Below are 60,662 nucleotides of genomic sequence, written 5' to 3'. Positions count from 1 at the left end.
TCCTGTATGTTGGGCATTTGATGAATCTTTTCAGTATGCTAACTTGTACCTTTCAGTTCCAGGGAAAGTTACTGTTCACTGATGCCTCCCTTCTGCTTCTCTCCTTTGGGAGCACTTACCTGGTTGTTGGATCTCTGGGACTCGATCTCTGTCCCTCCCTGCCCCAGCCCTCTCTCTGTCTTTTAGCTCTTTAATTCAATCTTCCAACCTTTCTTTGCCCTCATATTTCTGAACTTGAAGGTCCCTTTTTGATTTCTGAATGTTCCTTTTCTTATATAGTACTTTGTTCTTATTCTCTATTCTTGCCTGTGGATTTGCTCTGTGACCACAGAGTATATTCATGATAGTGTTTGTGTGTTGTTGTTTTGTTTTTGTTTTTTAGAAATTATTTTTCTGCAGAATCTGTTTTCTTCAAATTTCTCTTTTCTGTGTGTATTTTTTTCTTCCTGTTTCAGGCGTTACCAGGACACCTGGCAATTCTTGACTGTCTACTTCTGGTTGAAGAGTGGACTAAAAAGCTGAGTAGGAGCCTTGGACTTGCAAGAAGGGATTGTTTTCAGGGTTATTTGGGTGGACTTTTGTGGACTGTCCCACCCTCCGCGTGAATGTCTTGGTTTGGTCAGATTCTTCAGAGTAGAGGCTTCCAGTCACCTTCCTGGATGGTAAAGATCTGTCTGCCAGTGTTGTGGGAACCTTAGCGGAAGATTCTGGCACTGTACGCGTATATGACCATCTTGTCCATCTTGTCCATCTTCCCCCCCCCCCACAACACATTTTTGGCTTGCTACCCACATAGTGCCTGAAGTGCAGAAAACCCTTTTCACTCTCTAGAGGATAAACTTCTGGACTTTTGCTGTTGTAGGGAGGGCCAGACAAGCAATGTGAGGAATAGGGGAAGGGATATTAGAGATATAACTGCCAAATAGTTTTCATTAGGTTATTTTAACCACTGCCCTTAACTCCCCATTGCTGAGGCACTGGAACTGCTGACTGGATGGTTCTGAGGGGTGAATTAGGTTGATTCTCACCTTTCTCCGCGGGTCGCTTGCTTTGCCTTTCTTGAGCCTGACAGTCAATACAGATGTTTTGTCAACTATGAAAATGGTGTTCTGATTGTTTCTTGTCCTGTTCTCTCCTGTGGTTTTATGTCTCTTTCATATGAGAAGTGTTACGTGCTGCTTGCATCTTGTTCTGTTTTCTCCTTCCCTGTGGCTTTGTCTTTTTCCCTGTGGTATATTTTAGTGGTCATTTGAATCATTCATTTGACCTATATAGATTTCATCTCCAAAAATTTTTAGATATTAATCTTTGGGGTTCTCAACATTCAGCGCATCCTTGATCTTTTTCGCTACTAGTTGTCCCATGGCCATCTGACTACTTTCAGAAAGCAGTGGATGTAACCACTTCTGTGGATAACTTGCTGAGATAGCTTCTCATATAAAGTTTTAGCAAAGGTCTGTATTTTATATTTTCTTCTAACTTGTCAAAAGATAACCATTAAGACTTGTTCAGTTATTACCTCGATAAACACACTTCAACCTTGATAGAAGAGGAGATGAATGACACATTCCAAGATCCAAAGCGTAAATATGATCCGCTCATATGTGCTCATAACAGCACAGGGAGTCATGTTTTCCACTCTGTAAAATTATCTTTAAAATTTTTGTGAATTTTCCTCCAGCAACAAATCCTAAGCTATTAAATGTGTACAGGATAAAAATTTTATTGTAAGATATATAGTATAACATTTGCCATTTTAACTATTTTTAAATGTGTGATTTCTGTGGCATTAATTACATTCACAGTGTCCTGCAGCCATCACCACTATCTCTTTCGCCTCACCCCAGACAGAAACTCTGTGACCATCAAGTAAAACTCTGTTCCCATCCCCTTCCTCCAAGCTCCTGGTAAATCCCACTCTTTATTATTTTGTTCTAGATACTTCTTTTAAGTGGAATCACAATATTTGTACTTTGTTTTTGGTTTATTTTGCCTAATATGTTTTCAAGATTCACCCATTTTCTAACATACCAGAATTTCATTTCTTTTTTGGCTATATGATATTTTATCATGTAATAGACTTTTTTTTTTTTTTTTTTTTTTTTTAGTCCATTCATCTGTTGATGAACACTTGGGTTATTTTCACCTTTTGGTTTTGGTGAATAATGCTGTAGAATGCTGACAGACGTGTATCTCTTTGAGCTGCTACTTTCATGTTCTCTTTATATACCAGGTGTATATCCTGGAATATAATTTCTGGTTCATATGTAAATGTTCTTTCCAGTTTCTTCTTTAATCCATTGGTGCTGTTTAATTCCCACGTATTTGTGATTTTTCCACTTTTCCTTTTGTTACTGATTCCTAGTGTCTTTCTATTATGGTTAGAGAAGATACTTTGTATGATTTCTTTTAAAACTTAGAGTCTTGTAACCTAACATAGTCTGTCCTGCAGAGTCTTCCATGTGCACTTGAGAAAAATGTGTGTTGTGTTGTTGGATGGAGTGTTTTATGTATGCCTTTTAGGCCTGGTTGATATATAACGTTAAGTCTTCTTTTTCCATATTAGTCTTCTCAGTGTCTTACCAATTTTTAACAGTGGAATATTGATATTTCCAACAATTACTGTAGAACTGTCTAGTTTTCCCTTTAATTCTGTCAATGTCTGTTGGATTTGGGGGGCCCTGTTTGGGGCACAAATTATTAAATTTTTGGTGAATTGACTTTTATCAATGTGTAATATCTTTTGTTTCTTTTAATAATTTTTTGCTTTCAGTCTATTTTGTCTGGTATTACTAAAGCCCCCTGTGCTCTTGTTCACTTGCTGTTTACAGCTGTGCTCTTTTTCAGGGGCCTTCTGGCTTAGTAGAGCAGTAGAGCATGTGACTCTTGACATCAGACAAAAGAGGCTGCTGGTGTCCTACCAGTTTCCAGGCTTTGTTCACTTTTCTTCTGTTTTTTAATTCTAGTCCTCAGACTTGGTCATTGTAATTGCTCTGTCTTCAAGTTTGCTGGTTCTACTTTCTGTCTGCTCCAGTTAGCTATTGAACTCCACTAGTGAACTTTTATTTATTTTTTAAAAGATTTTATTTATTTATTCATGAGAGACAGAGAGAGAGAAGCAGAGACACAGGCAGAGGGAGAAGCAAGCTCTATGCAGGGAGCCCGATGAGGGACTCGATCCCGGGACTCCAGTATCATGCACTGGGCCAAAGGCAGGCACATAACCTCTGAGCCACTCAGGGATCCTCACTAGTGAACTTTTTATTTCAATTTTGTATTTATGGCTTCAGAATTTGGTTTCTTTTTATAAATTTCTCTATTTATGGATATCCTCATTTTGTTCATACATATCTTTTCTGATTTCTTCAATTGCTTGTCTGTGGTTCCATTTAGGTCTTTGAGCATATTTAAGAGAGTTGTTTTAAAATTTTTGTCTAATTCTGATGCCTGTGGTTCTCTGGGGGATGTTTTCTGTTGTTTCTTTGAATGGCCATACTTTCCAGTGTCTTTTGAATGTCTTGTGACTTTTTTTGTTGTTGTTGAAAACTGGACGTTTAAATATTATAACATGATTCTGGATATCAGATTTCCCTTCTCCAGAGTTTCCTTTATTATGATTATTGGACTGTAGTCCATTTGTTTACTGATATTTCCAAACTTTTTGGCAAAGAATCGATCCTTTATTGTGTTGATCACTGAAGTCTGTTTGTTAACTTGTATTTGGATAGTATTTCCTTGAAAGCCAGGAACTAGAACAAATGCCTCTCCTAGTCTTTGCCAGTTGTCTCTTTTTCTGAGTTACTCCCTCAACACGTATCCAGGCTTGCACTAAGTCCAGCAGCCTGACTTGAAAAGCTTAAGATCTTCTCAGGTCTTTTCTGAGCATGCTTCTTGCCCTCAACATCTGTGTGGCTTTCTGTATTTCCCTGTATATTTTGAATATTCTAATTTCCCAAAGTAACTCTCTTTTCCCCAGCTTTTTCTCCCAGACCTGAGGTGGTAAAACTGTAATTGTTATCTTTGCACCTAGGCCTTTGTGGATTGTTGGTTTGCCTTACGCCCATTTTGAGCAATGCCTGCTGCTTTTCTGGACTGAGTTTCAAGTTAGGGAAGACAGATGACTGCTTTGGTTCAGTCCTCAGATACCAAAAGAGAGGCTAAAATAGAGATAAACCATAGTTTGTGAGTGAGGTCTGTTCTCTTCCCTCCAGAAATAGGGACCAAGGTCTAGCACTGAGTATAGGTGCCGTTTTCAAGACTACTGCCACATCAAAAGGGCAAGTAAAGATGCCACAAAGTTTTCCTATCATTGTGTTTTTTTTCCAATTTTGTTGAAGTGTAGTTGACATCCAGCACTATGTAAGTTTAAGGTATACAGCATAGTAGGACTTTCATATATTGTGAAATAATTACCACAATAAATTTAATCCTTTCATACATATACCAAAAAAATAGGGAAAAATGGGTTTTTCCTTGTGATAAGTTTTAGCAGCATTTTCTCTCTTACCTGCAAATATGCCCTACTTCAGTGTTTATAGCCGTCGTGTTGTACGTTATTACATCCCCAGTACTCATTAATCTTGTAACTGGAAGCTTGTACATTTGACCACGTTCCTCAAATTTGCCCATCCCTCCCTACCCCCTGCCTTTGGTAACTATGAATCTGATCTCCTTATGAGTATTTGTTTTACTTCCACTTTTAAGTGAATATAGTATTTGTCTTTCTCTGATTTTTTTCACTTAGCATAATACTCTCAAAGTCCATCTATATTGTCACAAAAGGCAGGAATTCCTTTTCTGTGGTGAGTAATATTCTGTGTATGAGGTGTGTGTGTGCGTGCGTGTGTACATACATAACACAATTTCTTTATCCATTCATCTGCCATTGGACACTTAGGTTGTTTTCCATGTCTTGGCAATTGTAAATAATGCTTCTGTGAATGTGGGGGGTGCAAGTAATTCTTTGGCAGTGGTTTTTGTTTCCTTCAGATATATGCCCAGAAGTGTAAATGCTGGATTTTATGGTAGTTCTATTTTTAATTTTTTGAGGAAACTCCATAATGTTTTTCACAGGGGCTATACTAACTTAAAAGCCTACCAACAGTGCACCAGGGTTCCCTTTTCTCCACATCCTCACGGACATTTGTTTTTCCATGTTCTTTTGATGATGCCATCATCACTACCTAAGAGCTAGTGTCTCATTGTTTTGATTTGCATTTCCCTAATGATTAGTGATTTTGACTAATAATGGTTTTCGTGTACCTACTGGCCATTGTTATTTTTGCTTTGTGAAAAAATGTTTAGGGATTTTGCTTTTTTTTTTTTTTTTTTTTTTAGGTTTTATTTATTCATGAGAGACACACACAGAGAGAGAGAGAGAGAGAGAGAGAGAGGCAGAGACACAGGCAGAGGGAGAAGCAGGCTCCATACAGGGAGCCCAACGTGGAACTTGATCCCGGGTCTCCAGGATCACGCCCTGGGCTGAAGGTGGTGCTAAACTGCTGAGCCCCCCGGGCTGCCCTGTGTGTCTGTTTTTATGCCAGGACCATGCTGTTTTGATTGCCCTGGTTTTAAAATATAGCTTGGGAAGTCTGATGCCTCCCATTTTGTTCTCCTTTCTCAAGATTGCATTTTTTTTTTTTTGGTGTCTTTTGTTGTCCATGTAAATTTAGGATTTTTTTTCCTATAAAAAATGCCATTGGAATTTTGATGGCAATTGCATGTCATCTCTTGATGGTTTTGGGGAGTATGGGCATTTTAGCAATATTAATTTCTCCAATCCATGAATGTGAGATCCAGTTCCATTTATTTGTGTCTTCTTTGATTTCTTTCATCAATGTCTTATAGTTGTCAACGTAGAGAGTTTTCATGTTCTGGTTAAATTTATTAAATGTTTTTATTGTTTTCTTATGCTACTGTAAATGGGATTGTTTTCTTCATTTATTTTCAGATAATCATTTTTACTCTGTAGAAACACTACTGATTTTTATATGTTAATTTTGTTTCCTGCAACTTCACTGAATTCATTGGTTAGATTTAACAGGTTTTGGGGGGAGACTTTAGGATTTTATACATATAAAGTCATGTCATTTGCAAATAAAGTCAATTTTGCTGCTTCTTTCCCAATCCTGATGCCTTTATTTCTTTTTCTTACCTGATTGCTCTGGCTAGGACTTCCAGTACCATGTTAAATAGGAGTTGTGAGAACGGGCACACTTGTCTTGTTCCTAATCTTAGAGGGAAAGCTTTCAACCTTTTACCATTGACTTTGTTAGATGTTGACTTGCCATATATGGCTTTTGACTTTTGACAGTTTATAATGTGTCTCAATGTAGCTTTATTCAGATTGAACCTATTTGGTTGGGGTCTTTTGGTCTTCATGGATCTGGATGTCCAGACCTGGTGGGGCGGGATTCAGGAGCTACACTCAGCAGTGGGAAGGGCTATTAACTGCTTCCCTGCGGGGTGGAGTAGGAGATCTAGCTCCAAGCAGCCTCCCAGGTGTTCCTGGTTAGTTCATCTACTAAGATGCAGCCAGAAGCTACTCAGCAGTGATAGGGCCTATGATCTAGCTCCCTGCCCAAAGCAGGAACACCTGCTCTAAGCGTCCTCTCAAGTGTTTCTAGTCAGGCTTCCTGGTCAGGAGGGGCCAGGAGCCACACTCAGTGGTGTTTTAAATTAGCTTCTCTGCCTGGGTGGAGCAGGGGAATTAGTTTTCAGTTTGGACAAGTAGGCTGTGGTCTTGATTCAAGCCAACTTGCACCCCAAGTTCTCTGGTTGAATGGTGCCACTGGCTTTGCTCTGAGAATGATCAGTTCTGTCTGCTGTACTCTCTGCTCAAACACAGCTGGAATATGCAACTTCCATGTGTTCTGACCTGGCTTTTCCCGTAAGCTAAGAGTGGGTAGGACTCCCAGTAGGTAAATACAGTTTGTGAACTGGGAGCACTTAAGCCAAGACATGGAATGAAGCTCAGGTGTGTGCTGTTATTTTTAAAGTTTGTTTCAGTAATGTGGTAATGTGTACAGCCAATGTGGGACTCGAACTCACGATCCCAAGATCAAGAATCACACACTCTTCAACTGAGCAGCCAGGCACCCATCAGTTACATGTTGTTATAAAAAGTTTCTATATATAAAGCAGTGACTTTATTCTTCACAGTCATTGGTTACATTAGAATCTTCTTAAATGATAGTGAATTGGTCAGTGGTGATCTCATATCAACCTTGGGAAACAGTTTAAGTTTGGCTTATGACTTCCAGAGGTGTAAACAAAAAATGGCTCAGGTCATGGCACTTTTGCAAAACAAGCGAAATTAATTTTCGCTTGTAAGATGAAACCAGTTTTGCCGGCTCAGAGAATTTTCAAGGCTGGTTTCCATTTGCTTTTAACAAGAACAACCTCTGATAAGTCAGCTACACAAACACATACTGTCTTCTAAAGTAATGTAACATGATCTAATGTTGACCCCGAATAACCTTGAGCTGGAAGCTCCAGTGGTTTGTGACTGGTGTCGAGTACTGCCCCCTTGAAGATTAAAAATCTCCCGCAGTGTCCTCGGAGTTACACCAGGGCCCAGGGCATCTCAGCTCAATTTGGGAACTGTGGGTCTGTAGTTACTTAATTCTGTCTCAATACCATCTATAGGAAAATACTGAATTGAATAGTCAACCTTAATCCTCTTTGGACATTTAATAAAAAGCCTATAAAATCGGGGATCCCTGGGTGGCGCAGCAGTTTGGCGCCAGCCTTTGGCCCAGGGCGCGATCCTGGAGACCCGGGATCGAATCCCACGTCGGGCTCCCGGTGCATGGAGCCTGCTTCTGCCTCTGCCTGTGTCTCTGCCTCTCTCTCTCTCTCTCTCTATCATAAATAAAAAAAAAGCCTTTAAAATCTTCATTGACATTAATTCACACTGCTCTAGACTAACTCCATGAGACTTGTCTATTTAAGAGAATATTGTCAACATAAATAGTCTTTGATTCTCTTATGGAATCTTTCTGGGGCGTTTCTGGTTAGATCACGCTGAATCCCTAACATGAAATCCTTCAGGACAGTGGTTCTAGGGTACTAATTCTTGATGGGAATTTGTTAGGTTAGGTTTGTTTGGGTAGAAAACGGCTTAAAACCCACTTGTCTAATGGAGTACGATTGTTAAAAACAAAACTTCTGATATCCCTGTTTTCCTCAGTTAACATCCACTAATGACCTTTGAAAGTATCATGAAGAGCAATTAGTAAGGTCTTCAGTGGTACTCATTGATAACTGAGATCATTCACTATTTCAGACACTTACTTGTCTGACCTATATTTTAAAAAATTGGTATCACTGTAACTATCAGTAAAATACATAGATCTTAGGTTTTCCATTCAGTGAGTTAAAAACTGAATGTACTCTGGTACCCATCATGCAATCAAGTTAGAGCATTTCCATCACTACCAGAAAATTCTATTTTCATTCCTCCATCATTTTAATTACGTCTCTTCTTATATTTGTTATACATTGAATCATAAGGTATGTATTCATACCTTCTCAAGATTTTACTTATTTGAGAGAAAGCACAAGCAGGGGGAGGAGCAGAGGGAGAGGGAAAAGCAGACTCCTTGACGCGGGGCTCAATCCCAGGACCCCAGGACCATGACGTGAACCGAAGGCAAACACTTGACTGAACTACCCAAGCACCCCTAAATTTTGAATTTTGATGAAGTTCAGATTGTCCTTTTTTTTTTCTTGTGCTGTGTCCAACCCAAGAAATCTTTGCCTACTCAAAGATCAAAGATATTTTCATACATGGTTTTTTAAAAATATTTATTCATGAGAGACAGAGACAGACAGAGGCAGAGACACAAGCAGAGGGAGAAGCAGGCACCATGCAGGGAGCCTGACGTGGGACTCGAACCCAGGTCTCCAGGATCACACCCTGGGCCAAAGGTGGCACTAAATCGCTGAGCCATCCAGGCTACCCTCATACATGCTTTTTGTGTGTGGGTTTTACATTTATTATTATCTTTTAAAGATTTTATTTACTTATTCATGAGAGACACAGAAAGAGAGGGGCAGAGAGACAGGCAGAGGGAGAAGCAGGCCTCCTACAGGAAGCCTGACGTGGGACTCGATCCCGGGTCTTCAGGATCACACCCGAGGCTGCAGGCAGCGCTAATCCGCCGCGCCACCAGGGTTGCCCTAGGTCTCTCAAGTTTTAAAAACATCGTCTCAGCAATGTGTTGCCCTTTAGTGCCAAGAAGACGTCTTGCGTATCTTTCTATAAATTTATTCCTAAGTATTTGATGTTTTTTGCTGCTACTGGAATGCTATGGTTTCTAAAATTTGTTAATTTGTTTCCAATCCATGCCCTGGGCTTTGATTTTTCTAAGATCTTGCTAATAAATTCATTTATTAGTTCCGGTTGATTTTTTGCAGATTGCATAAGGTTTTCTTTCTTTTTTTTTTTTTTTTTTTAAATTTATTTATGATAGTCACAGAGAGAGAGAGAGAGAGGCAGAGACACAGGCAGAGGGAGAAGCAGGCTCCATGCACCGGGAGCCTGACGTGGGATTCGATCCCGGGTCTCCAGGATCGCGCCCTGGGCCAAAGGCAGGCGCCAAACCGCTGCGCCACCCAGGGATCCCTGCATAAGGTTTTCTATGGAAACGGTCATATCACTTGTGAATGACTGTTCTAAACTCTTGTGTATCAATGTTTATGCTTTCTTCTTGACTGTATAGCTGTGACCTATGGGGCAATGTTGTACAGAAATGGTGAGAGCAGACATCCATGGTTTAGTATTTCACCATGAAGTATGATGTTAGGCACAGATGTTCTTTTGCAGATGCCCTTTATCAGACTGAGGAGTTTTTTACTTCCAGGGTTTGTATTATGAGAGGATGTTGAATTTTGTCCAATGCATTTCCCATAATCATTGAGATGATCATAGGCTTTCCTCTTTTACTCTGTTCATAAGTGAATGAAAGCTGATAAACCTTGCCCTCTTGGAATAAAACCTATTTGGTCAAGATGAATTATCATCCTTTTTATATACTACTAGGTTCAGTTTGCCAATATTTGAAGGACTTTTATTCCTATGTTCATGAGGGATATTGGTCTGTTATTTTCTTAAAATGTCTTTTTCAGGTTTTGTATGGTATTTTGGGGAGCCATCTACATAAATATTTTGTTACAGGCCTAAAAAATGCAGAATTCAATTGTTTTGAGGTGTTTTTTTTTATGGCCCTTTTTGGGTTCCTAACAGCCATAATGAGTAAGTCTTAAAAAAGTCATCTGATTCTGTAAAAACTTCACATTATGTGAACAAAAAGCTGAAAAATCCCAGGAGAGAACTGAGCTGGGAGAAGAACTGCTATCTCAGTTTTGTTCTTGCTAGTGTTGCCTGCCTTCACATCCATCCCATGGTCACAGGAAAAAAGAAAAAATCTGCACTGGGGATTAAATTAAAAGCAGGTTTCACAAATGTTTTTTGAGTATTCTCAGTTAGAGTATATGATGGATAAAAATCTTGAGGTTCAAACTCCAAGAATAATGAAACCAAGTATTAGTGCAATTTAAACTACTGGGAGTTTGGGCAGCCTCAATGGCCCGGCGGTGGCCCTGTGTCTCTGCCTCTCTCTCTGTGTTGGTCATGAATAAGGGTATTATGCTGAGTGAAGTAAGCCAGTCGGAGAAGGACAAACATTATATGTTCTCATTCATTTGGGGAATATAAATAATAGTGAAAGGGAATATAAGGGAAGGGGGAAGAAATGTGTGGGAAATATCAGAAAGGGAGACAGAACGTAAAGACTCCTAACTCTGGGAAACGAACTAGGGGTGGTAGAAGGGGAGGAGGGCGGGGGGTGGGAGTGAATGGGTGACGGGCACTGGGGGTTATTCTGTATGTTAGTAAATTGAACACCAATAAAAAATAAATTAAAAATAAATAAATAAATAAAAAATAAATAAAATCTTAAAAAAAAATAAACTGGGAGTTTAAATTAATTTATAGTTTTTTTTTACAGATTTATTTATTTATGAGAGAGAGAGAGAGAGAGAGAGAGAGAGAAAGGCAGAGACACAGGAGGAGGGAGAAGCAGGCTCTATGCAGGGAGCCCGATGTGGGACTTGATCCCAGGACTCCAGGATCGCGCCCTGGGCCAAAGGCAGGCGCTAACCTGCTGAGCCACCCAGGGATCCCCTAATTTATAGTTTTGAAAGCAGTTCTAATACTTTCCATTCTATCAAAAGATCAATCTCTCTGCCCAAGTTAAAAATGCAAGGGAACCCCCTCAACACATCTTTAATTAAAAATGCAAAAGTTTTAGGGAAATTTCCAAATATAATTTTATTAATAAAAATTAGAAATTTCATATACGCAATAAAGATCTGTCATTTATGTTAACATACACGTGTAAGTAGAGAAAAGATCTGAAAGGATAAAATTAAAATGAAATCAGCAGTTCCTTTGGGACAGTTAATTGTGCAGGAATGCTAATTGTCTTTCAGTAATGGTTTGAATTTTCTAGAAGACATTCTATTCCTATTCCTAATTTGCGTACTAAAAGAAAACTGTTCATACAGTGAATCACAAAAATCTTCATTGCAGTAGAAATAACATAACAATATGTTAAAATATGCACAGCTTCAAAACTAGAGGTGATAATGGCAGAAGCCACACGCTGCAGAAGCCACATACTCAAATCCTATATAATCAAATTTTTCCTGGTTATCTTTGGGGCAATAATTTATAAAATACATATTCAGGGTTGCCCTTGAGTTATTTAACAAATATATTTAAGAAAAGATTTCTAAATGAGAGTTTTAGTAATTTTTTTTTTTTTTAAGATTTTACTTATTTATTCATGAATGACAGAGAGAGAGAGAGAGAAAGAGGCAGTGACACAGGCAGAGGGAGAAGCAGGCTCCATGCAGGGAGCCCAACGTGGGACTTGATCCCGGGTCTCCAGGATCACACCCGGGCTGTAGGCAGTGCTAAACCGCTGCACCACCGGGGCTACCCAGTAATTTTTTCAATTTCTTTTCATTATCAGAAAGTTTGTTTCTTGTCTAAGCCTACCACCAATGACAAAACCCTAACAAAAGAGTTACTACCTACAAGTACTTCCTTAGCACACTTCATACATAAAATTAAAATAAAAATATCAGTGAAAAAATATATCAGTGAAGAAACTATAATATAGGACAGGCAAAAACATCAGTATCTTTAAAATATAAAGTTCTGACAAATCCATAAGATGGATGATTTTTAAAAAAAATTATAAATGGACAAAAAACAAGTATTCACTCTCTAATAGCCAAAATGAAAAATTAAATGTTTTATATCTACTAAATTTGCGAGGAGTTAAAAAAAAGATAATGCCTATGCTGGGGGCGTGGGGTTCACTGCCCTCTGTTACACTTGTGTTGGCACAATACATTGGTACAGATTTCTGAAGGACAATTTGACAATCGATAGTTATCAAAAACCTTAAAATGTCTCAGTTAATACTTAGCAAATAATTCCAGTTAAAATTTCCATTTTAACCTATTTGTAAAAAGAAATAGTTAAAATGAAGAGAACATACATATGTTTTTATGGTTCAGTACAGAACACTCACCAAAGTCCAAATAGCAAGGTTTCCCAACTTCATAAATTAGAAGTCAAAAGAATCCAAGGGAATAGGTTAAACAAACTTAAGTGCTCCTGTGTGCTTAATTCCTGCAAGCACCACAGGGGGGCAGCCTTTCATGATACCAGAAAGTAAAAGGAATGGAGGGATGGGGTCTGGCTCCACCTCATCCCCAAAGGAGGCAAGTTTGATTATATTAAAATCTCATGTTAGTACTTTCCTACAGCTTGTTCAAACTTCTTCAATTATTGATTTCAGATGGTCTAGGTGATATTCTTCTATGAAGGATTCTGCTTGATTCAAAGCTTTTATTTTCACCAGAATAGAAATTATTTCTTTGACTTCATCTCTGAAAAATAAAGGAAAATGTTTAGGAGAGCATAGTGAATCATTAGTCATTAATCTGAAACAAAAATTTTAAGCCAATATCTACAGTAGCATAAAATATTCAAATGTTACCTTTTCCATACAGGGTTTAAATGTAGATTAGTGGATGTATGGTAGCAAATTTTAACACAAATGACTATAAAAAGCAGTTAAATCTATCAGAAAACTGAGTTATGGTGTGGGGCTATCAGCTCGTATGGGCTACTCTGGTGGGAGCCTCAGTGGGAATATTTACCTACAGAAATGCTATGTATCTGGGCTATTTATTTATTTATTATCTGGGCTTTTTAAAAATTTTTTTTAAAATTTCATTTTGGAGAAAGTGGTTTATCAAAACACCACTTTACTAAACATTTAATGCTATTAGTGAAATATCCAAAACAGATCTAGCTATTGCTGGGTAAATAGCCTGCAGATCCGTTCTTAACTGCTGAGATTTTAAAATGGTCAGGAAAATGAACAATACACTTATTAAGAGGTTTTTTATTTATAGTTTCCTAAATTCCCCTGTGTGATAGTTTTCTGGAAATGCTTATTTTGGAAGACATTTACATTTAAAATTTGAACTATTAGGCATGAGGTATAAGTATAAAATAGTGATTCCAAAGGTTGCACATGAAAATATCTATAAATTCTATAGTGGTAGTCTCCACAGACTTTTAAAATTAGAATAAAAGTACAAATCTTTCTAAAAATTGCGGAGTGTAAAACAGAATCCTTGAATTATTCTTATGGAGATATAAATATGCAAAATTACCTGAATTCACTTCTAGATAATTTATGTGCAGACTGTAACAAAAACTGGATGAAGTTTCCTAGCTGAGGAATAGATGTTCTCATGGCAGAGTTTTGGAACCATTTTTCTGGTAATGATGCTGCTATCTGTTAATTAAAACACATGGTCAGTTTTTATTAATGACAGTTATCTAATGTCTTTTGCTAATAACATCAATCATTTCATTTAATCTTTACAGTTTACGGTTGAATACATTTTGAGAATTTTTCTTTGTCAGAGTTTATACTTCTTAGAGAATTGTATTTTAATGCCAACAGCTTAAAATAGACTATTCTTTATGACTACTCTCTAGGGGTATTTGTAATACTTTCTATACTCTCTATTCCCAAGCTATTAAATCTGTACAAACATAATGTAAAACTAAACACCAGAAATGCTTAAACACAAAACATTTATAGTCAACATAAATATAAAATACATGCATTTGTATTATTTCATACTAAGAAATTGGGTGACCTAGCATATGATCTACATAAGGAATCAAGTAGGTGATTGTAAGATACATAGAATAAAAAAGTCATGGATTTTTTTTTGTTAATATATTGCTTTAAATGTTCATGGAAGCATACAGAGTTAGTTGCATTCAATTTTTCTTTTATGGGGAAAACACCAACACTTACCATTATGCTAAAGGAAATACATGATTTTGGGGAAAGTTTTGGTAAAAATAAAAAAATGTTTTAAGTAAAAAAACCTAAGAACACAAAACCTTCTTCATAGCAGAAGGAAGAATAAAAGAGAATGGGAGGAAATAAAAACCTGAGATCATAGTCAATGAAAGTTTTGGACAGATTATGCTATAATTGGTAAGGTCAAGATCATTATCTATAAAAGTAAAAAGCTGGGCAAAATACACCACATATACATTATAAAAATATTAAATGAAAGTTCTGGAAAGTACTATTTTGAAAACACAGTTGAGGAAAAAGACTTATCCTATTTAATCACCTTTTTCAATTATCCAGAAAAAATGTAGACACACTGCCTAGGGGAGAAATACTTATCTCTTCTTTAGGGTTTAAAAACCAGCCCTGACTGGACTGAAATTTAAAGTTATTTGCACATGCTTTTCTCTTGGTTTGCATCACAATCTCAATAAAATTTTCACAGAACTACCTAGTTTCCCCATAAATGATCAGAGGACTTAAAGCCACACTGTCCTGGCACGGTTTTATCTACCTTTTTTTTTTTTTAAATAAGATTCATTTGAGAATGAGTGAGCATGTGTGTGAGTGAGGGTGGGGAGGGAGTGGGATGCAGAGGGAAAGAACCCCAACTTAGGGCTCCATCTCAAGACCCTGAGATCATGACCGGAGTCAAATCAAGAGTGGGCCACTCAACCACCTGTCACTCAACTGCCCCCTTGGCAAGGTTTTCTAGCCATAAGCTGTGGAGAGAATGTCCTGCATCTTCCCTACTTCTGATAGTAGACCCATGGTCAAAGGGGACTAAACTGAACCTGAAATACATAGCATGGACAATGAATTCAGTTTTGGGGAGATAATGTATTTTAAAACTATATGATGAAAAAAATCATAGCCCAAAATATCTGGTGGGTTAGGAATTGCTATCTAATGTTTCATGTTGTTTTTATATTTATAAACTTTTTTTCCATATTCTTAACTATGACTTTTATCTGATGAATAGGCAATGTTTTTGGATATTCAGGTTGTTTCCATTTCTATTATAAATAATGCTATAAGAATATTCTTTGTACTTAAATTCTGATAAAGAAACATGCCCCAAATGGAGTCATTTACTTCTTACAACAGCAAACCTAAGACTTAACTGCAGTTTCAACTCATCCCAGAAATGTTACTTTTTAACAGTCAATCCCCAGATTTCTGGATAGGCACTAGTGAGGTCATCTGCATGATAAAACCCATATCCCTGTCCTCTCCCCAAAAAGACCACGTCCTGGCCTGAAATAATCATGTTCTTTTGCTAATAGCTTTCTTTCCCCACCTGCTTTCTTACGAAAACCTTACATTTTGTACAGCTCCTGAGAGCCTCTCTCTACTTGATATGGAATACTGCCTGATTCACAGATCCTTAATAAAGCCAGTTAGATCTCAATTTTTTTCTTTAACAAATCTACATGTGCATCTCTGATTTATCTTAGCAATCTTACTTCAAAGCGTTTACCCTAAGTCAGAGGGGTATGAACCTTAAAGGTTTTGAAGCCATCATGCCAGAAGTCTCCAGAATTCTATCCCTCATTCCACCAGCACAGACTGTTTCTCAGAACCCCTGTACCACCCATTCTAAGTGGCCCTGAAATGTGCTGTCGTTTTCTCATGCTTAGGACAATACAAGGAATAAGAAAATAACAGCAAAACAACAACAACAAAAACAAACAAAAACCCCAAAAACCCCAATACCTGGTCAGCATAATAGGTAAAATAATATCCTTAATTATTTTGCATTTCTCTGATTATTAGTACTTGTTAATCATTTCCACATGTTTAGAAATTATTTTTACTTTTTTTTGTGAATTTCCTGTCTTTTGTCCATTTTTAATTGGAATATCTGAATTGTTTTCTAATTTTAAAGAGCTTTTTAAAAGTGTGGACATTAGTCTTTGTTATGGCTTATAACTTTTTTCAACTCCCTTCCTTTTAAACGTTTCATTATAGAAAATTTCACACCAACAGAAGGAATACGTATGGTAACCCCAAAGGACCTATCTTCCAGTTTTAACAATGATCAAATAATCTTGATACTTTTTAATATTTATTTAAAAGATTTTATTTATTTATTCATGAGAGAGAGAGAGAGAGAGAGAGAGAGAGAGAAAGGCAGAGACACAGGCAGAGGGAGAAGCAGGCTCCATTCAGGGAGCCTGATGCAGGACTCAATCCCAGGTCTCCAAGATCACACCCTGGGCTGAAGGCAGCACTAAACCACTGAGCCACCTGGGCTCCCCCTCTTGATACCTTTTAAATGTTTTTTTTCATTTACTGAAGTTTTATACTTTCATCAAATCGCTTACAGTTGTTCATTTTTTCTTTTGCTTTTAAGTTCAAAAGGACTCCCTTACAAACAGATTAAGTTTGTCTTCTTAGTACAATATTTTACAGTTTCATTTTTATACTTTATTTCATCTGAAATTTATGCTGGTATTTAGTCAAAGTTGAGGATTTAAAATTCATTTTGTAAAGAATTAACCAGTTGGCCTGGCACCATTTATTAAATAATTTTTCTTTTCCCTGCTGGTGACAATTCAAACCAGTATACTAATTCTTAAATAGTGAGAGGTTGGTTGATTTTGAGTTTCTAGTCTATGAGATTGATTTGTTATTATGTGAGTACCACAATTTTATTTTTTTTATTTTTTATTTATTTATTTTTTTTCACAATTTTAATTATTCTGTTATAAAATAGATTTTAAACTTTTTTTAAGGCGATCTCTACACCCAAAGGTGAGCTCAAACTCATGACCCTGAGATCAAAAGTCACATACTCTTCTAAGCCAGCCAGGCACCCCACAAAAGATTTTAATTGAATTTTTAAAAATGATAAAATTAGAATCTTCACAGTTACCTGGTTGCACTTTTTAACAACATCTGGCCCAGGTATGGCATTAAGTAGAGCTATAATAAGGTAACGGTTTAGTAGCTTCCCTAGACCTAGTTCTTGCAAGGTGGCATCAGGGAGGAGTCCATTCCAAAGAAGAATATTGCGGAAGAGCTAAAATAAAATAAAGTATCAAGTGAGTATGTACTGTTTCTCTAAAGGAAAACTGCAGTAGTCTCCAACAAGCATAAAATGTTTGTCAAACTATTTTAAACTCCAGTAGCACTGGTAAAAATATCAATTTTACAATCAATAGAAAACATTTCTGAATAAATACCTAATTCTTTTCAAACTTCATGTATTTGTTCATCCTATTTTTTTTAGGACTATTACCTAAAACCCATCTCAAATAACTTCACTGGAGCCTTTCCAGATCAATAATCTTCCTCCTCAACTCACACTCCCAGAGTCTGGGGCCATTGGGTACAAGACCACCAGGACACAGGGATTCATGAAGGAATACTGTTAAAAGCCAATGCCACTGTTACTAATGTGTGATCCTGAGAAACCATCAAACCTGACCACCTCACTGCTCTGATATGTAAAATTTAAAACCCTCATAAGAAATTCCAATAAAATTAATATTGGTTGCCTTCCTTCCTCTCAATCCATATCTTTCTGTGAATTTTATGGTGTTTTCCATTTTCTTCCCAGTACTATATTTATTACTCTAACATGAAATGCTTTTCCACACTTTGTGTCATTGTTGAGCTCTCTCTTCCTGGAAAGTCTTTTCCCTGACTCATCCACATAATAAATATGGATTCACACTATTAAATAATATGCCTACGGAGGTCACTCATAACCTATTAATTGTCAAATCCAGTAAACATTTTCAGTCTTTCTCCTAATTCTCTTGGGTGGCATTTAATACCTTGTCTTCACTCTTAAAAATCCTTTGCTTAGTTTCCATGATGCCACCCTCTTATGACTGCTCTAAGTTTCATAATTCTAAAGCTTCTCTGAAGACTTCACTTTCTCTGCCTGCCTCTTAGGTCAATGTTTCCCAAGGTTGTGTCCTTAGCCACCTTCTCATGCTTCACTCCATCTACTGAGAGGTTGTCATTCATGACCATGGCTCCAAATACTGCCTACATGTGGTTGACTCCCAAATCTCCAACTCCAATCTGTCCCCTGCAATTCAGACTCCTAAATCTACGCCTGTATTTTTCCCACAGATAACTTCAATTCACCATCTGAAACAGAACTTTATTTTTCCTTCAAACCTGTTCTTGTATCTCCTCCAATGCCCTCAAAGAATGTCACTGTAAGTTACCAAGTTGCCAAAGTCAGAAACTTGGCTAGCACCCTACATAATCTTCATATGCAATTATAATTAGTCATCAAGTCCTTTCAGCGCTTCATCCTAAGTGTCTTCTGAACCCAATTTCTTACCATCCCTCCTTATTACCACTGACTTAGCAATGACTTGATGCTTCATCTTTTAGACTAGGAGTTGGCCAACTATGGCTTGTGGGTTAAATCTAGTTTGGTGCCTGGTTTTGCAGAGTTGGCAAACTAAGAATGGTTTTTATATTTTGAAACGACTGGGGGAAAAAAGAAAGAGGGTATTTTGTAACATGTGAAAATTAGGACACTGAAATTTCAGTGTCCATAAGTAAATCTTACTGAAATATAGCCATGCTCATTTGCTTACATAATGTTTTATAACTGTTTTTGTACCACAAAGGCAGGGTTGAATAGTTCAACAGAGACATCAAAGCTTAAAATATTTACTCTTTGGTCCTTTACAGAAGTTTGATAATCTCAGCTCTACAGTATACTGGATTTAAAATAAAGTTTATTTTTGTATTTTTCTGCTTACCTTTACACTTGACCAGAACTGCCTTTCTTGGAACTTTGAATGTGGTGATGTTTTGTCTTCTACAGTGCTAATTTGAAACAGAGAAAGGACAAAATGCAAACAATAATCTTTCAGAACCAGAGTCTAAAAAAATCAGTTTTTTAACCAACCAGATTACATCTTAACACATTAACAGAATGTAAATGGAGTGCTCTGATATCAAAATTACAATTACACTTTGATTCAACAACCCTATTTCTGAGAATACCTTCTGTGGGTATACTTGCACATGAACAGAGTGGTGGGTCTATACTTATCCACAGCATTGCTGGTAATGCTTTACCACTCACATGCTTACCAGTTCCAGTACATTATATGCAGGCATATTCTGTAGCTTAAAGAATGAAGAAACAACTCTTGTGATGACATGAAAAGATCTCAAAGATGTACTAAGTCAAAAAAAGTAAGGCACAAGACAATGGTTAAAACTGTATTTCCTTTGCTGGAGAAAGCGGGGGGATGGGGATAAGATTAGAGTATATGTAAGTATTCTAACTGCATGAGGAAATTCTGGAATGGTAAAAAAAAGTTACTAACAGTGATTATCATTGCACGCATATATGTGTATGGAGGAGGAAAGGCAAAAACTGGATGGATGGCACGAGAGGGAGGGAGGTAGGACCCCATTTTAAATATAAATTTAAAAACTACATACTTATACTTTTGAAATAAATGAATAGATCTCTTACTTAAAACATTACAAAACAAACCTTAACAGTGCATGATTTTTACATGCAGATATCTCTAAACAATTCAAATTAGCCAGAAAGCTTAGAAGTTCCTTCTTTTCTCTCCACAAAAGCCTTCTATCCTGTAAATAGTCACTGGATAGCTTCAGTTCATGATCTAGTATTATAAACTAATGACTTCTTAGCAAATGTATCAATATGCATCAAATACTATATGCTTTGTGATACTGTATACAGAAAACCCTCAAGATTCCACTGAAACTACTACACGGATAAGTGAATTCAGTAGTTATAAGATACAAAATTAACTTACAGAAATTTCTACATAATAATGTAGAAGAAAGAGAAATTAAGAAAACAGTCCCACTTATAACTGTACCAAAAAGAATAAAATCTCTAGAAATAACCAAAGAGGTGAAAGACCTATACTCTGCTAACTATAAAACATGAATGAAAGAAACTGAATACAGTACAAACACATGGAAAGTTAATTCCATTTTTGTGGATTGGAAGATCCAATACTGTTAAAATGTCCATACTACCCAAAGCAATCTACAGATTTAATGCTATCCCTATCAAAATACCAACAACATTTTCACAAAACTAGAATAATATTAAAATTTGTATGGAACAAGAGAAAACTCCAAATAGTCAAACCAGTCATGAGAAAGAACAACACTAGAGGTATCACAATTCCAGATTTCAAGACATAGTATAGAGCTGTAGTAGTCAAAACATTATGGTACTGGCACAGAAATAGACACATAGTCAATGGAACAGGATAAAGAATCAGAAATAAATCCACGCTTTATGGGCAACTGATCTACAACAAAAAAGGCAAGAATATACAAAAGGGAAAAGACAGTCTCTTCAATAAAAGTTGCTGGAAAACCGGACCACTTTCTTACACCATACACAAAAATAAAATAGATTAAAGACCTAAATGTGAGACCTGAAACCATAAGAATCCTATAAGAGAGCACAGGCAGTAATTTTTTTTTTTGACATCAATGTATCAACTTTTTTCTAGAATGTCTCAAGCAAGGAAAACAAAAACAAAAACACCCTACTTGTTTCCTAAAGCAAATCCACCATTCACAGCTAGTTTCTGGCTTTCTGTGCCAAGCACTATTCTGAGCACTCTGTTCATCTTCACAAAGTCCTGTGAAGTAGGCAGTAATACCTCATTTTGCATACAAAGACACTGATGCACACAGAGGTCCAAAGTCAGATATCTAGTAATGGTAAATTTGGGCTCCAGAATCTAGATTTAATCTATGATGCCATCTGTCATGTTCTTAACATAAAAAACCTATGTCCAACTGTGCCAGGTATCATACATGGCATAGAAAAAGTGTGCCATATTTTGTTGAAATCTCAATTTGCATCTTAAAAGGCATATGTATGTTTGAGAGAACATGTAATAGTTTCTTTTGCATTACATTCTTAAATCTGTGTTACGTGATTAGCTATTTCATATAATCTAGAAATTAACAGCTCTTACCTCTTTGGATACAGAGGAATAAAAACATCATCTTCTATTGCTTTCTTCATTCTCACAACAATGGATTTAAGTAAATCCTATTATATAAGAAATTTAAAAGCATCAGTGATAGTCGTAGTTAGAAGTCTATTTACCAAAAGAAGTAATGTTAACAGTAAAGTACAAATTTATACACATAGAATCAGGTGTTAAAATAAATATCAATCAGGTACAAAGAACTTTACACCCACGTTGGTGCATACAGCTGTAGCTAGTGCATTTTCATTGATATATAGTATATGCTGTCACATGAATACTAATGATGGGACATTCATATGGTTTCCAGTTTGGGGTCTATATTACATACAACATTGTATAAAAGTTCTTATACATGTCTTTTAATATATACAGGCATACATTTCTAACAGATACACAAACAAGGATGGAATTGCTGGAATTTAGTTTATTCTTATACATTCAACTTCGTACATCATGTCAAATTGTTTTCTGAAGGAGTGATATCCCATTTACATTTCCACCAGCCATGTATGAGAAATCCAGTCTCCCTACACCTTTACTAATATGTGGTATCCTTTTGTTTTTTAATGTCTGCAATTCCTGGGGTATGCAGTCATACTTTATCATGTTTTAATTTTTATTTTCCTGTTGAATAATGTGACGATGAGCATCCACTCATATTCTTTTAAAGATTCTTTTTAGATGGTGAGCATGCATGCAGGCAGGGGGAGGGGCACAGGGTGAGGGAGAGAAGCAGATTCCCTGCTGAGCTTGGAGCCCAAGGCAGGACCTAAGATCATGACCTGAGCCGAAATCAAGGGCTGGATGCTTAACCGACTGAGCCACCCAGGCACTCTGAGCATCCACTCACATGTTTTGCCATTTGGACATGACGTTTTGCTAAGTATCTAATTAAAAGGTGCTTGTTTATGTATTTGTTGTTGTTGTTAAAGATTTATTTATTTGTGAGACACAGAGATAAAGAGGCAGAGACATAGGAAAAGGGAGAAGCAGGCTCCCTATGGCTATCCTGATGTGGAACTTGATCCCAGGACCCCGGGATCACTCCCTGAGCCAAAGGCAGATGCTCAACTGCTGAGCCACCCAGATGTCTCTAAAATTAGATTCTCTTATTAGTAGAAGCGTTTTATATACTCTAGCTATGGGTCCCTTCTTGGTTTATCAATGTCCTTCGATATAATAAATTCACTTTGGCACATTCATTTTATTGTTTGTATATCAAAGAATGGGAGCAACCACAATATTCAATCATAGAGACTTTAGGATAACATGTTATATCCATCCATTGCAAGAAAATATTACTTAGCTGGTTTGTAAAGACTGTAGTAACATGCAAAATTAAATATTTAATGAGATAATGTTAAGGGAAAGAAGTAGGATACAAATGTACACATCCACCAGGATTATAACTCTGAAGTAAAAGGCTGGATGAAAATATCCTAAAATGGTATCAAGTCCTTGTATGAGGATGAAAAGGGGAATTAAAAATCTTTTTCATGTATTACTAAAATTTCTATAATAAAATCCTATTCTTACTCTTAAAAAGGAATCCACATTTGAAAAATAAAAATGCCAAACACACTAGAGTATTTTTCAAGTCGGTGACAATGTATATAGCACAAATTAAGCTGTCAAAAACCTTATACTGACCAAATTACTCATAAATGTAGAATTCAACCAAATATATTTTTTCCCCAAGTATATCTAACTGAAGTCCTATTTCTTTTTCCACTTAAAAATCTCTGACATATTCCTCCAGTGGCCACTTATCACTATTTAATGTTAAAAACAAAATTCACCTTTTAAAATCCCATTTCTAAAATATTTTGAATTATTTTAAAAGAATAAAGATAATTTTCTAGGTATTATCTCCCAAAGTAGTATCTGAACTTATTCAGATTACTAAATTAGTGTTTGTACTAGAAAAGACAGTTATGTTTTGTTTTTTCATTTAATTTACATCATGCTGAATATTAGCCTTGACCGATATTTCAATATTGTTTAAATTTTTGTTTCTTAAAAAGTAGTCTAAAAAAATGCTATAAAAGACCTTATTGAGTCAAATGATGGGAAATGGAATATGGATGGTAGATTAAGTATCAGGAAGTTTACTAAAAATGGTAAGTGTCCCATGGTTATTGTTGGGCTGGCAAGACCGCAGACCTCAAAATGGCCAACTCGAGGCCAGCAACCTCCCGATAACGCCACCTTGCCACCCTACCTAACTTAGCTTACAAAGACCTGCCCTAATCGGAATGCCGCCCTGCCCCCATCTTCCCGCCGAAAACTCTAGATAAACCCTCCTGCGGTTTGCCTTGGTGCGACTTCCCTGACTTCCCTGACTCAGGCCTCCTCTCCCAGTCACTGAACCTCCTGGGAGCGCTCCCCATTAAAGCACTATTGAACCTACCACCTGGCTCTGCTGTCTTTAATTTTGTCCGTCGATCATTAAAAAGAAAACCTAACAGTTATGTAATAGACTACCTTTATTCTTAGCAAATATGCAATTTACTCTCAAAGTGTTCAGGAGAAACATATCATGTATACATACAATGGGACAGCAAATAATAAAGTAAATGGGACAAAATATTAATGATAGGTGAATCTGGGTGAAAGGCCTATGAGTATGCTATTTTTACACATGAAGTTTTTGGTAAGTTTGACATTATTTCTAAAAAAATTATTTAAAACAAATTCATGTATTTTAAAACTCTAAGCTCATTACCTTTTCCAAAAATTCAAATACATTATTTGGTGGTGGGGGGAAAGTTCTCTGAACAGTAAGTTTTAACAACCACACACACATACTCTGTACACTCTTTAAAACTGCTTTGAAAAGACTCTTATAAGCTTTATCTAGTAGTTTTTACACTGCTCTTTATATCCAGAGAGATAATTCTAGGTGGCTTGGGCAGATATTGAGGCCTTCAAGGGAGAGTGACGGCAGGTGCTCATCACAACAAAAGCAGCTTTGTTTTTGTGTGTTTGTGTATAGGGGTGTGTAAGATTTTATGTGAAAAAAGTTCTGTTGATAAAAAATCTGAAAACTAGCAATCTAAATACTTGATATCATTTTCACATTTCCACTAACTGGTCAACCAACCTATGCCTAAAAACACGTAGTGACAGGGAATCATGATCTCCTGAGGCTGCCCATAACTTTGGGCAGCTATTAACTGTTAGATTAGAGCAACAAACTTCTATACCTTCCACTCCTTGGTCCTCCCTAATTTACTTCTTAGTATCATATATAAAACAAATCTAATCTCCCTTCCACATGACAATTCTTCAGATTTGAAGACTGATATCTCACTTTTCTAGATTCTCTTTCCATACCATCTTAGACACTTCCCATTTATTTAATATTAATACCCTTACATCCAGAATTATATGCAATATAACCAGGGAAGTCTTATCTATGAGCAAAGCATTTATCAACATTTTTACTCGAAACAGCACACACTCAGTAGAAAGAAGAACTCCCCTTAGGTTTTCTGCTACTCAAGTGACACAACTAGCTCATATTGGGTTTACTGTTGGTTATGTCCCTCTTTGGTTTACCTGTGCTGCTTCAAGGCTGTTTCTTTCCTATCTTTTATTTATGCAGTTGAATGTTTTAATACAGGGGTAGAACATAATATACATTTCTTTTACATCATGTATTTTGAAAGTCAGTGTCTGAAATCTTTTTGGATACTATTCTACTATCCATAAGTCTATGCAGAGTTCCTAACTTTGTGCCACTGGCAAATTTTATTAGCATGCATTTTACATATCTTCATCCAGTTCAATATTGAACAGGGCCAATATTTAGAAGATATCTAATACTAAAAGACTCCCCCTAAAGATAGCCACATCCCTCTTGGTCCAGTATTCTGTATACTCTTCCAGTTTATTGTACCCAACTGTACCACTGCTAAGCTTATCTTTCCCCATTAGATCCACAGGAACAATCATAACACACTTAAATACACTTTCTACTCTAACTGCATAGTATCTTATTCATCCATGAAAGTAACTGAGATAATATGTGAAAATTTGCTTCGATAAACAATCACCTGCATTAAGGAACCCTATCAGTGATAGATTATAGTAATCACCACTTCAAGTGTTTATAATCTCCCTCTGTAATAATCTATTTTAGAATCTTAACAAGAATCAAAACCATTCTTAACTAGGCATTAGCTTACAGAAACATTTACTTCTCATTTTGAAAATGGGAACTATTGCTGTCTGATTCCATTCTTTTAGAACCATTTTCATTCTCTTCAATTTCTTACACATCACTGAAAAAAATACAGTGATCTCTCTGGCAAGGCAAACTGTCTTAGTAGCCACAGATGCTATGTAGTTCAGTGACTCTTAAGTAGGAGTGACTCTTAAGTAGGAGTGACTGTGCTATGCCCAAGGAATATTATAATGTCTGGAGAGATTTTTGGTTGTCAAGACTAGGGAGCACTACTGGAATCTAGTGGTCAGAGGCCAAGGAAGCTGCTAAGCATATTACAATGCACAGGACAACTTTCCACAGCAAATAATTATCTGCTCCAAATGCCAACACTGTTGAAGCTGAAAAATGATGCAGTCCAGTCTTCTACTATCTACACAAAAACCCATTTTCAACATTCATAGTGGGAAGGTTTCCAGAACAAAAATTCCCAATCTAAAAACTTCATGAGTGAATCGTAACACTTTTGAAAGATTTTAGTTATTACAAACTACGAAGTGCCAGATCTACCACTTAGTACCCAAGCGACCTTTTTACAAGTGAGCGCCCTATGGGCCCCAGCATCTTCATCTGTAAAATGAAATTAAAGTCAACAGATTTTACAAGGCTCTGAAGATCAAAGGAAACAGTGTGAAAGTGTTTAATAAACAGTAAAGCACTATTTAGCTTATATTTAGGTTATAATTACATAATCCCATATAGAGAGCAAATATAAGATTCCATAACTACTTTCTTGTGGCTCTTATCTACTAATCCTGGTTCTATGCTCTGTAACAAAATAGATTAAATCCATTCCTCCTTCAAATACAGCATCTTCATGTATATCTTCTTCTAAGTTAAATATCTCTAATTTCTGCAATGATTTTCATGTTATATGTCTTTATCCTGTTGGAGGGAGGTGAAGAATGCCTTCCTCTCCATCATAATTGCTTAATTATACTTAAAAAAAAAGTTCAATAAGATAGATTTTCATCTCACCATGATTTAGAATTGAGTTTTACTCAACATAAGACATAAGGAGAGACCTTTCAGAGGCTTTGGTGGGAGTTTGTTAAATCTTTTATTGTGGCATTCTTTTTTTTATCATTCTGTTTGTTGATGAGAATGTTGTATATTTATACAGTTAAACCAGTAAACTAAGTATATTTTGACCTTTAAGGAAATTGAGGGAGACTGTCAGTCTGGAGAGCATCTAGAGTAGAATGACCAAGGTAGTTGAGAAGCAGGGAAGCATGTCGCATTCTTATTCTGAACACCATTAAATTTTAGCACTGGGGATTATTATGAAGGAGGAAAGCTGTAAGAAGAGGGAGAAGGGGGAAATCTGTATGATTCTGCTCTCAAGAAGCATGTAATTTTAAAGGAGATAAGATGTATATAAATTGTTATTTAAGGGGTGCCTGGGTGGCTGAGTCGGTTAAGCTCCCTCTTGATCTCAGCTCAGATCTTGATCCTCCAGGTCATGAGTTCAAGCCCCACGTTGGACTCCACTCTGAGCATGAAGCCGCATTAAAAAAGAAAAAAAAAACTTATTTAAAATAAGAAGGGAGAGGTGGGGGAAAGGCAAGAACACTTATTTAACTCCTGCTCTGTACTTGGCACTCTGTTAAGTCTTATAACCTGTGTCATCTTACTTAGTTCTGAAAGCTCTGTTAAAAAAAATGGGTGATAGCTTCTTTTTACAGATGAAGAAACTGAGTCTCAGAAATTTGTTCATAGTAATACCTTGAATTAGAACTATGATTTGTTGGGCAGCCCAGGTGGCTCAGCGGTTTAGCACTGCCTTCAGTCCAGGGGGTGATCCTAGAGACCTGGGATGGAGTCCTAAGGCGGGCTCCTTGCATGGAGCCTGCTCCTCCCTCTGCCTGTATCTCTGCCCCTCTCTCTGTCTCTTGTGAATAAATAAAATCTTAAAAAACAACAACAACAACAACAAAAAAAAACTAGGATTTGTTTTTGGGTTTTTTTTTTTTTTTAAGATTTTATTTATTCATGAGAGACACAGAAAGAGGCAGAGGCACAGGCAGAGGGAGGAGCAGGCTCCCCATAGGGAGCCCAATACGGGACTTGATCCCAGGACTCCGGGATCACGTCCTGAGCCAAAGGCAGACGCTCAACCGCTGAGCCACCCAGGCATCCCTAGAACTAGGATTTGGACTTTAATCTTACTTTAAAGCCTACACTCATGTCACTAACCACATTGCCTCCCCTGAGCAGCCCAGATAAAATACTATGAAATGTTCAAGTGGCATTTGATGAACTGGGACCTAGTGGAAAGTAAAGGATTTGAACAGAAAGGAATAATCTAATAAGAATAAAAATAATAATCTGGGTCTTATTATATGTACATATATCCTATAATTAATAATAACTGCCATTCCTGTTAGTGTTCATAAATATGAAGGTATATTCTTTTATTACTATAAAGAAGGAATGATCAATCCTAGGTTTTTGTTTTTTTTATTTTAAACATTACATTTATTTATTTGAAGATTTATTTATTTGAAGGAGAGAGAGCAGAGTTAGAGAGCATGAATGGGGGGAGCACAGAAGCAGAGGCAGAAGCAGACTCTCTGATGAGCAGGGAGCCCAATGTGGGGCTCGATCCCAGGACCCTGGAATCACGACCTAAGCTGAAGGCAGGTGCTGAACTGACTGAGCCACCCAGGTGTCCCCTCAATCCTAGTTTCTATAAATTGGAAGTAAATCTATTTTTCCCCAAATTGTTTTTTGGTAATTATTTCTTTTGCATCTTCTGTAAACAAAGATAACAAAATTAACCTATAAATAAATCATGAAGTTTACAACTCTAGAAATTATTACCTGTTTGCCTTTACTAACTTCATTTGCACAAGTGGAAAGTTCTTCATGAATCACTCTGCAGTTTGTTATTAAACTTGTTGTTTGTGAGGTCGACAAGGGATCCCAAATGAATTCTACAAAGTCTGAAACAAAGTTTCAGTAGTGTACAATTTATTTACTAGATTGCTTTACTTGTCACAAATAAACAGCTGAGGCCTTTAGCAAAGACTTCCATCCTACACAATTTAAAATCCATGCCAATCATTACTATTATGTATTTGCATACATCAATTTCCTTGTCCTTTTTGGGCTCTGTTGAATTTTTCTAACTCAGTCACAGCCATAGTTAAATCCACCTGTCACTGAGTCAATGGCTCTAACCATGTGGCTAAACCATGGCTAGGAAAAAAAATACACTTTAAACTTATCAAGGTAAAACTCCAGTAAGCCCTTCACTCTGCCTAGCAATCATATTGTTTCCCTGGCCCATTCCACCTCTCTCTCACCCAGATGATCATTTCATGTCTTTTTCTTCTCAGTATATGAACTTAGTTCTTCTAGACGACTATTTACTTTTTTTCTCTTTGCTTTCACCCTCATGCTGATGACTTCCTCAACTGATGGAAAACAGACAAGCAACTACTGCAGAATCTACACACTTACCTACATGTATGCCCACATACTCTGAACTTGTCTTCCATTCTTATGGATGAAGCACCTATGGTCTTCGCTAAGGCCAACCTTTTATTTGTGCAAAATGTCTCAACCCTTTTGGCTTACTGGAAGATCCTGTTTCTGGAATTCACCCTTTTAATTTCAGTATTGCTATCACTTCCACTGGATCTTTCCCATTAGCCTTAGAAGAATTATTCCCTTATATTGAAAATAATCCCTCCCTTGACCCTTCTTTTCCCTCTAGTACTGCCTGATTTTCCTTCACTTTACAACAAAATTCTTCAAAAACCATCTCTAATTTCTCCCCTCCTTTTAACTCTTGAATTCATTTCAATTATTCAATTAGGCCTTATCTCCAACCATTCTACCTATTCTTACCATTGCAATGACTTTCACATTGCAAAACCTGATGGTTGATTCTAGTCCCCATCTGATTTATCAGCAACAATTGGGAAAGTTGATCACTACCCTTACAAACATTTCTTTCTTGGCATCCAGGATAGCATTCCTGGTTTCCCACCTACCTCTGTGGTCTCCTTTGCTGGGTGCCTGTCATCTCTTTGATTCATAAATGCTGGAGTACCTCAGGACTCAGGTCACTTAGCTCTTCTTTCCTATTTACATTTATACCTTAGTATTTAAGGTCAGTTTTATGGCTCTAAATGGTATCTATGTGCTGATAATTCCGAATTTATGTCTGCTACTTGGATCTCTCCTTTAGATTCACATATTCAACAACCTAATTGGCATCTCTATTTGGATAACAGGCATCGCAAATTCAACATTTGTCAAACTGAGCTCCTGATAACACCTCCTTACCCTAAATGTGGTCCTCTCAGTCTCTTCCACTTCAGGAAATGGCAACTTTGTCCTTCCACATGCCCAAACCCATGCAGTCACTTTTGATTCCTCTCTCTTTTACTCCACACAACCAATCCATTAACAAATTGTTAGTGCTCTCTTTAAATGTATGCAGAATTTGACCACTTTTCAGCACCTCCACTTTTAATACCCTACCCTAAGCTAGTATCATCTGTTGGATTACTGCAAAAGCTTTCTAAGTTTATTCAGTTTATTCTCAACACAGTAAACACAGTGATTCTATTAAAATGTTAGGCAGATAATCATTTCTCTGTTCCAAACTCTCCAATTACTTCTCACTCTTTCACTTACAGTAAGAAATTAAGGTCTTACAAATGATTATAAGGACCTATAGAACACAGTTCCTGTCATCTTTTAAAAAGGTTTTTAGGGGGGTGCAGGGAGAGAGAGAGAGAGAGAGAATCTAAAGCAGACTCTGCGGGGAATGGGGTGGGGGAGCCCAACGCAGTACTTGATCCCATGACCGAGATCATATCCTGAACTGAAACCAAGAACTGGACGCTTGACTGAGCCACCCAGGGACCCCAGCTTTTGCCATCTTGTTAATCTCTTTCTGCTCTCCACCCATCCTCACTCTACTATAGCTAAACTGGCCTATGTGCTGTTTTTCAAGCAAATCAGGCTGGCTCCTGCCTCGGGGCCTTTGCATTTGCTGTTTCCACTGCCTTGGGTCTTATTTCCCCAGATATTCCTAAGGCCCACTTCTTCCTTTCAGAGTCTCAATTGTGACCTTCTCAAGAAGGCCTTCTCTGGCCAGTCTATTTTAAATTGCAATTCTCTTTGATAATTTGTATCCTTTCTCTTACTTTTTCATCTTAGCCCTCATAACTAACATGTTCTAGGTTTTCTTTATCTTGTTTATTATCTGTCTTTTTCACAGAATGTAAGCTGCAGGAGAGAAGGAATTATTTTATTCACTACTGCATATGCTGAGGCAACAACAGTGCCTAACTCAGGGTAGACCCTTGTAAAATACAAGTTAACTAACAGAAAAAATGAAATAGGTTTTAAAAGAAAAACCCCAAGCCAGATGTGGCAATTGCTTGTATAGGGAAGAAAGATGGAGGAGTGAATGACTGAAAATCCTGGTTTGAATACATGGGTAGATGGAGATGTACCTTTCTAGGTAAAAAACATAAGAGAAGTAGAACTGCTGCAAAGATGGTAAGTATGATTTCACATGTGGACTTGGAGATGCCTATTGGGCATCCAAGTAGATGTACTCAGAAAGTACTTTGGTAAGAGAGATCTGGACTTGCTCTAGTTCTTTTGGATTTAAAATTATGTAGAGCAGCACTATCCAAAGTAACTTTCAGAATGATGGAAAAAACACATCATAACTGCTGATAGCCATGAGCTACATATATATGACTATTAAGTATTTAAAATGTCATTAGGGTGACTGAGGAACTGGATTTTAATTTTACTTAGCTGAAAATTTTAATAATCACATTTAGTCACTGGTTACCACACTGAACAACACAGATATAGATGGCACTAAAGGAGAGCATGACATTTTCCAAGGGGCTCATGAAGAGTAAAAGAGGGTCCAGGACAAAACTTGAGATTAAATATACAATACTAATTTCTCATAATTCTACTTATTTGAGGGACTTTAATTTTAAGTGATGTATTTGGAGATTTTAGAAGAGTACTTAAATGAGGCATACATATTCTGTGTTATCATTAAGAAAGCTAGGTAAAAGTATTAACTTTTTAATACAACTATGACTGTACTGCAAGATACACTGAGAAAAATCCTTAAAGCTTAGCCAAATTGGCTAAGAAGCAATACAAAAGTGGTTGCTTCATCTTTTAAGAGTTCTGGAGACTTTGGTATAAGAATCAATTCTCAGGGACATGGTGAAACAGATCAAGTAAAATTTCGGATGAAACAAATCTTCAGGAAGCACAAACACCATTGTAAGTGCAGATGTGGGGAAGATGTAATAATGTTTTTTAAAGAAAGAAGAAATGAACAGAAATGGGGTGAAGTCAAGGGAAAGAAAGAAAGGAATAGGAATGAAAGTATGCCACTAATAAACGACTTAGATATTATAAAAGCAACACTACTGTCACAAATGCTAACGGCAGAGAAATACTAGCAGTTTGGTAGCCAATCACTTGTGCAAAGAAGCACTTTTTAACCACCTTCAGTTACATTTATTGGTTTTTACTGCATATTTCTGCATTCAAAAACTTCTGAAAAAAATTGTGAATATAGCAGAAATTATTGATCCTAGACTCCACCAGAGAATAATTTAATTTTATCAAGATTACAAAGCAGTACCTGTAAGTCGTGGAATAACTGTTTTGTTGATGACAGTAGGCAAGATTTTCTTATCAGAATTATCTTCCTTCTTTGAATCTTCCACACTGTTAGCCATAAATTTTTCTATAGATGTGAACCACGGCATCTGTTTTAAACCTATGGCATCAAACTTACAAATAAAATTATCAAAAATTTTAATACATCAAAAAAATTAGTTTATTTTAAAAATAATCATATTTTCAGTAATTGCCTGTTCTGAGAATCAAACATAATAATTCCATATTTTAATCCCCTGTATTTAGCCCTAGACCACCAATACTAGGCAGAATGACATGACAAATACATGATGTCTAAACAGTATGACAAGAAACTACATTCTATGCACCATTCATATGACAAATACTCCAAAAATGTCCACTGTGTTCAGAACCTGCCACACATTACTTTTGGGAACAAAATATATATTTGTAAGAATAGCACTTAAAATAACCATGGAATTTGTTTATAAAAAATCATTTACCTCATGCAAAAGTCATTTCTGGTTCCCTCAATTCTCATAGGCACAAATTTGTATTTATAGGTGGTTTAGCTTACTAAACAAGTAGCAGATGGCCAATTATTATTTGTGGAATCAATGAATGAACAGATCTCTGCTAAGTGTAACAGAGTACTCGACTCAGCTTGAGTGGTTAACAACTAGGCTGCTTTTCAACCAACTACTTAACATTTTCTTACAGATAAACTTAGTTCCTGTACTATGAATACTGCCTGGCCCTGAACCTAACACAGCAACAGGCAGGCATGCATGACTAGGGCAGAGAAAGAGAAAAGGATATGGCTGTCTCCTTCATGTTGTTAAATCTTTATCTTCGTTTCTCCTCTATTCCTACAATTTCACTTTCTCATTTGTTTCCTCACTAGACATATCCACATGGATGTTCCACACTATCAGTAAACCTTCCTTCAAAATCTTTTTCCCTCTGGAAATGCCTCATTTCTATTAATGGAACTACTACTGTTCTAATAACCCAGAATCAAAACACTGGGGCCACCTTTCAATGTGGTGTGTCAGGGTGATTCTCAGTATTTTACTAATTCTTTATTTTAATTCTAATACAGTTAATATACAGTTGTATTAGTTTCAGGTGTACAATATAGCAATTCAACGCCTCCATACATCACCCAGTGCTCATCACAGCAAGTGCACTCTTTAATCTCTATCACCTATTTCACCCACCCTACCCCCCTACCCTCCTCCTCCTTTCTGGTAACCATCAGTTTGTTCTCCATGGTTATGAGTCTGTTTCTTGTTTTTTTTCTCTTTCTCTGTAATCCACCCTTTCTCTTTCCTTTGTCACTACCACTCTGTACGAAGAATTCACTACCTTGGACTTGGGGTACAGCAGTAGCCTTTCAGTATTATATCCATCTCTCATCTTCCTTCCCTCCAAGTTAGCCTGCTGCTAGGACTTTGTAAAACATTTTATTACTTTCATAATGCGACTCCTCCCATTATTTACCAAAATAAGTTCCTATCTCTTTAGGATCTGAAACTCTATACAATCTCTACTTCCCGAACTATGATTTCTCCTTAAGGGCCTTTACAAAAAATTCCTTTTTGTCTCCTGTTTAAATCTCCTATACTTTTCAGTCCTCATTTAAATCCTCCCTCCTCAATGCAGCTTTCCAAACCAAATTATTGCCAATACCTTATCTCCAAACTTCAGTACTATTGGTACCTAAGTTGAATTTCCTCACACTAAAATTCTTAAAAGCTAATACTGGGCAGCCCTGGTGGCCCAGCGGTTTAGCGCCGCTTTTAGCCCGGAGTGTGATCGTGGAGACCTGGGATCAAGTCCCACGTTGGGCTCCCCGCATGGAGTCTGCTTCTCTCTCTGCCTGTCTCTCTCTGTCATGAATAAATAAAATCTTAAAAAAAAAAAAAAAAGCTAATACTATTTTTACATTTTTAAATCATTTAAAAATGGTTTTAAATTTATCAGAGAAGTAGATAAAAAAATGTTTCCTTGACAGATGTTTAGTGCTATTCAGCCTTAAAAATAAAGGGAGAAACAAAAAGAAAAGAAACAAGAAAAGATGAATGCAAACTATTATCCCAAAGCACTATCAATTCCAACTGTATTTTAAAGCTAAACTGATAACAAGGGCATTTTAATAATGACCGTGGCAGAATTATTTCTTCCCTATGTTAAGCTTAAATACCTTAAGAGGATTCCAATCAATCAACTGAACTCGGATTAGGGGATTTAAAAGCTTCGGTATGCACAAACTAATGAAAGCTTCATAATAAGAATCAGGATACTTTTCTCGCCATTGTTGAAATTTCAACAAAATATGCTGGATATTACAAAAATCATCATGTACATCTTCAAAAATCTTCTTGTGGTCCTGTAAAATATCACCTGTAAACAAAATGAGTCTCTGTGTTTCGGGCATTTTAAGTTTGTGAACTTTATTTGCTTTCTATAAACACAGTCATGTACAACTATGTATGTAATCAACTGAGCTGAAAACTTTCCTTTGATGTTAACGTATAAATTAAAAAAATAAATCACTTTAATAGCAATAGGGACACTAACAAACTCCACCATTTATTGAGTCCCTGCTATTTCAGTGTATAACTATCTTCTCTACAAGGCAGGTGTTACTACCTATTCACAGACAAAAAACAAGCAAACAAACAACATGAGATTCAGGGAAGTCAATGGACCTGCCTAAGATCACACAGAATACAGCCCTTCTTCAAACCCATCTATTTGACTGTAAGGCCCACATTCTTTCAAATATACCATATTTTACTTTCTCATACCATTAAAATTTTTAAGTAACCTCTACCCCCACCATGGGACTCAAACTCATAATCCTGAGATCAAGAGTTACATGCTTTACCACCTGAGCGAACCAGGTACCTCTAAATGTAATTGTTTTCAATTGAAAACTATAATATAGAGTTTGTAGCAGAGAAATGAAATAAAAAATGTTCATCATTCCTTTACAAAAGATGAGAAAGGCTGAGGGAAAAAAACCGTAAGGATGTAGAATACTCACAACGTTCCTCCATTTTATCTCATTTTTCTCAGAAGTAGAAAAAGTGTTTTTTGTTTTTTTGAGTAAACTCTACCCCCCAACATGGGGCTCTAGCTCACGACCCCAAGCTCAAGATCAAGAGTCAGTTCTACAGATTGAGCCAGCCAAGTGCCCCAGGAAAAGTCTAAAAAGGGGGTAAAAAATGTGTTCCTTTTTTCCCTGAATTTCAACTATTTTATATATTTTATGTATTTAAGGGGAATTACAGTAAAGTATTTCTTACCATTTCAATATTTCAAATTAAGACATATTAGAAACTTGATAACTAACCTTGGGTTTCTTGGAAGTCAATCATGTCTTCTGAAGACAGTTCATCATCACTAGATGTCCCTTCCTGGTGATCACAATTCCCACAAAGTGCCCTTGCTTGTCTTCTTCGTGACCTATGTTTTGCAATAAACCGAAAACAAAAACAGTTCCTGTTGAAAAGAAATGCTTTAAAACAAAAAGCAGGAGTCACCATTTATTTAAAATGCTCAGAATATAAACCACCTTATTAGCACACAATTTTATGTTAATATTTTTGGCATTTTAGCTTGATTAATCTTAACTGGTAGTTCTCCCTCTTTTTCTTATAGGACATTCTCATGGGCTACACAGACTTTAAAGAGGGGGTAACAATATAATAACGGGTGGCTGCTAGTTACAAAAAATTCCCAGACCAAGAAATACCATTTACCTGTTCCTTCTGACTGACCTAATACACCAGTGTGTCTTTAAACGCTGGGGTTTAGGACTGTTTAACTAAATCTTGGTTTTACGTCATCCTCACAAACTAATGTTCAGTTATGGTTAATTATATCATATGGGTTAACTATATTTAAGTAGCAAAAAATACTTGCTCAATGATGCTTTAAGTCTTCACTTTATATAGCTACCTTCGAGATTCAATCTCTTCTAAAATCCATTGAGTTTTTTCATCTATAGCCACGCTTTCATTTGTTGATGTCTCAGCTTTGCCTGTTAATGAATAAAATTGATTTCATACTGCAAATTCTTAAAAGAAATAAAGACACTTTGAAACCAAAGTTATATCTTGGGTATATATACATACAAGTGTATATAAACACACTTAATACGACTGAATTGCATATTTCATCATGCAATGAAATTTCAATGTTAGCTCCCAACCATAATATTAAAAGGCATTGAGTTTGCTAGCCTGACACCTTGGCTAGTGAATATAGTTCAGCACTTGAGAACACTAACAAAATTCTACCAAGTTTCTTTTTCGCATTTTTTTTTAGTACTTTTTACCAGTTTTTTTTCTGTGCCTGAATTGTTAAATTTGCATTACCAATCTTATTCATACTACGTTTTACTTCAGTATATACCATAATTTATAATTACAGGTCATGTGTTTGAAAGTCACTTTGCTTTAATCAGCTATTTGGTTACGATCCCATCTTTCACTATTCCCTGGACAGCACTTTAATCAAAGGAAGGCATCTCTGAAAATACAAAACCAGTGTGAGAACTAAAATCCAAATCTATTTTTTTTTTAAATCCGAATCTTGAGATTTTACAGATGATTCTCTACTGAAACCTACCAAAATGTCTTTAACTTCCATAACTAATCTGTGGGAGGGCCATGAAATCTTTATTAAGTTACATTTCTGACACGGCCTATAGATTTATGTCAACTCATCTCAAAATAGTCATTATCTGACCATATATTCTGTCTCAAATACTAAAATGATTAGAAGTTATTTTTATTTTTTTTGTCTTAAACTTAATTCAAGACATTCTAAAGCCCTGGCTCTACATATTTTGAGGTTTTTAAAAATGGTAGGTGAAAGGTTAGTGAGAAGAATGCAAAAAACATTTTTTATACAGAATACAAATATTTATATTCCCCAGCTGATAATTCAGCTTAACGATAAATCATACTGAACACGAAATACACTAACGTGATAACTGTTGTAAATGCGTTGATTCACATTTTAGTTCATCTTGCCTGCGTTTCATAAAGGTCATGGCTTGTTTTAAAAGAAGTGCATGCATGGATGATTCTATTTCTTGGATGCTGATAATCTGAAAAACACATAAGTAACATTTTGTAGGTTATCAATAATGAATTATAAAAAATACATAAGCGTATGTATATGCTCAATTCCTTTGTATAAAGGAGCATTTTCAATACTACAACATTTTAATTAAAAAGAATTGTGAGATACAGATGTGGCTGCCAACACTTTTAATATTCATAAAAACCAGGAAATCAACTATACTAAAACAGTAATAAATATAATAATGAAAGCAAATGGGCTGAAGTCAGGAACATGGATAAGAATGGATAGATAATAGGGTTCTTTATTTGAGATACAAAGAGCAAGAGAAAATGAGGAGTTCAGCCATTTTTCATAAGCTGAGGGCGGGGGGAGACTGTAAGAGGGCACTTGACGAAACTGATAAATTAAAAAAAACAGAGAACGGAAGAGACCTAACCAGACAAGTAAAAAAGAAACCTGTGAAGCAGAAATAACTGATTATTTAAAATCAACATTCTTGGGCAGGCCCCGTGGCGCGGCGGTTTAGCACCGCCTGCAGCCTGGGGTGTGATCCTGGAGACCAGGGATTGAGTCCCACGTCAGGCTCCCTGCATGGAGCCTGCTTCTCCCTCTGCCTGTGTCTCTGCCTCCCTCTCTCTCTCTCTCTCTCTCTCTCTGTGTCTCTATGAATAAATAAATAAAATCTTTAAAAATAAATAAATAAAATAAAAATAAAATCAACATTCTTGGGGCGCCTAGGTGGTATAGTGGTTGAGCATCTGCCTTGGGCTCAGATCATGATCCCAGGGGTCCTGGGATTGAGTTCCATATCAGGCTCCCTAAAGGGAGCTGCTTCTCTCTCTGCCTAGGTTTCTGCCTCTCTCTGTCTCTCATGAATACATAAAATCTTAAAAAAAAGATCAACTCAAGACCCCAATGTAAGGACTTAGTACGTACAAAACAAAACCTGAAATTATAAAAAGGAATGATTCACTGATTAATACAAAGATTTCAAAACATCAGGATATCAAAAAAAAAAGTGAAATCAAAAGACAAACTCTAAGTTTATCTACATGAAGTAGGATAAAACAGTAAAAATTTTAAGTAGTAAGCAATTTTTACCATAGAAGGAAAAAAGAGGAAAAACACTGAACTAAAAGGATAACAGAGAGACAAATAATTTGCAAGAAATAAGACTACATGTGTTAATGAAACAAAGGACTGTTTTGAGATATATAAAATGAAACCATAAGAGTCTCTTTTTTTTTTTTTTAAGAGTCTCTTAATCATAGAAAACTGAGTGTTGCTGTGGGCAGGGAAATGGGTGGAGGGATGGGGTAACTGGGTGATGGGCATTAAAGGAGGGCACGTGCTATAATAAGCACTGGGTGTTATATAAGACTGATAAATCACTGACCTCTATCTCTGAAACTAATAACATACTATAGGTTAATTCATTGAATTTCAGTAAAAAAAAAAAAAAAAAAAAAAAAAAAAAAGGAAAAAATAAAATGAAAAAAACCCACCAAATAAGTATGTAAAAACAACCCATTTTTTAAACGAAATAAGCTAAAAATAAAACTAATATAATCTTTCTGGTGAATAATTAAACAATGTTTCACAAGCCTCAAAGACATTTAAACACTTTGATTTCCTATCTCCTTTTAGGAATTTTTCTTAGATGGAATTTTAACATAATTTAATATACAAAACTTTGTAATACCAAAATAATTGCAAAAAACCCCTAACTGCCCAACATTAAGGGGATCCTTAATGTCACAGTATGTCAAAAATGTGTAAGAAAACAGTAGAGGAAAGTATTTAGTTGTGAGATTTACTTATATATCTTACGGTAAGGGGATTTCTTTATAAAAAGGAAATATATTTATAACCATGTTACCTTTTCATTAAGACAGTCAATTAAATTTTCCACATAAACTTTCATGCTTTTATAGAATTTAAAATTTAGAGCTTGAGTTGATGAATTCTCTAGGTTCTGGATGGTACTCTTTGAGCTCTTGACATCTTGTATGTATTTTTCATATTCCCTCAGGTGTGAGCGGTGAGTATCCTGTAGCAATGTTAATCTAAGTAAACAAAACAAAGAAAAATGAAAACTGCTTTGTTTTTCCAACTTTTATTTCTACTACAGTAAGTAACAGTCTGATGAAATTTTTTTCAAAGCTACCTTACAGACACCACCAAGGAAATGGACAATCACATAAACCTGGGTTTATGAGACTTGCTGCACACAAGAGAGTATCATAATGAGAAAGGTCTCAGGGGAAAAGGTAGGAAAGGACATTTAGAAGTTTTTAGGTGCTTGAGTTAATCAGAGGGTAATTTTATTTATTTTTAAAGATTTTATTTATTTAGTTTTGAGAGACAGAGAGGGGACGGGGCAGGCTCCAGGCACAGAGCCTGATGCGGGACTCGATCCCGGGACTCCACGATCACGCCAGATTACACCCTGGGCCGAAGGCAAGCACTAAACCGCTGAGCCACTCAGGGATCCCCCTATAGTGTTTGATTTTTAACTTTAGTCTTTAGACCATGAAAACGTAATTTCTTTTTAGAATAAAAACCTCAGTTAATTAAAAAAATTAAATAGGGGCAGCTCGGTTGGGCATCTGACTTGATTTTGGCTCAGGTCTTCATCTCAGGGTCATGGGATCGACGCTTGTGTTGGGTTCCATGCTCAGTAGAGTCTGCTTGGGATTTTCTCTCTCCTCCCTCTGCCCTGTTCCCTGCTCTTGTGCATTCTCTCTCAAGTAAATATTTTTTAAAAATACACTAAAGTTAAAAATAAAATCTATCCAGATAAAGTGAAATGCTAATCTCTAACAGTGGCCTGCTACCTTTTTCCTATTCTATAATTCATGTAAGACAACGGTCTCAAATAAAATTTCAAAAAAAGCCAAAAAACAAAAAAACCCAAGTCCCACGTTATATGCAATTTTAGATGCAATCACTGTAATTCTAGCTCTTTTCTTCCAATTAAGGACTTTCAGAAAGATAGTAAATAATAGTGAGGTTACTACAAAAATAGTCTTGAATCAAGGCAATCTTCATCATTTAACATCAGTACTGAAAAACAATGATCTGGAACACAGCGTGGCAAGTTTTTCCTGTAAAGATCCAGATAGTATTTTAGGGTTTGGAGTTAATAGTTCCTATTGCTATGAACTCAATTGTGTGGTGTAGCACTAAAGCACGCACAGACAATACATAAATGCTCAAGTATGGCTGTGTGACAATAAAACTTTATTTACAAAAACAGGCAGTAGGCTGGTAGTTTTCTAACTCCCTAAGTATAGATAGCCTAATATCTAAAACTGGTACATCTAAAAATTTTTATATTTACTTCACTGTATGATATAAAATGCTATAAAGTACTTCACAATGCTATATAATGTCCTTTTCTATGTCAAACCATTTAAATGAACCACTATGACCAATATATTTTAGCTGCAATATGATTATGGAATGAAGCTACTTTAAAGCTGATTTACACAAAAGATACAGAGAAAGAAAATTTGGAACCTATTACCATATATTAGAAAATAAATTCCCAAGTATTAAAAAAAAAAAAGCAACAGAAATGTTCTCTATGAACATCATCATTCCACTGTGTTTGGAAAAGATACTTGGTATTACTTCAGTCTGAAATTTGTTAAGGCTTTTCTGTTATTTCACATTTGATCTATCCTGAAGAGTATTCCACATGTGCTTGAAAAGAATGTACCTTCTGCTCCTGTTGGGTGGAATATTCTGGTTAGGTCTGTTTTGTTCAAGATCACTGTTTCCTCATTGATTTTCCATCTGATGTTCCATCCATTATAGATAGTAGGATACTGAAGACTCATACTATTCATTATAATATTGCTATTTCTCTCTTCAGCTGTCAATACTTGCTTTATATAGATGCTGTAATATCAGATGCATATATATTTATAATAGTTTACTGTTAGTATTTCTGATAAATTGATCTCTTTATATAAGCCATAATGTCATTCTGTCACTTATAATAGTTTTTTTAAAAAATATTTATTTATTTATTCACGAGAGAGACAGAGAGAGAGAGAGGGGCAGAGACAGAGGCAGAGGGAGAAGCAGGCTCCTCGCAGGGAGCCCAATGTGGGACTCAATCCCAGATTCAGGGATCCTGCCCTGAGCTGAAGACAGCTCAAACACTGAGCCACCCAGGCGTCCCCCTTATAACAGTTCTTAATTAAGCCACTACTGCTCTTTAGTTTACTATTTTCAATCCTTTCACTTTCAGTCTGTATGTATTCTTAAATCTAAATGAGTCTCTTGCGACAGCATATATCCTGTCTCTTGCAACAGGATCTTATTTTTTTACCCACTCTACGTCATTTAATAACAGTTTAATCTTTTTGTATTTAAGGTAATACTAATACAAGAAGATCTTGTTATTGCCATTTTGTAAATTTTCTGCCTTGCATTTTCTGCCTTTTCTTCTCTTGCTACCGTATTTTGTTGATTTTTTTTTGTAGACACATGCCCTTAGTCTTTTCTCATTTTCTTCTGTGCATCTTCTAGAAGTTTTGTGTGTTTATCATAGGAATCACAAAAAACATAGTTCTAATAATCTATTTTATGCTGATAACTTCAACTACATACAAAAAAATTCTACTTATTCCTTCATATTTCCTCCACTTGTTATTGATGTCACAAATCACATCTTAAAATTTTGTATTCAATAAGTGTCACAGTTTTTATCTTTTAAATTCTATACCTAAACTAAAAGTGATTTTCACATCAATCTTACAATAGTACATGAATAGCTATTTGTTTATATATTTATGTTTACCATAGCTTTATACACACACACACACACACACACACACACACCAAGGCTGTGTCAGAAATTTAGTTTATTACTTTTAAGTAAAGTCTACACCCAATGTGGGGCTTGAAATCACAACCCACAGATCAAGAGTTGAATGCTCTATTGATGTGCCAGCCAGCCTTGTATTTTCATATGCTTCATGTTACTGGCTGGCTTTCTTTCATTTCAACCATTTTCAGTCCTTTTTCAAGGACTTTTAATAGCAATTTTTGTAAGGCAGGTCTAATGATAATGAACACCCTCAGCTTTGTCTGAGGTCTTTATTTCGCCTTGATTTTTAAAGGACAATTATACTGATTATAATAGTCTTGGCTGGGAGTTTCTTTCAGCACTTTTTATACATCATCCTACTCCTTCTGGCCTATAATATTTCTATAGAGAAATCTACTAATAATCTTATGGGGTTCCCTAGTATCTGATAAGGTGCTTTTGTCTTTTTGCTTTCAACATTCTCTTTCTGTCTTTTGGAAGTTTGATTATGTGTCTCAGTGTGAGCTTCCCTGGGTGCATCCTTCTTATAATCTTTTTGAGCTTAAAACTGCATGTCTATTTTCTTCCTCAAATTGGTAAGTTTTTGAACTTATCTTCAAATTCCCTGCCCCACTCTCTCTTCTCCTACTTGGAATTCCATAATGTATATGTTATTCTGCTTGACATATACAGTATGTCAGGCCCCTTAGCCTTCGCTTTTCTTCATCTTCTTTGATAATTTCAAATGACCGTCTTTGAAGTCATTGCTTCTTTCTTCTGTTTGATCAAACAGGTTGCTAATCCTCTCTACTAAAGTTTTCAGCCGCTTATTGTGTTATTACAATATAGTATATATTTATTACAATTTAGTGTATATTGTTTAGCTCCAGAATCTCTGGTTCTTTTCCAGTTTTTCTTTGCTGATATTTCCACTTTGTTCATGTATTGTTTCCCTGATTTTGTTTAGTTGTGTGTATGCTCTTATAGCACTTTCAGCTTCTATAAGTAGATTATTCTGAATTGTTTGTCAAGTAATTCACAGATCTGTTTCTTTAGAGATGGTGCTGGAGATTTATCTTGCTCCTTTGGTTGGACCAGGTTTTCCTGTTTCTTTATGTCTCTTGGTATTTTCTGTTGTTGTCTTATGCATTTGAAAATGTACTTAAGGGAAATAGTTTCATAGAGGGGAGGGACATCACCCATCAGCCTGGCTAGAGATCTGAGGAACAGGGGGAGTCTCTTCAAATCTTTTATGGGCTTCTATATTAAATTTCCCTATTAGAGACGTCATGGGATTCTTCTTTAGGCATTCATAGTCTCTTGCTCCCTCTGGTGTTTGTCTGCAGTATGGTAGGCTTTCTGGCTCTGCCACAACTGAGTGGTCTTTAGCTCTCTGGGGCCCCAAGTCATCTAAGGTATAACAGTTCCTTATTATAGCTCTGAGACAGATGAAGCAGAAACAGTCCCTCAAGCAGTCCCTCCAAAAGCCAAAACACTGGAGGTATGTTCTACTTTTCTTTTTTTCCCTCTCAATGGAGAAGATGTGAGTTGAGCTCTTTCAGTCTAACAAGTAGTGTGGGCTTGTAAGAATGGTTGATGCAGTTAAAATGAAATGGCTTTTCTTACCCATTACAGGTGGATATCCTTGGCTTTGAGTTTGCCTTGCACAGTGTAACTTTCTAACTGGTTTCTGGAAGGTTTTTTGGACTGTATTTTAAATTAGTGTCTCTAAAGGGAAATGAGGTCTGAGGCTTCCGACTATGGCATCTTACTGCCATCACTCCCAACTTACTACTTTTAAAAATTAAGGCTAACAATGCAGATAAAGGCTTATAAAAATATTAAGAAAAAAAGCAAAATTGGATTATTTACAGATTTCAACCATGGAGCATGTATCTATTATAAAGACTAAAAAGACATACAGAAAAGAAAATCAGTTGTGTTAGTGTGGTAACACAGGTGATGATATTTTTTTCCCTACAAATCTATTTAATATTAATATTTGTACTGAATTAAGAACACAGTGCTTTTTTCACTATTAAATGTTTAGGACAAATGTATTTTAAAATCAGTATTACTTACCTGGTATTTAATTGCTTCTTTATAATTTCTAAATTTACTGGTGGAAATGAAATTGAAGTATCAAACTTCTTTAGTGTTTGAGGTTTACTGCTGTAGGAAAGATCTAGGTCTCGTCCCTAAAAATATGAAAATTTGTATTGTTTTAAAAGACTCATTAATCTTATAAATATTAATAGCACAAAAGCAAACTGGGTATTTCAATTTCTCACCAGATCTAAATTCCATGCCTTTGATGTTTTTAATAGTTACAATAAAATGTTTTTATAATTTTCTGTTTTAAGATACAGAACTTTAGGGGTGCTTGGTTGGCTCAGTTGGTTCAGCATCTGACTCTCGATTTTTGGCACAGGTCATGACATTGAGCCTTGCTTCAGGCTCAGGGTGGTATCTGCTTAAGATTCTCTCCCTTTCCATGCCCCCCCTTACTCTCTCTCAAAAATAAAAACAAAACAAAAAACGAAATATATAATTTTAAAATTACATGCAAGAAGCAAATTACAAAATCTTTTCACAAAAGCTTGCTTCTCAGTGTTTTAATTTTTTATTTATTTATTTTTTTATTTATTTATGATAGTCACAGAGAGAGAGAGAGAGGCAGAGACATAGGCAGAGGGAGAAGCAGGCTCCATGCACCGGGAGCCCGATGTGGGATTCGACCCCGGGTCTCCAGGATCGCGCCCTGGGCCAAAGGCAGGCGTCAAACCGCTGTGCCACCCAGGGATCCCTTTCTCAGTGTTTTTAAAGCTACTTTTGTTTATGACCTAATGTACTCTCAGAAAATTATGTTCTCCATCATAGAAGTATCCACCTAACTCTAGTCCAGTCAAAGAAAAGTAAATGAAAGTCTTCTGAAGGGTATATAGGTAAAGCTTTTAGTTCTGTTTAAGCTACTGTTATATCGGTTTTCTATTACTAGTCAAGGACCATATTCTATTCCCAGATGTACTAACTAGTACATCTTATAACATTTCATATTATTGTCCTCTGGCTAATCGTAGTTTATCACTACCACCTTAGAATGCTGAAAGAGTTCTGAAGAGTATGTTTTAGACACAGACATGCAAAGAAGTGGACCAGATAATTAGCCAAATCAGTGGCTTAACTATCCTTCTTATATTTTCCATAAGGCATCATCATTTCTCATATTAATTCCTTATTTTTAAAAATTGTTTGTTTATTTATTTAGTCATTCATTCATTCATGAGAGGCACAGAAAGAGAGACAGAGACATAGGCAGAGGGAGTAGCAGGCTCCTCTTGGGGAGCCTGATGTGGGTCGATCCCAGGACCACCTGAGCCAAAGGCAGATGCTCAACCACTGAGCCACCCAGGTGCCCCTTTCATATGAATTCTTAACCAATTCTCCCATTCATCTCTAATCACACCTGCAAATCTTCAAACCAGCCAGGCTGTTTCAAATCTTATGTCTTTACATCCAGATATCTGCTCTCAAATCCCTTACATTATACACATCTTTCTAAGACCCATCCAAATAGGACTGACTTCTGCAGAGGCTTTACCAAATCTCCCTATTCACCTATAAAACCTACCACTTACTTCTATGTGCCATCTCAGGACGCTGTACATAGTTCTGTCAAAGAACCTCTAAGATTTCACTACAATTATTTTGTTTGGCTGTCTCTCCCCTATAAAGATTGTACATAGTAGGGTCTATTATTGTTAAGTGGGATAGTGGCAGAATGGTGATCCCAAAATGATAAGTTTATGTCCTTACCTCCCAAACCTGTGAATTTTACCTTACATGGCAAAAGATGTGATTAAGGATTTGGAGAAGGGGCTTACCCTGGATTATCCAGATGAGTCCCAAATACAATACACATATCCTCGTAAGAGAAGGAGAGGGCATTCTGGGGCGCAAAAAAAGAGATATGAAGATGGAGCAGAGAGAGGAGTAGCTATGTGCCAACAGCTACCACAAGCTAGAACAGTCAAGGAATAGATTATCCTCTAGAGCTTTTGGAAGGAGTATAGCCCTATTAACACCTGGATTTTGGGTTTCTGACCTTTTGAAGTGTGAGAAAATAAAGTTCTGTGTTTTAAATCACAATGTTTGTGGTTGTTACAATAGTCATAAGAAACGAATACAGTGGCATGTGGTAGATTTTCAATAAAGAAACCAGTAAATGCACCCACAGTTAATAATAAAAAATGCAAATCAAATAGTCTGAGATTCCATTTTTTAGGTGCAACTAATCCTGCACCTAAGCTGCCAAGACTGCAATGAAACATTCTCATAATATCAGTGGTATTACAGATTGATCTAAATTTTCTTTAGAAAGCAATATGGAAAAATGCAGTAATGCCATAGAAATGTTCATGTCCTTTATTTGTAATACCACTCTTCGCCATTATCCTAAGTATCCTTCAACATACATCTGAACAAGAGAGAAAAAAAGGAAGGAAAAAAGGGCAAGCAAATATTTACCAATTCTTATTATTTCTTTTAAAGTTTTATTTAAGTAATCTCTACACCCAACAAGGGGCTCAAACTCACAATCTTGAGATCAGGAGTCAGATGCTCCGACTGAGCCAGCCAGGCACCCCATCTATTCTTATTAATAATGGAAAAAAAATTCAGATTGTTAATAACCTAAAATGTTTGCCAACAGGAGGAATGGCTAAGAAATTATGATTCACTGACTCTAATAAATATTTACAGTTTAAAAAATTAGTCACTATTAAAACTATGTAATAGAAATAGGGGAAAATATTTATAACATGTCAAGAAAAAAACCAGAATTTGAAATTGTAATGCATACTGTGGTTCTGAAATTACAGGCTAAGGCATCCCAATGAACTCAAAAGGATGCTATGAAATATTTTAAATATAAATATTTTAGGGAAATACATATTCATCATTTGTTGGACTACTAGTTTTAATTTGTTCACAGTTGCAACATTAGATCGTCCTAGAGTCCTTTGGTGGAGTCTTATTAGTGAAGGTGGGTTCTTGGTGGATATGATAAAAAGGAAGTAGTGACTGAAAATCAATTTGGAAAGGAGGTGAGAATGACAGTGAACAATTTGATTCCAAGGTCTGAGACATCATGCAGTGCCCAAGAGGTGCATCCCCATTACTAAATAATTGTGGTTATTAAAAAAATGAAATTAAAAGACTTTTTTCTTCAACTTATCTATGTTTTTTCCAAAAGATACTAAGTTATCAGGACATAAATATTATTAAATTCTTTGACTTGAACTACTTAATAAATGAAATTGTTTGGTACTTCTTTTGGCCTGGGGAAGCACCAGGATAAAGTTACTCATACTGAGGGCTCCACGAATGGGAAGTCTGGGAACTTCTGATATATATATATATATATATATATATATATATATATATACACACACACACACACACACACACACACACTATGACTACAATTAAATATTTAAAAAAGGAATTATGCAAACTTGAGCAGTCAGAGTAAAGACTGTGGCAGTTTTTTCTAAGTATTTTGTTTCATGTTGTTTTGCTATACTGATTTTACTGAAGAGGGGAGGGGGTACCAAGTCTATTATTTTTACATGATAAAAATAGCCCTCTATATCATTGCTCTGGTCAGAAATTTCTAAATGTTGTTACAACCAAAGGCTTACCTTCACTTAACTTTTTACTTTTAATAACATGGAAATCTTAACAATACCTTCTTACTTAAAAGAGCAAATAATCTTTCAAAGCATTCTTGTTAAACAGATTAAAATATGAAACATTTATATTTGTATACTATCATATAATTTATAAGTGCTTTGATTTAAATTATGATTTTGAACTTTATAGCCACCTACTCATGTAGGTAACATTGTCTTCCCATTTTATTGATGAGAAAAGTTTAGAAAATTAAATAATTTGTTGTGCCTGGGTAGCACAGTTGTTTCAACATCTGACTCTTGGTTTTATCTCAGGTAGTGATCTGAGTTGTGAGATCAAGTCCCATGTTGGGCTCCATGCTAAATGTGGAATCTGCTTGAGATTCTCTCCCTCTCCCTTTCCAACTCCGCACCCTCCCCCCACTTGGGCATGTGTGCTTGCGAAAATAAATAAATAAATCTTTAAAAAAAAGGGCTAAATAATTTGCACAAAGTTGCACAAGTATTTACTGAGCACTCATAGTATTAGGCACAGAGGGATAAAACACTGAACAGTTAATAATAATTCTTGACCTCATGGAGCATATATTTTAGTGGTAGAGCCAGAATCCAAATCTAGGACTCCTGACCTCAACAACAGTATTATTTTTATTAGTTTCGTTTTAAATCTATTTATTTGTTTAAACACTTCACATTTACATACCTACCGTATGTTACAATTACTATAAAATTAAAAAAATATAGTCCCCTCAAGTGGCCTATAATATGTAGAAGATATTTAACATTTAGTAGGAAGAGAACATAATATATAAGGTATAATAAGTTGAATGGTGGCCTCACAAAAAACAAGTCTATGTTCTAACCCCCAGAATCTGTGAATATCACCTTATTTGGAAAAAGGGTCCTTCTGGTCGTAATTAAGTGGAATATCTCAAGATGAGAATATCCTGGATTATCCAAGTGGGCCATAAATCCAATGAAAAATATTCTTATAAAATAGAATACAGAGGTACAGGAAAGGTGGCCATATAAAGAGGGAGATAGAGACAGGGGTTATATAGTCACAAAGTAAGGAACACCTGGAGTGACAGTTGGAAGGCAAGAAAGGATTCTCCTCTAGGGCCTTCAGAGGGAGCACAGCCCTGCTAACACCTTGTTTTCAAACTTCTAGCCTCTACAACTGTAAGAGAATAAATGTCTCTTGTTTTAAGCCACCAAGTTTGTGATAATTTGTTACAGCAGCCACAGAAAATTAATATATATGGTATAAAAAATTACTACCTCTGTAATTTTAACTGCTTTCCTCATTTGCTGCTGTTCCCAAATATCTTGATTTTCATCTTCCTGACTTTCTTCACTTGTTTCTTCATTTCTGGGTGCTAGGAAAAAAAAAATTCATGAGTAGTCTATATTTTTCCATTCTATTAGCATCAGCTAACATTTTTGAAGGGCTTATAATGCACTGGCTTAGCAGCTTTATATGTGTTAACTTATTCTTCACAGTAATTCTGGGAAGAAAGCACTACTAACAGCCTTTTCTTTCTTTTAATGAGGAAACTCCTATCAAGAGATTAAATAACTTGTCTGGAAAATGTGCTGAAGCTGGGATTTGAATTTGGGCACCTGTACTCATCAACAAACCGTCCCAATGAAAACACTGCAGTTTCATATATGGGGGGGAAAAACTTAGAAAAAAAATGAAACATTTGATAATCCTTATTAGGAATTATAAATTCTATCCTAGAATCTAAATATTGAAAATTAATTTCTGGGTTATGAGGAAACCAAAAGTCTCATTCTGAAAAAATATTATTCAAAATGATAAAAATTTTGATAAAACATGTAATTGTTTATAAATAACGAATGTGAAAATAGTCCTATTAGATCTAAGGATTATTGGTAGAGGAAATTTTTCATCAGAGCAGGGGAGAGCTTAATAAATAACATCTAAAATCCCTATAGATGCTTCCATGTTAAAAAAAAATCTTTATAAAGGTGACAATGAAAGTTTTCAATATCAAAAATAAGACACTGTACAATTTTTTTTAACTTACCAAAAAAGATCAAGGTCAGATAATGTTATTACACATTATTTGATAATAACATCTTAATAGATCTTTTTTTTTTTTTTTTTTAATAGATCTTTTAGAGACTATGATGTCATTTACCAAATTTGTATTAAATAAAAACCAACTTCTAACATCTTTTAAAGTATGAGATATTACATTCTGTTTTTATGGAAAATTTTAACATAATATTATATTTGGGTGAAAAATCCCTCAATGTTTATATATTGTAAATAAATTAAGTATGTACTTGTTTCTTCAGCCATTCTTTGTCTAAGGGTTTGAGGCTTTAGGGTAAATGGTATTCTCCTTTCATGGTCATCAGGCTCACTCTCAGGATCTTCATTACTATTTTTCTTCATCTCAGCAATGGTAGAGGTATGTTTTACATCCAAAGAGATAAAGTCATTTTGGGCCCTGGCCAATTCACGTTTTCTGCGAGCTTCCTGAATAAAAGCTGAATCAGGGATATTTACTAAAAGAAACAAAGAGGAAGACAATGAAAAACAAACACCAACAGAAATACATATTCCTTGTATTTAAAGAAAATAAAAAGGCAGTGTCTTTTCAATTTTTTCCAATTCTGGTATTAATGTAACTGTAGAACTCAAAACCTACATCAATAAGATTACTTTTATAGAGATTTAATGTAAATTAGAAAACGAACCTAATCTAGAAGTATCAGAAAATATAACGATACCACTTCAATGTATCTTCTAGCTCTCTTACTCATCAGATGTTGTTGCTGACTTTTTGCTGAAGACTATTTCTCATTTCTAGAAGCTCTCAGATTATGAGGGTTGGGAAGCGGGATAGAGCTGAGCATAGAGTTGGTTAGTCTGTGAGACCTGCAGAGGTTCGAATGATGGGGTACAGGCCAATCTGATGCACAAAGAATGCTGTATTATGCCCTTCTCCTCTCCTTGTGGTATCCAGGCATACAGGAAGTGAGAGAGAGACTAAAACCAACACACAGCTAAATCAAGATCCTGTGGTGATTTCCACATGAATAAATGAGAAGTTACAAAAATTATAAAGAAAATAATCAGATTCATTTATCAGGTGAAAAATATTTAAATGCTGTCTTTTAATAGACCCATGTTTTAGTGTTTTTTTTTTGTTTTTTTTTTTAAGATTTTATTTATTTGACAGAGCACGCACGCACACAAATGCAGGGGGAGCAGCAGGGAGAAGCAGGTTCTCTGCTGAGAAGGGAGTTTGATGCTGGCCTCGATCCCAGAACTCTGGGATCATGACCTAAGCCAAAGGCAGCTTAACCAACTGAGTCACCCAGGTGCTTCTAGGTTTTATTTTATAGCATATAAACCACATTAACGTGTATTATTCCAATTCAAAACAAGTTTCTTCATGTATGATCTAAGCTGAAATTTATCTTTACTTTCTGGAAAAACTTTCTAGTATTTAAGCAAAATACTAAGGTAAACAAAATGGTAAAGGAAATTTTCACTATTTCAAGCACTTCACAATGTTAATTAGGGATGTCAAACGACCAAGGCTCAAGTAAAATGTTCTAAACTTTACCACAAACTGTTCCAAATTCTTTGAAAAATAAACAAAACAAAAAAAAGATGTCCTATGCTTGGAGATGTGGAAATGTTCCAGCTTTTGGAAAAAGAGAATATAGAAATTACTGACCAATATGCTTGACATTGGTGCTAAGGAAAACAAGTTCTTAAATTATGAAACAGTAACAGGTGATGACTAAAAATCAACATATATTCACTAAGAACAAGGAATATCAGGGACGCCTTGGTGGCTCAAATGGCTAAATGTCCAACTCTTGTTTTTGGCTCAGGTCATGATCTCAGGGTTCTGGGATTGAGCGTGCGTGGGGCTCTGTGCTCAGTGCAGAGTCTACTTGAGATTCTCTTCTTTTCCCTCTCCCTGTCGCCATACCAGTATGTGTGCTCTCTCTCAAATAAACAAATGAAATCTTAAAAAAAAAAAAAAAAAAAAAAAAGGAACAAGGAATATTGAATCAAGTGATTTACTTTTTATGGACTAGTACTAATTTATAGATTAGTATCAGGGAAATGATGCAGATCAGATGTTTCTTCATTTTCCCAAAGCATTTAACAGATGCATGTTTTCATTGTGAATTACATTAAAATGTGTGGGGAAAATCACATAGTGCACTTGATTTTTAACTAGTTGAATAATTACCCCCCACCCCCCCAAATATGTTGATTATGAAGCACTGCAGGGATCTACTAGAGGGCTCCATAGTTTGTGTTCCTGGTTTAATGATCTTAATGTGATGTGGACTAAGATAAAAAGACATGTCTTTAAAGCTGGGAGGAACAGCTAAATATAACCTAGACTCAAGACTCAAACCTTCACAACAGGTTACATGAGCATTTCTTGACTCCTCATTACACATTAGAGTCACCTAGGAAGCTTGATAATCTACTGGTACCCAAGCTCCTCATCCCAGAGATTCAGATTCAGTTGATCTGAGGTGGGGCTGAGCAGCACTATGTTTTAATAGCCGTCTAGGAAATTTTAATGTAAAACCAGGGTTAAGATGATACACTTAGGTTCAAATACTCAAGTGTATGAATACAAAAGCAGAAATACTGGAAGTGATTCATCTGCAAATGACTTGGTGGGGCTTAATAAATCATAGGCAATGGACTCACTAGTAAAATACTAATACTAAATAAAACTAATCCTCTCTCAAGCTACAATAAAGAAGGAAAAGTTCAAGAGAAGAGTTATTATCCTGTCCTGTCTATACCCAACACCTAGCTCAAAGCAGATGCCCACCACATGTGGAATGAATAAAGTTAGCATATTGCTTTACAATAAAAACATGCAGATTTATAAGTTAAATAATTTTCACATACATCATCTTATTTAAGGAATACAGGTTAATATCATGCCCCATGTGTAACATGCAGTATCTGCAACAACTCAAGAGAGATATTTTCCACTATTGGATCATTCTAATAGTTCCACTGTTGGAACAAAAAAATAACTGCATTCCTGGGTCCACAAACCAATCCACAGACTTCTCGCATTCCTTCATCTTTTCTTCTCCAGAAGAAAAAAAGTTTTTCACAGGACAAATCTTCAACTTTCAGGGTTTCTAAAATGAGCTTTTGAGGAGGGACAATTCTTCATGTGAACTGTCCTGTACTCTGTGAGACATTTATCATTTCTTGCCTCCAGAGCACTACATGCCAGTAACACCTCTGTCACATGATAATTAAAAACTATCCCATAGATGAGCACTGGGTGTTATGCTATATGTGGGCAAATTGAACTTCAATTAAAAAAAAAAAACAAACTATCCCATACATCTGTAAACACTGTCCTCTCTCCTTGCACGTGCAATCCTGCTAACACTTTACAACTACTGGCTTATACTTTCTAATCCATTAGTTTCTATAGCAGCATTGTTTAATACAGTACACACTGGCCATATGAGACCATTTAAAAATTCAAAATCCAGTTTCTTAGTTGTATCAGCCACATTTCAAGAGCTTTATAGCCACATGTGGCTAGTGGCTAATATACCAGACAATGAAAATATAAAAATTTTATTATCATCACAGAAAATTCGTTTTTTTTTAAAGGTTTATTCATTTACTTATTTATGATAGACACACACACACACAGAGAGAGAGAGAGAGAGAGAGAGAGAGAGAGAGACACAGAGACACAGGAGGAGGAAGAAGCAGGCTCCATGCCGGAAGCCCGACGTGGGACTCGATCCCGGGACTCCAGGATCGCGCCCTGGGCCAAAGGCAGGCGTTAAACCGCTGAGCCACGCAGGGATCCCCTCATCACAGAAAATTCTAATGGACATCATATGTAGAGTCTACACAAGGCATCATTTATCTATGAAGCTTCAATTCTTTTTTTTTTTTTTTTTTTTTTTAAGATTTTATTTATTCATGAGGGACAGAGAGAGAGAGAGGCAGAGACACAGGCAGAGGGAGAAGCAGGCTCCACACAGGGAGCCCGATGTGGGACTTGATCCCGGGTCTCCAGGATCAGGCCCTGGGCTGAAGGTGGCGCTAAACCGCTGAGCCACCAGGCTGCCCCGAGGCTTCAATTCTTAATACTGGTTTCATCACTAAGTACTTCTACTTCTGTAACTTGTGAAGTTGTGTAAGAAAAAAAAATTACAAGAGTTACTAGTTCTTGTTTTTAATAAGTTAATAAAACACATAAGTCTTTAAAAATGTATTTAAACAATTATATCTCAAGTTAATTTGTTTCTTTTATAAAGCTACATATTTTTATTTTCTCAGAAGGGGGCTCAGACTTAGTAAGACTGTCAAGGGTCCACAGCACAAGTTCTAGATCCCTGAGACTGAATAATAGGCCAGAGAAATATTTTCAGCTTTGTGAGCCATAATGTATGTTACAATTTCTAAACTGTCACTGTAGTGCAAAAGCAGCCACAGACAACATGTAACTAATGAGAGTGGCTGTCTTTTAATAAGGATTTACTTGCAAAAGCAAGTGATGGGTCATATTTGGCTCACAAGTGGCAATTTGCCTGAATTTGCCTGAACTGGACGGATCTTTCTAAAATACAAAAATGGTCATGCCATTTATTTGCATAAAACTTTCAGTAGTTCTCCCAAACTCTGTATTATCTGACTCCAATTTGTCTTTTTTATTGTTGTTATTCCTGTTTCTTAAACTCCAACCAAATCTTTTCATTTTAACATCTGTTTTTAGTTCTCTGCACATGCTATGTTATCTCCCCTAGAGTTTTTTACATTTGCTATATCCTGTACCCAAAACATCTTCACTAACAAATTCTTATCATCCTTCAGATATTGGCATCAATCACCCAGTGTAGCACAGTGGTTAAGAACACAGGTTCTAGAGCAGATAGCCTGGGTTTGAATTCTAGCTCTGCCTCTTACAAGCTGTCTGACTTTGGGCATGTCATGTAATGGAAAAGAGCAATTGATTTTGGCACTCTGACAATTTTGGTAATGATTTACTTGCCCCATACTTCACTATAGCTGTGTTACCAAAAATAATAATCACTGGTATAGAAGATACTGATACTAGAAATAAAGTTTATCAAAATTACAAAATTTACTAACCTATTGATGAAAATTCTTCTTCCAGAGAGCTAGAGCTGTTGGATGATGAATTCTGATCATCTTTACTTTCTGAGGAATGATGTGTTTCACCCTCTTCATCTGTTGAAAGATCAACCATTCTGGATTATAACAGGACATTTTTTGAATATAACAAGAAAGAGTCAAAAGATAGTGGAAATCAGTAATTGAAATTCTACACAACACATAGCATTATACACATACAGTGTTTTAATTTTTCTCCATGTATGTGAGGTGTATATACAGATCTTTCTCCATTTCCCTTCTTTCTGAAATCAATGGATGACCTAATAAATGCATATATTTACCCTATTTATATGATCTACTTATCTAATAATATTCTCTTAGAAGATGCAATGAAAAAGGAAGGAAACAGAGAAAAAAGATGATGACAAAAAGTGAAGGAAGATTTAAAACAAAAAAGAAAAATAATGGTAGTGAACAAGTTCAAAAAGAAAAAATCCTGATGTACACTTCCTATATGCTAGGCTAGGCACACTTAAATCTGTTTTACAAGGTCATACAATTTACAATTGTCATACAATTACAGAATTTCACAATTATATAAAGTAAGTACTATTATTGACGAGGACATTAGGAATTGGAGAGGCTAAATAACATGTCCAGTGTCACAAAGTTATTCAGTGGAGAAGCAGGGCTTTCAATCTAATTTTATTTAATTCTGGAATTTAGATTCTCTTTATGTCCTATTTCAATGACTGGTGGCAAGTAGTACCTGTAATGTACACTGTGGTCAAATCACAGATCTCTGTTTCCACTAAGTGATTTTGGGAAGGACAGTCTGTCCAGTAATCTATTAAGCAAAGATAACACCCATAAGGGTATTGTGAGGGCTGAATAAAATGTGAAAGAATCATAGTATTATTGACAAAAAGGACTGGTTAATTTATAATTATTTTGTATTTTTTATGAACAACTTTAAAGCTTAAGATTACATAAATAGTACTCTTTATCTTCAAAATATCCCTTAATTAACAGACCTATATAGAATTTTAAAAATCTAAAGATCAAAACTTAGAAGACAAAGGAATGTAACTACTGATTACATTGTTCTTTGCTACTATTTAACAACTCTTCTACCTGTTCTCAAAATGGATTAACACTAGAGGGGTGGTTCTCGAGAGCATGGTCCATCAACCCCTGGAAGTCTGTAGGACCCTTTCAGAAGGTCTGTGAGTTCAAGACTACTATGAAAGTATTGAAAATATGAAACACAGTATTATCGTGTTATTTGCCCTTTTTAGTCTGTTGCTATTTATACAATGAAGCAAAAACAGTGGTGGGTAAAACTCCTGCCTTCTTTTTTTTTTTTTAATTTATTTATGATAGTCACAGAGAAGGAGAGAGAGAGAGGGGCAGAGACACAGGCAGAGGGAGAAGCAGGCTCCACGCACCGGGAGCCTGATGTGGGATTCGATCCCGGGTCTCCAGGATCGCGCCCTGGGCCAAAGGCAGGCGCTAAACCGCTGCGCCACCCAGGGATCCCAACTCCTGCCTTCTTAATATGAATCAAGACAGTGACAGCAATCTGTAGTGGCGGCCATTGTATTCTTCACTGCCATGCATTGCCAGGAAAACAAACAGGTAAACTTACCATCCTTAATAGAGCAACAAAAAGTTATTAAATTTAATCAATCTTGACCTTTGAGGACACATCTTTTAAATAGTCTATGGAACAAAACGGAAGTGTGTATTAAGCACTCTGGGGGGCATACTGAAACATAATGGTTGCCTCACTGAAAAGCATCTGTATGAGTTGTACGTTGAACTAGCCACTGTCTTCAAGAAGCAACAGTTTTATTTGAAAGAATGACTGACAAACTCTAGTTATTCCTACATGTCTACCTGACACATTTTCTCAAAAATGGCAAAGATGTGCCTATCACTTCAAGAATTAGAGATTTCAAGTGAAAACTCGAATTTTGGAAAACTTATATGCTACACAGTGAACTTAATATCTTTCCATCACTTAACGACTGATGATTATGAGAAGTAACTCAGTAACATTAACAGATTCTTTTGGATATTATATAAAATGTACCAGCATTTGCAAACCCAGTGAACCAAGAGTTTCCAACAATGCAAGATTTTACCAATTGTGCATGGGTAAAAGATTCATTGAAAATGCAAAACAGACCAATGGATTTTCACGTAATGGAGTATAAAAAAACTGACAAGTATGATTTCAGCTGCCATGTTGCAAAATGACCTTCAAGAAACTATTTTTTGTTGATTTTTTTAAATATCAAAACAGAACACCCTCAGTCATCTAAAAAGGCTATTAAGTATTCCTATTACACCACAAACCTGTGGTTTTCTTTTCATATTTCAAATGAAACATCACAACAGATTGAATACAGAAGCACCTTTGAGAAGTCGGCTGTATTATTCGTTGAAGCCAGACATTAAAGACTTGTAAATTGAAACAATGTCATTCTATTTTCTGGAAGAGTGTCCCCCCTCAAAAATGTTACCTATCCGTACAGGTAATGGTTTAATTTAGAAAAAGTGAATAAAAAATTATCTTAATCTCTACCATGGTAAATATCAATAGATACAATCTACAGAAACAAAAGCTCTTTGGGATAGTCTCATAAAGGAGATATTAAGACCAAAAAGTTTTGAGAACCACTGTTTTAAATGCAAGCAAAAAGGCAACTCCTGGCCTCAATTCTCCCAATTAAAGTTTGACCAGGTGACTTCCATAGAGTAGAAAAATACAAAAAGTCTTCAAAGCTTTAGACAAACAGAAGGTCGTAATGAAAGAAATCACCAAAATCACTTGTACTAAAAATAGTGGTGGAGAAAAATTCTACCTCAATACTAACAGAAAACTGCATTTTTATTAAGCTCCAATTCAAAACGGAACAACTGTCAACAACTTTACGTTGCTTAAATTCTGTATTTAAAAACGAAAGGGTACTTCAAACTACATTGTACTTAACGCCATATACAGTCTACAGCGTCATCAATCCATTATGCTACTTAGTGACGTAGCATGTTATTTTTTTTAAAGATGTTATTTATTTATTCAAGAGAGACACACAGAGGCAGAGACACAGGCAGAGAGAGGCGCAGGCTCCACGCAGGGAGCCCGACGTGGGGGACTCGATCCCAGGACCCCGGGATCAGGCCCTGAGCCGAAGGCAGACGCTCAACCGCCGAGCCACCCAGGTGCCCCTGGAGCGTTATTCTTATTTCCCTTCTTGCAGATAACTGATGAAAAACAAAACAAGCACAAGAAAACGTTCCAAGTGTCTGCTACCTATATTCTTCTAATGTACTATTCTGGTCAAAGTGTTTTCTGGAAAAATAATTGAGGATGTTTCCAAAAGTACGTAACACTTTCCCCTACCTCAAAGTACTAGGAAAAAAAAAAATTTTTTTTTGACTTCTGTGACGATTTAGGTTCTTCACAAACAGCAAATACTGCACTTACAACTGCAACCGGTGGGAGTTCACCCGATGGTGCAAACGCAGAGGAGCCACAAACCACGCAGGGTTCCTTCCAGCCCCCCGCCCCACCCCCACGCCGCCCAACGCGGACATGCGGGCAGCGGGCGAGTGGGTACCGGAAGCCGTACCAGGACCGCTCCAGGACCTTCCCCAGAACCCCGCGGGCCTCGTCCCCGCCCCCGCCCCCACCCCGTCACTTCCGGCGCCCCTCCGCCCCGCTCCCCTGCCTCACCTGGGACGCCCGAGCCGCCTTCCGCGCGCGGAGCCGCCCCCGCGGCGCGCCGGGAACTCGCCCACACCCGGCCCCGGCCCCGGCTCCGAGGGCCGCGGCCCCGAACATGCCGGTCCGCCGCTTCCACACGGCCACCTCCCGGGGGTGGCCCTTCCTCCCCAAGGCCCGGCGCCGCCTGCTCCCCCGGCGCCCCGGGTTCAGCAGACGGCTCCTCGGTGCTGTCGCTGTCACTAGAGTGGGTTCGGCGCTGCCGGAAAGTCCTCTTCGGCCTGTGAGCCATGGCCGAGGCCCGAGCCCGACGCGCGCCTCCGCCCCCGCGTGCGGCGTCCACGGCGGCGCGCGCTCCCGCCTGCGCGGTCCCGCCGCCGTGCGCGCGCCCCCTGCGCCCTGCGCATGCGCGCTCTGTCCCTTTCGCTCGGGTCTGTGGACTGGTTTGCGGGGCGGCGGCCTGGAGGTGCAAGGCCTTTCTCAGGCCTGGTTGTGTTGCTCCGCCGAGTCCGGCAGCCTCCCGGAGCTGGGCGCCGCAGAGAGCATCGCTCACCGGTTCTCCTTGGGCAAACTCTAAGATTCAGGCGCTGCACCTGCCTCCTAGACTGGAACCCCGTTCGCTGCCTTCCGCTTTATTGAAGAGAGTAAAGTTCTCTCCAACCAAGAATTAAAAGAAACAGGGATCCCTGGGTGGCGCAGCGGTTTGGCGCCTGCCTTTGGCCCAGGGCGCGATCCTGGAGACCCGGGATCGAATCCCACGTCGGGCTCCCGGTGCATGGAGCCTGCTTCTCCCTCTGCCTGTGTCTCAGCCTCTCTCCTCTCTCTGTGTGACTATCATAAATAAATAAAAATTAAAAAAAAAAATTAAAAAAAAAAAGAATTAAAAGAAACAAACCAGAATGCTGTGTGTGTGTGTGTTTGGGGAGATTGCTTCTGAAAGCTAAACAGGAAAATCTGCACATAAATGATAGAGAAGTACGCAAAAACCAAAAGATTGCTCTCAGGGGGCAAGGTTTCAACAGAGCCTGGTTAAATGCTTTGGCTCATGGGGGCGGGGGGGATGCATCAGAGAAAAGGGGGTGTTGTTCAGAAAGATGTGCGGCAGTAAGAAGGATGGCAGACCCCGCGGGAAGCTTGGACTGGATCCAGTCACAATGTTGAGAGAGAGGAAGCCTTGATGGGGGACTGGGGGTAAAGCCCATTCTTAGTTGGACGCCTCTGACCACATCCATCTGAAGCAGATAACCGTGGAGTTCCTTCGCATTCTCTCGCCGGGTTTGGCCCCATGCTCCACAAAAGTTTTAGTTCGTGCTTTAAAGTTCAGGAAGGCTTTCCAAGAGGTTTGTAGGAAGGATTGTTTTAAGAGGGAAATTTCCCCAGGCTCCCCTCCTTCTATATGTAGCTGCCCCAGAACCCTCCCTTTGGTTCTCTCTCCATGCCTGTCTTCTCCGGTAAGGGCCATAAATTCATAATGTCTTTTTTTTTTTTTTTTTAACAGCTATCAGTGTGAAAATTTGTCTAAGTTTTTCTTGTTTTTACTTAATAAGTTCATTAGTCTGCCCTGGTGCACAGGTGTTCATGCATCCACACAGGGCCCATGTCGTCTTCTCTCTCTGCTTCTTACAAAGAGACATGATTCTCTATCCATTCTGAATGTGCAATAGTATATACACCCACGTGTAAAAACTCCCGCAGCATCTAAAGTTTTGTTGTCAGGATGAGAGAATAAATACCTCCGAACTCAACAATTCTCCTGGAAATCAGACTGTTTCCAACGTCTTGATTTTAACGAAAATAGAGGAGCAACTCCAGCTTTCAGTCGACCACTCAAAATAATTTT

The 60,662-nt window shown here is 36.8% G+C and overlaps 1 protein-coding gene across 11 annotated transcripts; it reads right to left on the bottom strand.

The window, feature by feature from the left end:
- Positions 1-11,309: 11,309 nt before the first annotated feature.
- GCFC2 (GC-rich sequence DNA-binding factor 2) lies at positions 11,310-59,214 on the bottom strand. Of its 11 annotated transcripts, none has more exons than XM_025453728.3 (17): positions 58,835-59,191; positions 55,108-55,206; positions 50,265-50,489; positions 49,230-49,327; positions 44,338-44,453; positions 39,313-39,499; positions 37,332-37,455; positions 36,300-36,381; positions 35,692-35,804; positions 34,537-34,736; positions 32,332-32,482; positions 28,506-28,627; positions 21,437-21,513; positions 19,205-19,271; positions 17,347-17,493; positions 13,765-13,889; positions 11,310-12,969 (listed from the first exon to the last, which is right to left on the bottom strand). In XM_025453728.3, exons 1-17 carry the CDS (start codon positions 59,112-59,114, stop codon positions 12,852-12,854), a joined length of 2,331 nt encoding a protein of 776 aa, XP_025309513.1. In that variant the 5' UTR covers positions 59,115-59,191; the 3' UTR covers positions 11,310-12,851. The 11 variants fall into 11 exon arrangements, 8 of the variants coding, with proteins under 8 accessions (XP_025309513.1, XP_025309514.1, XP_035556579.1 ...); XM_025453729.3 differs by lacking the exon at positions 58,835-59,191 and adding an exon at positions 58,586-58,743; XM_035700686.2 differs by lacking the exon at positions 58,835-59,191 and adding an exon at positions 58,502-58,531.
- Positions 59,215-60,662: the final 1,448 nt, after the last annotated feature.

This window comes from Canis lupus, chromosome 17, assembly GCF_003254725.2.
Source record: "Canis lupus dingo isolate Sandy chromosome 17, ASM325472v2, whole genome shotgun sequence".
In the NCBI taxonomy this organism is placed as follows: Eukaryota; Metazoa; Chordata; class Mammalia; order Carnivora; family Canidae; genus Canis; species Canis lupus.
This window is presented reverse-complemented; position numbering and strand designations above follow the sequence as displayed.

Coding starts and splice junctions, on each gene's coding strand:
- GCFC2 (XM_025453728.3), bottom strand. CDS start 59,114: ATGGCTCACAGGCCGAAGAGGACTTTCCGGCAGCGCCGAACCCACTCT. Junction 37,456..39,312: donor TTGACTGTCTTAATGAAAAG/GTAACATGGTTA, acceptor TGTGTTTTTCAG/ATTATCAGCATCCAAGAAAT. Junction 21,514..28,505: donor AAGTTAGTAAAGGCAAACAG/GTAATAATTTCT, acceptor CTTATATAATAG/GATTTACTTAAATCCATTGT.